The sequence below is a fragment of the Coregonus lavaretus genome (assembly GCF_964263955.1).
Source record: "Coregonus lavaretus genome assembly, chromosome: 37".
NCBI classification, from domain to species: Eukaryota; Metazoa; Chordata; class Actinopteri; order Salmoniformes; family Salmonidae; genus Coregonus; species Coregonus lavaretus.
In genome coordinates, this window is record NC_140024.1 from 14,858,988 (window position 1) to 14,912,589 (window position 53,602).

The 53,602-nt window shown below is 40.4% G+C and overlaps 2 protein-coding genes and 1 pseudogene across 3 annotated transcripts in view; 1 reads left to right on the plus strand and 2 right to left on the minus strand.

Annotated features, from left to right (window-relative positions):
• LOC311111541 (transcription factor 12-like) overlaps positions 1–3,614 on the minus strand; it is an 84,458-nt pseudogene extending 80,844 nt beyond the window's left edge. Inside the window, exons 1-3 of the transcript XR_014615919.1 lie at positions 3,540–3,614; positions 2,685–2,773; positions 2,398–2,470 (exon numbers count right to left, since the gene is read on the minus strand). The product of XR_014615919.1 is annotated as a transcription factor 12-like (transcript). The remainder of the gene's footprint in view (positions 1–2,397; positions 2,471–2,684; positions 2,774–3,539) is intronic.
• An 11,937-nt stretch (positions 3,615–15,551) lies between these two features.
• LOC311111542 (zinc finger protein 280C-like) lies at positions 15,552–43,255 on the plus strand (the record flags this gene model as incomplete). Its single annotated transcript, XM_084154294.1, has 29 exons — positions 15,552–15,582; positions 18,537–18,709; positions 18,917–19,137; positions 19,325–19,424; positions 19,637–19,885; positions 20,039–20,104; positions 20,216–20,325; positions 21,992–22,191; positions 23,571–23,728; positions 24,281–24,381; positions 24,579–24,725; positions 25,392–25,526; positions 25,716–25,942; positions 27,119–27,259; positions 27,930–27,992; positions 28,194–28,312; positions 28,416–28,449; positions 29,269–29,311; positions 33,520–33,566; positions 33,686–33,758; positions 40,424–40,648; positions 40,777–40,904; positions 41,321–41,423; positions 41,531–41,760; positions 41,862–42,078; positions 42,221–42,328; positions 42,415–42,672; positions 42,845–42,970; positions 43,145–43,255. The coding sequence occupies exons 2-29, from the start codon at positions 18,544–18,546 to the stop codon at positions 43,253–43,255; spliced, it is 3,906 nt and encodes a 1,301-aa protein (XP_084010420.1). The 5' UTR covers positions 15,552–15,582; positions 18,537–18,543.
• A 205-nt stretch (positions 43,256–43,460) lies between these two features.
• LOC311111172 (testis-expressed protein 9-like) lies at positions 43,461–51,836 on the minus strand. The gene is made up of 12 exons (XM_084153861.1): positions 51,802–51,836; positions 50,829–50,953; positions 50,655–50,718; positions 50,439–50,524; positions 50,307–50,352; positions 49,949–50,022; positions 49,598–49,764; positions 49,275–49,357; positions 49,016–49,189; positions 44,198–44,332; positions 43,891–44,025; positions 43,461–43,796 (listed from the first exon to the last, which is right to left on the minus strand). The coding sequence occupies exons 1-12, from the start codon at positions 51,823–51,825 to the stop codon at positions 43,719–43,721; spliced, it is 1,191 nt and encodes a 396-aa protein (XP_084009987.1). The 5' UTR covers positions 51,826–51,836; the 3' UTR covers positions 43,461–43,718.
• Between the last annotated feature and the right edge of the window lie 1,766 nt (positions 51,837–53,602).

Genomic DNA, 53,602 nt, shown 5'->3' on the forward strand with positions numbered 1-53,602 from the left:
GGCAAAATTGCAGGAGAAATGTATCATAAATTCTGGTCAGGTAGCCAACCAGCAATAAGAGCAGAAATATTTGCCTCAGTCTGTCCCTCTAGGAGCAATAACAACCCAAACATAATTATGGCTTACCAGATTCTTGGCTGACTTCTACAGCAAGTCTTATGTAGGTGGGACAGAGAGAGCAAACCATGATCTGAAACTATTCCTAATATAGCTCTCCAAATATAAAAGTGCCACAGTGAGCTCTGAAGCAAGCTAACTGAGCAGCTTGGACATAGATGTTAATGTGAGTATTGCATCATGCAGAACATTACATTTGATGTATAAGTGGTTTCTAGTTTACTACTTACTGTAGCTCAAGGAGTATAGCAAGCTTGGAAAGCTTGGAACAGACAGGTGTGTGACTCCGACACACATAAAAAGCCTCAAGGAGAGAGTCAGCCCAAAACAGATCCCATATTCTGTCTATTGGTGAAAATAGAACCAAAATACCATCCACATAAGCCTCTACGAAACATGACTCTATTCTTGTGACTTTTCTTAATGATTAAATAAATACCACCAGGCATTTCAGCCATGACGATGGGCTTTGGTGGGAAAAAACAGTCTATTAACAGTCTCCATTTCTTTTCTATTCTAAACAAAAAGCACCATGCTGATGCTGGTCTATTTTGGAAGCCACAGAGTGCATGCCCAACACATCAGGCTTAAATGTGGCTGGTCACATGATGTCCATGAATGTCATGCTATATTAAATTCTAAAGCACACCGCAGAGGTTACTGAGTTCAATTCTTCCACTTCTCACATTAGGAATTCAGAAAATGAGTTCCTTTGTAACACTTTTGAATTGAAGCAACATTCTATTTTATATTCCATTATGGGTTGGACCAAATGGAATGTATGATCACTGTAACAGAATTTAACTCAAAAATGAAGTAGGCCTATTCAGCAACGCTTTAAATAGCATTAGCTACATAGAGCGCTATTAAAGGATTGTTGGGAATATATTTGACATAACGTAAACAGACTCAAATTGATGTATATTGATAATGCTCTGTATAGTTGTTAATACTTATGAATGCACAGTGAATGCTTTACCCAAACTGATTTATGAAAGTGCAATGATATACTTAAAGCATCAATTCAGCACTGACTTGACCTGGATCCCATACTGTTTACCTCTGTGGAGACAGCATCCAGAAAGGGAAATGAGGATGTAAAGTACTCTGAAAAACATCCTAACACTTCCCAGCCTTTTCACAACAGCTCCCCTTTGGCCCCATTGTGTTGCTGTTCAGTCCATTGTCTTGCTGTTGTTTCCACAAAAAGTGTGTCCTTTAGAACTATCGACAAGGCAACGCTTTGTTGCTTTACGTAAAACAAGTATTGAGGAGACATAATGCTTGATTGTGCTATGGATTAATGTCCTGGAGCCTTTACAGCGAATAAATTATCCACATAAAAACAGGGAATTCAAGCAACACTTATCAAAACATCTACGCCAATGAAACATGATGCATCCTTCTAAACAGCCCACTTCTGCATGAGAAATGCTCCCGGCTAAAGGTACACTACATCAGATCCTCTAGTCATTGAGCCTGTGAGATAGATGTTTGAAGGCCACATGAATGGCCAGGCCTTTAGGGTCCTGGGGCTGAGGAACTCACTGCCTTTTTCAAACAGCTCAGCACTAGAAGACGGACACATGCATATGAAACACCACTTGATGAACAGGAAGTAACCCCATACCGTACTTACTACACAACTGATAGACATTGGATATCTTTGGTACAGCTTTTATATGGTGCACAAATCTAGGGAACATTGAATCACAAACGCAATCAATGCCCCACTGTCAATATGAGCAAAATTGATATTGTGTCATCATCAATAGAAAATGGATATGCGAACAAGCCACAGAGATCTTTTTGCACACAAAACACAAGGAAGGGTTATAAAGTAGTGCTAATTACAATTATATTACACTGTCAGAGCTGTTAGGTCGATAAGCATTATTTCACATATGTCAAATAAGCCTAAACCATTCCTTATTTCCACAACTTTACAGCAGTCAGTCTACGATAATTCCAGGTGGAGATGGCATGTTTCAGACACCAGATGTGCAGAGTGCACACACACACACAGACACACACACACACCGCTGAGGTGGGAAATGAATAGTAATACTATGTTGAATATGAAACCCTCCTCCTTTGGCTTTTCACAAAATGAATAACCCAAATATCCTAAATACAGTGGAAAACATCAGGAACACTCGTATGAACTGATTTCAAACAGCAGTGGTTAGACAGAACACAACAGGGGGAGAGACAGGACCAGGGCTATAACAGAACAGAACAGAGGACATATTAAAATAGGTTTCTGGGATTAAATCCTACCTGGTGCACTGAACTGGCTGCTTCCAAGGGTGGTTGGCCTGTTTTTCCCACTATTTACAGGTGGAGAAAACATCTACCAGAAGAAAAGAAATGGTCTGAAAAATGTGAAGCTGAGACAAATTCATATTTTGCCTTTGATAATCATGCATCTGTTACAAGCTGTTAAGACTTCCTGTGTTTCATAATCAATTTCTTCACTGGAGAGACATTGACTGATAGAGAATAATCTGGGCTAAACAACAAACAAATAAAATATTATAAAAAGATAGATAAGATAACTGTCCTACCGCGCTAAAATCCAGCAAGTCACTCAATTCCTTGTCTGTTCCGATAGCGCCAATCCGCTGTTGAGGATTCATCCTGCCAATCTTTAGACCTAGAGAAGAAACAGATTGTTTGCTTAGGTCCAACTTTGATTTTTTTTTTAAATAGTCCTAATTCCTTGATTAAAATGTTTGTTTTTTCTCCATTCAATAACGAACTTCAGTAAAGCGCAACCTCATTCTATAATCCTACTGGAGTTGACAAGGAATATTCCCAGAACACCTCGGTTCCGAAAATAAATCTGTACAGTGACCCTTGACATTGCTGTGCGAGTTATTTGATCAAAGGTAGGCTACTGCAACAACCGATGAAAGTAATTGTAAATGACCCCTTGTCATTCAAGGTTCCACGCTCCCTTTTAGAAAATGTTATTGTACATTATGACATCTGAACAGAATGAAAAGGAAAAGGTAGCCAATACGTGGTAAGGAAATTCCATCTAACGTTATTTGGAATGGTACAGGCACACTGAAAATTCTTGGCGCTGCGTGTGACACTAGTGACACACTGAGACCTGCAGCATCGTTTTTCAACTGTATATCTGACTCCCCAAACGCTACATTTGTATCAATCTTCCGCGACAGACTTAGTTACAAAATAACTAGCCTACTGTAGATTTTCAACTCACGGACTAATGATAGGCTATGCAATATGTTGCTTTGCAATAGTCAACGATGAGCCACGAATTCGATGTGTCACTATTTAGAAAGTGTATAAGCATGGAAAACAAAAAGGAAGATCCACCAATATGCTATAGGCTACAGATTTAGGCTGAGTAAAACGCCCTTTCAAGTAAAAGTAGTAAAGCAAATGCCAACCCTTTACTCCATACCAGCTCCAGTCTCTTGTATCCCAACTTCTTTCACCCAGTCCGAAACCTACTTCTTTCACCCAGTCCGAAACCTTTTTTGATTAAACTCACTACAATATTTTACCTTTTCCCCTTTAAAATTCCAACTAGGGCGATCGGGTGTGGCAGTATGGAGCCTCGTTTTCCTGTAACGCGTCTAAAATACTGTAAAATAGTGCTTTAGATTGTAATAGTTAGCAAAATATCCCCTATATGTCACTTGCGAGTTAACCTTAGGCAGACAGACATTTTTGCTTCCCAAAAACCCCAGCACCACAATGGCATTCGGTGTTGTATCCTTCCGCTGAAAACAGTGAAACGATATCCCCGGCCTAGCCTACTACAGACACCACGCGGAGTGGTAGGAGATGACAGTCGTTGATAGGACCCATCATATTACATTTAGCCTATCTTAATCAATCATTAGGCAAAATTATGTGAGACTAGTACAAAGAGATCGAAACCAGATTTTGTATGTTGTGTCAATCAGAGCATTGGTGTAATGAAAGGTATTGGTGGAGGAGTCTGGGGATATTTAATAATAATAATAATAATATGCCATTTAGCAGACGCTTTTATCCAAAGCGACTTACAGTCATTTGAGACCTCTGAATTCGCTACACTGGTGTCAGAAGTGGGATAATGAATAAATTAGTAGCCTTTGAATGCATATGGACCGAGACATGCATATATGCATATATATATATATATATATATATTAGAGAGAGAGAGAGAGAGAGAGAGAGAGAGAGAGAGAGAGGGGGTTCACTTTAAGGTGGTTGCAACTAATTGGAATTCTGGCCCAGAGTAGGCCTAGTTTCTTTAAAAATACTTTTGAGTGTCACAGTTATAACCTGTTTGTCCCTATGTAGGCTAGCCTTATGAATTAAGTCTGTCTAAAAGACAGCGAGCATTGTGTGCTGCAGTGTCATGTCTATCATGGTTTGAGCACACTCAAAAAGAAAGCAAACTGTTCAATCTATTTTTCTCGTGGCGAACCTATTTTTATGAACAGCACAATATGTCGGGACTACTTTTTCCTCCGCTCCGCTAAGGCAACAGGAAAAAAGGAAAGAAAGTGGTGTGAAAAAATTTATCGACATTATATATAATTATTCAAAAACAGCTTGATCGGATTTGGTAAAATGTTAATAGTGGTAATATCCTACCACTTCGGCTGCATGCTTCTTCAGCCATCGGTGTCGAATGGGCTCAGAAAACAATAGAGTTGGGCCAGGGCCAAAACTCTAATGCAGGGGTTCTCAAAGTGCGGTCCGAGATACTGCAGGGGGTCTGCGGCCAGATAAAACATTTATAAAAAATATATACATAATAGTTTTTTTTTTTTTTTTTTACATACGTTTTTTAACATGCCTATTACTAACAAAAACAGATTTAACTAATTTTGGCCAAGGGATCCATGGAATAGGTTTAGTGTGAAGTACAATAAAATGTAAAATTATTCAGCTACAATTTACGTACTTAACCCTGGGCAACATGGGCCTGGGAGGCTCACAGGGATATTGGTATCCACCAATTATAAATGTTTCAACTCAATACTTCTTGTATTTTTTATATAAATGGACTGTAATTTAAGCTTATAAAATGCAACGTTTTCTCTCTGCCTTATGGAACAATGTGTTAGAATTGCAGGATATTAGAAGATGCAACAACAAAAAATATCTCTGCCCCATGACAAAATGTGTAGAATTATAGGAAATTAGCTTGAAAACTGCAAAATATTCTCTCTGATGCCAAGAGGCAGGCCTTTAAAATACTACTTCCCAGGGCCCGAGACTTGGTTCATCCATCCATGCATGCACTGCAGAAGTCATAGTAAAACTCATTGTATGCTATTATTTTCTCATTCGAGTTATGTTCTAATTATGAATGGGTCCCTGATGAATTTGCTATCACAAAAGGGGTCCCCGGCCCCAAAAAGTTTGAGAACCCCACTTCTAATGAACAAAGGTTTGGTGTGGGATCGAAATGATTTCCAACAGTAAGAAAAGTCAAGAGAAGAGACATGACACTTATGGATAATAGAAAATATTGATGAATATTGAAAATATCAAATCTCTGTAGCCAGTGATCATCAGTAGCATATGCATACTGGATGTACAGTTGAAGTCGGAAGTTTACATACACCTTAGCCAAATACATTTAAACTCAGTTTTTCACAATTCCTTACATTTAATCCTAGTAAACATTCCCTGTCTTAGGTCAGTTAGGATCACCACTTTATTTTAAGAATGTGAAATGTCAGAATAATAGTAGTGAGAATGAATTATTTCAGCTTTTATTTCTTTCATCACATTCCCAGTGGGTCAGAAGTTTACATACACTCAATTAGTATTTGGTAGCATTGCCTTTAAATTGTTTAACTTGGGTCAAATGTTTCAGGTAGCCTTCCACAAGCTTCCCACAATAAGTTGGGTGAATTTTGGCCCATTCCTCCTGACAGAGCTGGTGTAACTGAGTCAAGTTTGTAGGCCTCCTTGCTCGCACACACTTTTTCAGTTCTGCCCACAAATTTTCTATAGGATTGAAGTCAGGGCTTTGTGATGGCCACTCCAATACCTTGACTTTGTTGTCCTTAAGCCATTTTGCCACAACTTTGGAAGTATGCTTGGGGTCATTGTCCATTTGGAAGACCCATTTGCGACCAAGCTTTAACTTCCTGACTGATATCTTGAGATCTTGCTTCAATATATCCACATAATCTTCCTTCCTCATGATGCCATCTATTTTCTGAAGTGCACCAGTCCCTCCTGCAGCAAAGCACCCCCACAGCATGATGCTGCCACCCCCGTGCTTCACGGTTGGGATGGTGTTCTTCGGCTTGCAAGGAACCCCCTTTTTCCTCCAAACATAACGATGGTCATTATGGCCAAACAGTTCTATTTTTGTTTCATCAGACCAGAGGACATTTCTCCAAAAAGTACGATCTTTGTCCCCATGTGCAGTTGCAAACCGTAGTCTGGCTTTTTTATGGCAGTTTTGGAGCAGTGGCTTCTTCCTTGCTGAGCGGCCCTTCAGGTTATGTCGATGTAGGACTCGTTTTACTGTGGATATAGATACTTTTGTACCTGTTTCATCCAGCATCTTCACAAGGTCCTTTGCTGTTGTTCTGGGATTGATTTGAACTTTTCGCACCAAAGTATGTTCATCACTAGGAGACAAAACGCGTCTCCTTCCTGAGCGGTATGACGGCTGTGTGGTCCCATGGTGTTTATACTTGCGTACTATTGTTTGTACAGATAAACGTGGTACGTTCAGGCGTTTGGAAATTGCTCCCAAGGATGAACCAGACTTGGCTGATTTCTTTTGATTTTCCCATGATGTCAAGCAAAGAGGCACTGAGTTTGAAGGAAGGCCTTGAAATACATCCACATGTACATCTCCAATTGACTCAAATGATGTCAATTAGCCTATCAGAAGCTTCTAAAGCCATGACATCATTTTCAGGAATTTTCCAAGCTGTTTAAAGGCACAGTCAACTTAGTGTATGTAAACTTCTGACCCACTGGAATTGTGATACAGTGAATTATAAGTGAAATAATCTGTCTGTAAACAATTGTTGGCAAAATAACTTGTGTCATGCACAAAGTAGATGTCCTAACCGACTTGCCAAAACTATAGTTTGTTAACAAGAAATTTGTGGAGTGGTTGAAAAACGAATTTTTTTTAATGTCTCCAACCTAAGTGTATGTAAACTTCTGACTTCAACTGTAGATACTTAGAGGAATTCAAATACTTTGGTATTATACAGTTGAACATATTTATGCAATTTAGTACATTTTGTGAATCATTCTACGCTTACATTTTTTCCTGGTAGAATAGTAGTATTTGCCTGGCTGCAGTCTGATAGGCCTACATCACCAGGTATATCTATATAGTTATATATCTTATCTATATAATCACAGTGAAATCATGTTGGGAAAATGCATTAAAAATTTTGCAGTTTGGTAAGACACTGCATCTAGGTTTAAAAATACCCCCAAACAAGGCAAACACTACTTGTTTGGATATGGCCCAACTTGAATAGGCTACTGTCCATTGTCCACTCAATGGGCCTCTACTGTAATCCACTTATGACTTTTCTGAAATCCAGACTGCCACCTGTTGGACAAACTAACCATAGTCGACTATGCTACTCATCTCCATTGTGTAAAATGTATAATTGAATGTAGCTCTCATTAATGACGTTTGTAGACCTATTTAATGGGCCTACGTGGCAACTGGCAATATGTGTGAATATTTTATAAAAAGAACAGGAAACCCAAAGTTTATAACAGGCTAAAATGGATAATGTCAGAGTGTTGTTGTTGCTAATCCATACCTTGTCATAGATCATATTCAGACCTTGAGATTTTTCACCTACCAGTGCGTCAATGCAAACTTGCATGGAGTGCATCAATTCTTGTTTTATGTCAATTAGATTATAAATATGGGACCCCATCATGCTTGCCTCAGAACCAGAGAAACCTGGGTTGGAGCCCAGGCTGGGTTAACCCCGGATGTGCTACACTAGTGGGCGGCAGGCCTAATGAAAACAATCATGCATCACATTACCAGATATTCTTTGGTATTATGCAGAAAGCATCCATAACCCATTAAATGAGTGCTCTGACATTCGATTGGACATTCGTTTTTACATATTTTGCAACTATTCATACAATATACCACTTTGAGACCCCGAACTGTTATGATATTTGAACATGCAGATTTAATGTAGCCTAACCCATTCAAACCACAGGTTATAGGCCCATTTATATGGAAACAGTCAGTCACAAAATGTGAAATAAGTCAAGGGGAATGAATACTTTCTGAAGTCACAGTGCCTTCAGAAAGTATTTATACCCCTTGACTTATTCCACATTTTGTTGTGTTACAGCCTGAATTCAAAATATTTTTTCTCTCACCCATCTACACACAATACCCCATAATGACAAAGTGAAAACATGTTTTTAGAAATTGTAGTAAATTAATTGAAAATGAAATACAGAAATATTTCATTTACATAAGTATTCACACACCTTTGCTATGCCACTCCAAATTGAGCTCAGCTGCATCCAATTTCCTTTGATCATCCTTGAGATGTCGCTACAACTTGATTGGAGTCCACCTGTGGCCAATTCAATTGTTTGGACATGATTTAGAAAGAAACACACCTGTCTATATAAGGTCCCACAGTTCATGTCAGAAGGAGATAGTTTGGATCATCAGATGATCCAGCAGAGGAGCAAGTGTGAGAACACAGGGGGAAGTGTTGAGATGGCAGAAGCAGAAGTGTTGTTTGAAGATGAAAGTGCGTTGAGTATGGTTAGTGAGAAAGATAAGTGGACAACAGTTTAGTCCAAGGATGGAACAAAAAGGGCTAAAATTGTTGTGGAAAATGAGTCTGATGAATCGTTGATTGTTGGAATAGGTTTTTTGGATTACGATGTTCATTTGGGAAACTCTTTTGAAGTCACGAGGATGGTGAAGAAGGTGTTGGGAAAAGTGGATGCAGTCAAAGTAACCAGGAGTGGTATGGTGTTGATATCAAAGTAACCAGGAGTGGTATGGTGTTGATATCAAAGTAACCAGGAGTGGTATGGTGTTGATATCGTGTGTATCTAAAGAGCAAAAGGAGTGTGCATTGTGGCTCATGAAATTATCGACGCATGAAGTGGACAGCTTTGATTTTTAGAGCAGGGCACCGGTAAAAGGTGTTATCTCTGGCGTTCCTTTGGACATTGATAGTCAATATCTTCGGCAAAAAAAATCCAGGAGTATTTCATGGATGTCGCTTGACCCATATGGAGGATGGGGAAAAAGGAGCAAAGTTTATCTGTATTATTGATGTTTGATGAAGAGTATCTACCACCCTATGTAATGCTGTGATATATAAGAGCGTTCGTGCAAAACCCGATGCAATGCAAGAAATGTAAAAAGTTTGGCCACGTGTCAAGTGTTTGCAGACGGAAGGAATACGTTTTTGAAGAGTCTGTGAATGTAAAATGTTGCAACTGTGGTGGGGATCATATTCCCGAATTCCCAGAGTGCCCTGTTACGGTGAAAGAGTTTGAGGTGTCAAGGATCAGGGCTGTACAGCAAATCTCGAATGTGGAGAAGGTGAAGAGAGTTGAAGGGGCAAGAGGCCACAGTTCTGAAGAAGATATGGCGGTGGATCCACCGCAACCAGTTGTAAATGTTATACGTCAATCAAGTGATCTGGATGCACTTATTGTGAAGAAGGTGGATTTTGTAGCATTTATAGCCACAGTAATTAATTGTACTGCACAAGTGTCCAAGAAGTCCAAGAAGCTGGACATCATATCTGCAGCTGAGAAGTTTTTGGGCCTCCAAGACTTCATGGGAGAAGCACTGCAAGGTCTACTGTCACCAGAAAATGTCCGACCCTCACAGGATCCTTCTGAGCCTGTGTAGGGACCTGATTAGAACAGAAAAGAAGACTGATTTAGTTTAATAACATTTTTGTTATTGATAGTTTGTATAGATTTTTATTTATTTATATGTATTTTATTTTTACCCCACGTTATTTCCTTTTTGGGATCTTTACTATCCACCTGTAAAATAGGTTGCGGAATGCACATATAACTGCTGCAAACACAATTATACAGAAGAAGAAGTGCAGGTCAGAAAGCATGTGAATGGTTTGTGTCTGGAGTGTATGGTCGATAAAACGGTGGAGCATGTGTTGTTATATTGTTGTAAGTATATTGAAGAGAGGGAAAGAAGATTGAAGCGTAGGGTTATTGAGGTTGGATGGGTTTGGAAGGGATTTGGGGGAGGGTCTATTAGAAGTTAGTAGGGATCTTTTTTAATTTTCTCAGAAGTACTGAGTTAGGTAGGAGGATTTAGAAATGTTGTAAACTGTGATTGACCACACACTCCAGCACAGTAGGTGGCGGCATGCACCTTTAACGTTTGTTTGCGGACCGCCGTTATATCATAGAAGACGAAGAAGAAGAAGTGCATGTCAGAGCAGAAACTATACCATGAAGTCTAAGGAACTGTCCGTAGATCTTCGAGATAGAATTGTGATGAGACATATATCTAGGGAAGGGTATAAAATAATTTCTAGAGTGTTGAATGTTTCCAAGAGCACAGTGGTCTCCATCATTGGGAAATTGAAAAAATATGGAACTACCCAGACTCTGCCTGGAGCTGGTTGTCCGACATAACTGAGCAAGAAGGACCTTGGTCAGGGAGGTGACCAAGAACCAAATGACCACAGACAGAACTACAGAGTTCCTTGGCTGAGATTGGAGAACCTTCCAGAAGGACAACAGTCTCTACAGCACTTCACCAATCTGGGCTTCATGTGAGAGTTGTCAGACGGAAGCCACTCCTGAGAAAAAGGCACATGACAGCATGCAAAAAGGCACATGAAAGACTGTATTGAACTATTTGGCCTGAATGCAAAGCACTATGTTTGGAGAAAACCAGGCACAGCTCATCACCCGTCTAACACCATCCCTACCGTGAAGCATGGTGGTGGTAGCATCATGCTATGTGGATGCTTTTCAGCGGCAGGGACTGGGAGACTGGTAAGGATAGAGGGAACAATGAAGCCAAATACAGGCAAATCCTTGATGAGAACCTGCTTCAGAGTGCAAACGACCTTAGACTTGGGGCAAATATTTACGTTCCAACAGAACAATGACCCCAAGCATACAGTCAAAGCAACGCTGGAATAGCTTCAGCACAATAATGTGAAAGTCCTTGAGTGGCCCAGCCAAAGCCCAGACTTGAATCCCATTGAAAATCTGTGGAAGACTTGAAGATTGCTGTTCACCACCACTCCCTATCTAACTTAACAGAGCTTGAGAAAATCTGCAAGGAAAAATGGGAGAAAATCCTAAAATCCAGATGTGCAAAGCTGATACAGACATACCCAACATAACTCAAAGCTGAAATCGCTGCCAAAGGTGCATCTACAAAGTATTGACTCAGGGGTATGAATACTTATGTAAATGAGATTTCTGTATTTCATTTTCAATTCATTTGCAAACATTTCTAAACTTGTTTTCACTTTGTCATATGGGGTATTTTGTATAGATTGGTGAGAAAAAAATATTTGGAATATAGGCTGTAACACAACAAAATGTGTTACAAGTCCAGGAGTATGAATACTTTCCGAAGGCACTGTGTATATAGAAATATAAACGCAACATGCAACAATTTCAAAGATTTTACTGAGTTACAGTTCATAGAACGAAATCAGTCAATTTAAATAAGTTCACTAGACCCTAATTTATGGATTTCACATGACTGGGCAGGGGCGCAGCCATGGGTGGGCCTGGGAGGGCATAAGCCCACCCACTGGGGAGCCAGGCCCAGCCAATCAAAATGAGTTTTTTCCCCACTAAAGGGCTTTATTACAGACAGAAATGCCTGTAATGCCAGGAGAACGCTACCTGCCCCAATGCATAGTGCCACCTGTAAAGTTTGTTGGAGGAGGAATAATGATCTGGGGCTGTTTTTCATGGTTCAGTCTAGGCCCCTTAATTCCAGTGAAGGGAAATCTTAACGCTACAGCATACAATGTGTTTCCAACTTTGTGGCAACAGTTTGGGGAAGGCCCTTTCCTGTTTCAGCATGACAATGCCCCCATGCACAAAGCGAGGTCCATACAGAAATGGTTTGTCGAGATCGGTGAGGAAGAACTTGATTGGCCTGCACAGAGCCCTGACCTCAACCCCATCGAACACCTTTGGGATTAATTGGAACGTCGATTGCGAGCCAGGCGTAATCGCCCAACATCAGTGCCCGACCTCACTAAGGCTCTTGTGGCTGAATGGAAGAGTGAAGGCTGTTATAGCAGCAAAGGGGGGACCAACTCCATATTAATGCCCATGATTTTGGAATGAGATGTTCGACGAGCATGTAGTGTGTGTCTGTATGTATATATATATTAGTGCCTTTGGAAAGTATTCAGACCCCTTGACTTTTTCCACATTTTGTTACGTTACAGCCTTTTTCTAAAATTGATTAAATAGTTTTTTTCCCCTCATCAATCTACACACAATACCCCATAATGACAAAGCAAAACGTGGTTTTTAGAAATGTTTGCAAATGTATTAATTTAAAACTGATATCACATTTACATAAGTATTCAGACCCTTTACTCAGTACTTTGTTGAAGCACCTTAGGCAGCGATTACAGCATTGAGTCTTCTTGGGTATAACGCTACAAGCTTGGCACACCTGTATTTGGGGAGTTTCTTCCATTCTTCTCTGTAGATCCTCTCAAGCTCTGTCAGGTTGGATGGGGAGCGTTGCTGCAAAGCTATTTTCAGGTCTCTCCAGAGATGTTAGATCGGGTTCAAGTCTGGGCTCTGGCTGGGCCACTCTAGGACATTCAGAGACTTGTTCCGAAGCCACTCCTACGTTGTCTTGGCTGTGTGCTTAGGGTTGTTGTCCTGTTGGAAGGTGAACCTTCGGCCCCGTCTGAGGTCCTGAGCACTTTGGAGCAGGTTTTCATCAAGGATCTCTCTGTTCTTTGATCCGTTTTTCTTTCCCTCGATCCTGGCTAGTCTGCCGCTGAAAAACATCCCCACAGCATGATGCTGCCATCACCATGCTTCACCATAGGGATGGTGCCAGGTTTCCTCCAGATGTTCCAATTGGCATTCAGGCCAAAGAGTTCAATCTTGGTTTCATCAGACCAGAGAATCTTGTTTCTCCTGGTCTGAGAGCAGTGGCGGCTCCTGAAAAAATTCTCAGGGGGGGCAATTTTTCTGATGATTTAGGTGACCTACACACATTTTAAAAAAGATATGTCCAACAACAACATGAAGACAGGGGCAGCATATAAGTCAATACCAGAAGCATTTATTGACTGATCTCAAAAGTGTTGGCTTACAAAAGCAAAATAAGTTATCACAGTAAAAATAATCAAGGGTGTTCTTTCACATTCCTCAACACTGCATAAACAATATGCATTTCCATAAAACACCTCATCTAATTGTGCCACAAAGTTGACAAGTCCAAGAAAAATACCAGGGTTGGTGGAGCCCTCAGTTTCATCTTTGCCTCGCAAAGCTAACTCAAACACTCCGCAAAACTTCACACACTGGATTAGCCGGCTGAGGATGTGGCGGTTCTTGCTAACCTCATCGTTGTGGCGGCGGACAGCTAGCCTGTATCCCTCATCCAGTTGAGTGGCAATGTTCACTCTCCCCAAAGCAGACAATCTCAAACAGCTATCCATGTGGGTCTTTGACAGCTCATGTTTCTTAATCTTTTCTGAAAGATGGTGCATGTCCGTTACACCAGTCGCTGTCCAAGCGGTGCTGTCTGCCGCCCCGCCTTCAGGGTGAAAGAGTAAGCAGGGGTAGCAGAAGACTGCATTAGCTACATCGCAGCCTGCTAGCCAGGTTTTTCGTTCGTACCAATTTTTGGAAAATCCTCGGGTGTAGGACTTTCCCCCTTTAGTAGAAACCTGTTGAATTATTAAATTTGGTCTGGGAGGTCCTAATTGTTTCGTTGCCAATTTATCTTGATTTGTTCGCCGACAAAAAGGAACTTCTTTCAAAGAGACAATCGAGTTGCACTGAACGCTAGCCATCTTGACAGTAGTACGTGAATTGATTGACGCTGCTACCCGCTCTTTTCTTAGTTACGTTCATGGTTATGTTACGTATGACGAAAGCGCGTAAGTGCAAGCCCTCCCGGAACCCATAGAGATTGTATTGAAAGCTCTGATATTTGAAAAAAAAAAGATTTTACATGAGAGTCTATGAGAGACTTCTGGGGCGATTTTCAACCTGACTGAAATCGCCCCAAAAGGGGCGGGGCCATTTGAAGCACGACTTTAGCCTGATTGGACATTTAGTGGCAGATCAGACGTCTAGATTAGAACACTGATAACTACTGTTGCCGTGATATAATTGATTAGAAAAAAAATCCCTTCCTTTTCCCGTTTGGCAGTGCGTCGCCCATATCGCCCTAATGAACACACCGCCCCTGTCTGAGAGTCTTTAGGTTCCTTTAGGTACCATAAAGGCCTGATTGGTGGAGTGCTGCAGAGATGGTCGTCCTTCTGGAAGTTTGTCCCATCTCCACAGAGGAACTCTAGAGCTCTGTCAGAGTGACCATCGGGTTCTTGGTCACCTCCCTGACCAAGGCCCTTCTCCCCCGATTGCTCTAGAGCGGCCAGCTCTGGGAAGAGCCTTGGTGGTTCCAATCTTCTTCCATTTAAGAATGATGAAGGCCACTGTGTTGTTGACATCAGTTTAATAATACTTTCCTGTGGATATTTTGTCTCAAATTTCTACCCACAAAAGGACAAAATCAGTGGACAACAGGTAGAGTAAGTGAAATAACATTTTAATTCAATATTCGCGACAGACAGAGGACGTATAGGTTTTCGTCAATACAAATATATGTGACTTAGTTGACAAAGGGACAGCATAGGAACGTCGGGACTAAGTGCTACAGTGCTTTCCCAGGCTTTGTTAGGTAGTTGTCGACTGAGTTCACAACTGACCAAAAATAAGTGTAAAAGTGGTAAAGTTTTAATGGGTGTAGGGTTAGTTGGTAGGCGGAAACACAGGGCTAGATAAGATAAATAGATGGCCTCACACTCCAGTACAGTAGGTGGCGGTGTATGCACCTTTCACTTGGTTGTGATCCGCCAATACACATTTCAAGAAGAATAATTAAGCCGATCTGCTTAAAACGTGGACAGATTTTGGGCGGTGTTTGTTTGCGGACCGCCATTATACCAGAGAAGAAGAAGACGATTTTGGGCGGAGTAAACCCTTTAGCTTCGCCTCTTCCTCAGTTCGTCACTAGTTACCACTTCCACAAAGTCATAAACCCTGCCTATTTCTACTATTGACCTTATTAAAATGTGATAAACATAACCACACTGCTAACTAATTGTTGTTTTCACGATGTAGCTAATTTTGATTTTGTGGTTGTCGTAACCTTCCTCTCAGCAAACCCCACATTTCCCATCAGCCACCACGATATTCACAGGCGCTCCATAGAAGGTATCTTTAATTTTGTACTAAGGACTAATCACCAAGTTAAACGTTAGATTAAAAGGTAAGTGGACTCTGAACTTGACCACTGGTATACTTAGAATGTTGGTATTGTTGAATAGCATTCAAACATCCCTTAGTACTACTGCATCAGAGAAAATGAAGTTGGAACAAAGAGATCGATGTTGTGTTGTCGCGCCAGACGCCATGATTGGTTGCCCACACTATAATGGCTGGCTAGCAGAGTTAGCTAGCTACTGTAGTGACCTAAAATAAATGGCAACTGGACGTTTTGTAGATAACGTTAGTATAGCTAGCTAACTATGTGGTGTTCTGCATTGCATTTCCAGCCTTTTGATATAGCTAGCTATGGTTTTTCGACGGGATATAAGCAAGAGGTCCATTAACTATGGGTCATTCTACAGATTCGGTGACATTTCAGTATTGTCAGTGTCCCAAGATGTACTAGTGTTATAACTTGTCAGAACATTTATCAAACTACACTTAAATTACAACATTTCAAAGTTTTACATGTTTTTAATATGGAGTAGAGAATATGATTTTAAACAGAGATGAATTTCAATACTTATATGTTTGCTTTTCTTAGGAGTATTAAGAATTTCGCCTGTCCCTATTGACCATCATGCAAATGGCGTGACTCATTTTGAGTACACAGTGTTAAATAATAATGCTTTTTTTTTGTTAAATTAATTGTATATGCCCCCTTATTATGCATAATCAATTTTCTCAGCATAAGACATTTTATTTTCGGAGAAATTCAGGCTTTTACCCCTGTCCTTGTATTTCTTTCAACCCCGTAACGCAGTTAAGATTTTACCAATAATTGTTTTTATAGCTATGAAGTATAACAATGTCTTTTGTTGAATAAGGCCATGTGGCACACTGCTAGCTGCTAGCATCCCGAATTAGCAACAGATTAGCACAAAATCTTCAACCCTGTCACATTCAACCCCATCACATTTTTCAATGTTACGGGGTTGAATGGCTGTTACAGGGTTGAATAGCTGTTAAATCTTAGCAATATTTAATGTATATTGCTTAATACCAATCATATTTTCTTGTTGAATGTTTGTTGTTTACGGTTTTACAGTATCAACTAAAAGTACGAGGAATTTTTTAAAATAATAACTTTAAAAAAGTGACAATTAATTTGTTCTCTCTCCTATATACATTGACATATTTAGGAGTATTATCTGCAAGTTCACGTTCATTTTACTACATAGTGATTAAAAGGATACAGTAATTAGTTTTGGAGAGTAAACTGGTCATTGACTTGACCTTGACCTACAATTTCAGATTCAACAATGGCAAAAACAGCAGCAGAAAGGCAAAGAGAGTACAGGGCAAGAAGAAATGCTGATCCAGAACGAAGGGAAAAGTACCTCAGGAGTGAACGCATGAGATGGACAAAAGATGTTTTAGCAGGAAAGAAGAAAGGAATAGGAGATCTACATAAGAGAGGTCAAAAGATGAGGAGAAAGGGATGGAGAAAAGCGAAGGAGCGGCAAAAGCAAAGGGAAATGGCTGTTAATACTATTGCCACCCCTCCACAAAGTCCTGATAGAGACGTGGTGATGTCACATGAGCCCACAAGGTTAGGAAAAAGATTGTGTGAGAGAGAGAGAGAGAGAGAGAGAGAGAGAGAGAGAATACGAAACAAATATGATTTCTGGTAACTTTGTACACTATTTCTTCAAAACTGCTTAGACATATTCACATTGTAATATTGGATATTTCTATGAAATCAATGAAATGTTGTAACTGTTGTTAGTTTATTAATGTGTTTTAATCTGTCTAGATTTCATCTTGATTGTTTAAACTTTAAAAGCTATGTTGACAGTAGTTTAAAATGTTAAAAAATGGCAACATGTGACCTATATAGGTTATCAATGTTAAGATGTTTGCTCAATGTTCAAACAGACTCCTGCCATTATCAGATGGATATTTTTATGAAATCAATAAAATGTTGTTACTGTTATTAGTTCATTAATGTGTTTTACTCTGTCTAGCTTTCATCTAGATTCTTTAGATTTTAAAAGCTATGTTGACAGTAGGTTTAAAAATGTTTAAAATGTTTAAAAAATGGCAACATGTTAGTGATCTCAAAAGATAAAACATATGACACGTGATGCTTTTCACTCAACCCTGTTACATGATTTTCAACCCTGTTGCGGTGCATTCATCCCTGTTACGAGATTATTTTTGTATTAAATACACAAAATATAACATCAATAGTGTTTTTATTGTGTGTATTAAATCAGGGTAAATAAGGCTATTTCAATTTTGTCAGGAATTACGCAGCATTCTTGCACATTTCTTGCGAAAATGTGGAGTTAGATTAGAAATTTCTTCATCGTAAACTGGAAAGGATGGTGCTGGTCAGTTTTTCTTGATTTTCTCTTTAATTACAATATGCCATTATTTACAAGGGACATCTAAACTGTGAGATTATGCCAGAAGCTGATCTCAAGCTTATTGGAAAAATGAATAGTTGAATAACAAAATGACTGTGACGGGGTTGAATTAAATTGGGACTTGTTTGAGAAAATAATACAGAATAATAACTTAATACTCTACATTGAGATGGGAAAAGGTATTTTATATCAAGTACACACATTACTTTGTCACATCAAATAAAAAAAAGCTTAAGATTTTAATGTTCATTGTTTCATCCTCCTCAATCACAAAAGGCACCGAATCTGTAGAATGACCCAAATAGTCGCGCGGGCGCACGGTGATGAGGAAGCAACGTTTCCAATTTCCGAGCTTTTCCTACTAACGTTAGCTAGTTAGCCAGGTATGCAAAACATGGTAGTTAACGTTAGCTACGTTTTCTTCAGTTAGCTGCGGGATAACTTCTTTTGTCTAGTTAACGTTAGCTAACTAGTCAACACACAGTTTGTTTCTAGCGAACATTAACGTACCTCTCATCCATTTTTCAGCTTCACAATGTCCGAGCTTTTTATGGAATGTGAGGAAGAGGAGCTGGAGCCATGGCAGAGACAGACACCAGAAGTTAATTTGTTGGACGACGGTAATCATGATGACGACGACGATGAACCTATATTTGTTGGGGAGCTTAGTACTTCAAAGGGCACCATTAACACCAGATCAAGTATGTTTTCTTCTCTTGGTTAATATTACGTCTCCCACACTGTTGGCTGTTTTCTCTCGTTTGGATAGTTTGCATACACAAGAGATTCTTCCATTGGAGGCTTTCCCCTTAGTTGCTCTACAAAGTTGGTAAATATGGTTATCAATATATAATTTATTGCTTTGATAATTAACCACTCTTGTTTATGTACATGTCCTGTCTTTGAAGCGAACAACCAAAGAAATGTCAAGACCACCCCAGTTCAGAGTGGTGGAGTTGGAAGACCAGCAGCCCCTAGGATGACAATGACACAACACTCCCCCCAAGCTCATCTCACTAACGTTAGGGGTCCAGTTCCCCAGAACATCATAATTCCTGGGAAAGGGTTGAACAATGCACCTCGAACCTTAACAGCAGTACCTCCACAGCCCATCATTATCAACAACCAGGTATATTGTTTTGCTTTAGCTATATCCCTTATTTCTCTTTGCTATACATTGCAAAGAACACACATTACATTTTAGTCATTTAGCAGACACTCTTATCCAGAGCACCTGTTTAGTTATAGTGATGTTACTTTTGGCTGTAATGGTGTTGGAGCGATGTTTTAAAAAAACTGTTTGCCTTTTTTCTTAGGGTTACATTATGACCTCACCACAGTTATCGGCCAACTCAGCTTTCCTCGCTTCCCTTGGGAAACAGTATCCCCCTGGGACATCTTTCACTGTGGTTCCAGGTAAAAATAGAAATATTACGTCGTAACTTGATACCAGGCAAGCAACAAACCGAAACATAAGACACATTTTTATATTTCAGAGCAGACATATAATTGGAAATTCATTTAGTGAATCTATGCTCTCAAGTAAACGAATGGATTCCCTATACAGCTACAGCGCACACATACTGCTGTTTTCCATGTTTCATATTTGTGATGTGTGTTTTTTTCAGCAGGCCAGCAGCACATTCTGCAGCAGATGACTCCAGCAGCAGGCCAGCAGCACATTCTACAGCAGGTGACTCCAGGGAAGCCTTTACCTGGGGTTATCCACAGGCCTCAAGTGCACATGATACACAACAACGTAGTGACCTTGTCCAATGTGCAGGGCCCCGCTGCATTGTCTTCCCAGCCCAACCGCTCAAATTCTACCAACCTTCAGATTGTGTCCCCAGTTATTCAAGCCAAAGGCAACAGCTGGGGTAAGCCAAAATATCTTACTTGTTTGGCCCAGAGATATTCCTGGCCAGGTCACGTGGTCAGGAAAACTCCTGGCCGTCTGTGTGGCCTCATGATCTGAAGATTGCATGTGACTTGTGATAATAAGTATGAATCTATTTTCTCCCCTCTAACAGACTATGGCAAACGAGGTTTACCTCAAGACCAAAACAGCACAGCTAAAAAAGCAAAGAATGATATAGGTAGGGGTTTCCTTACATTAGTTGCATGTTGTGTTATTAGCTAGATTCATTAGCACTGTTACTTTGTTATTTTTAAAGCTGAAATTTAGTTTTTTTCTTCCGTTTTTGCAGGATCTCCTCACGCCCAGGAGATATTAGAAAATGGGGCACGTTTTTGTAAAAAATGTCCAAAGTGTAAATTTGATTTCTACCAACAAGTTGTCATGAAAGATCACATGGGGGTGAGTTTACTTCAGTCATTCAAAAATTCATGCCTTTAGATGTGCCAATTGTTTTACATAAATATTCTATAACGTTACTATTCAGGGCTTGACATTACTTTTTTTTTGCCATTTGTCCTTCGGACAAGTAGGACAGATTTGTTTTTATTTTTTTACTTGTCCAAAAGCTCAAGTCACTTGTCCAAAAAAAAGGCTAACACCATTTTTACACCATTGTATGATGCAAGGAACCACTTTGCAAAATATATATATATATATTTTTTAAAACAATTTTAAGAAATCTGATTAAAATGTAGCTAGGCTACACTCTGCCTATTGTCTTCTTTGCATATTCAAGCCAGTCTCAAAATACAACACTGCCCCTTTAAGGCTCTCCTGGAGGATAGTTGGCCACCCTTGGTAGCCTATAAAATATTGCAACATTACAAATACAACCAAATACTTTTTGTCTTTATATATTAAAGGGCGTAAAACATGTATACTGTTCAAAACAGACCCTGGGACAGTTCTGGGATGACATCCACAATTCATACAACCGCTGCACATACATAAAAAAAAAAAAAGCTATGAGGCTGATGCAACAGATCAGACCGTTTTAGCTTAAAATATTGATAGTTTTATTTCTTCATATTATAAGCTCAACAATGCGCAAATGTCTGTAGGCTACGTGCAAATGTTCCAACGTGCAATTAGCGGGAAAACACCTTTCTCAAAAGTGCACCATATGACAGAGATGAAAATATCCATTCGAAATTAAGAGGGGAGATCTAAAGATGTATAAACTGGCATGGTTTACTAATATGACTAGTATTATGCCTTTGGCTGTTGGACAGTTAAATTATTGTTGAGTTTTGAAAACCAATAGAACATGAGAAAATTGCTTGTTTCAATGGCAATTTAAGTGTTCATAAAATAATTCCCTTTTCTATGGTCATATTTTGCTTAGGCTAGACTACTTTGAAACATGGTAAGACATGCTTAACTGTTTAAAACCTGGACATGAAACTTCCAGGTTTTAAACAATTAAGTTTATTATTAAATAGTTTCAAAATGTTGACCGCCTTTGCTCAGATTCAAGGTGGGTGATGTGCGGTGTGCAACAGGCACTGTCCTTCACTCTCCGGTCTTGTGACCGTTTGATCTGAACGAAGCGTGCCTTGAGTATGTCGACAGAATCAAGCCTTTAGACGTTAATGTTAATTATCCTTCATTATATTTGTCAAACATGACTGGCGTTTAGCCTATATGTAATTAAAATTCTCATTGAAGTTTGGCTACATTTTCTGCCGCCTCACTCATGTCAGCATCGGTTTGGACATGAGGCTGTAGCCAATATGCATATCACTTTATTTATGAACATGAATAATAGATTTAAATATTATTTCAGTGTTGGCTTCTCAGATCCAATTCTGATGGGAGTAAATGTTTGATATTTTTAGTTATTTTGTAACTTTTTTTTTTTACTTGTCCATTAGGACAACTTACATCTATATTCTTCTTGTCCAAATATTTGTGTTAATTGTCCCGGACAAGCGTTAATGTTGAGCCTTGCTATTAGTGCATGTATGAACCAGAGCCTAATATAGAGGCACTTTATGCACTACAATATCAACTCTGCAGGTTGTAATTTGTCAGCCTATTTTAATTTAAATTACTTTAATTCCAGAAATGTTGTCCTCACCTGTTGGAGTGTGTCTTCCCCTCAACCCCGAAGTCTACTTACCTTTTTGCAAGCAAGCGCATCATGCTTGTCACAGACTTCTACTATGGTAGATTTGAGGGAGACAAACCGAAATCGCAGCAGCAGAAGACCCCATTTACCTATAAGTGCCAGAGCTGTTTGAAAGTACTCAAGAACAACGTCAGGTAACTACAGCAGGCTTTGCTTGCTATGCAGCTCTGCTTTTGTTGTTTTCTATAAGCCACTGTATTCCTGAATAATACTATTATTTGTGGTGAAAGAAGGGTGTCAAGTGTGTACTGCACAAAATGTGTTAGTTTAAACAGAAGGTCATTTTCTAATCTAAAGAACTCATCTATATCCTATTTGTCCAGTGGCATAACGAAAACAATACATTTTGCATTTCACGTGTTTACATAATGCACACACAACACAATTACTGCCACCAATAAGCAGATTGGTGGACATATCTTCTATATTTATATGAACGGCTCAATGTTATTGGTAATGGATGGATACATCAACCAGCCTTTCGTCAATACGTCACCCCAAGTGGAAATGGTGTTCATGAACAAGTGTTAAATGAGCCCTCTGCCCATGGAGAGTGATTAACTTTGATGTGAAGAGGCAATCCAACATGTTTCAGCCCTCATCACAGTTTTCTCTCCCAGATGGATGACATTATCAACCCATATTCCCACTTGGGGCCAGAGATGAATAATGGCTGCTAGTTTGGATGGTGTAAGAACTGCTCCTTTGATTAAATAACTTTGCTTCAGAACGTTGCAAGAAAAGCCTTTGTAAGCTTCTTTTAATGGGCAGACGCGTTTGTACTGAACCCTGTCTGGCAGCAGAGGTCATAGTTTGTCTGCATAAAAATCCCTAGCTGAGGTAACAGACTGCTGGCTGAAAAATGGGCCTTGCCTGCCTTGTCAGGGCAGCGGTTGCATGTAGAGGTAGTGCGGCTGCTGCAGCCGTGGAGCACCACATCATTAAGCAAAACAAAAAGTTGTGTGGAATTGGCGGTATTATAATGGCCATTATGCATGCTTAGGAAGCGAGGTGCAAGAAGTGGTTGCTAATGTATCTTTTTTTAAACCATTGGGATCCGAAGCGCAGGTTTGGTGTTGCACATAGGCCACGATCTGTTGAAGTGTTATTGAATACGGCTTCACTGTAATTTGGCTCAATACATTAAGTTCGTTTTTCCAAATGGGGGTTAAAGCAGAAGTAGGGTAGTTAGTTAGTTATTTATGCATGTATGCATATATTTCTTTAATTATTTACAGAAACGTTTGACTAAAAAGCTAATTAGTTTTTTTACATTAACATAACATTTTTAATGAAATGTGCTTTGGTGGACTGGATTGTAGTTACACATTTTTCTCTTGTTTTTAATAGGTTGTTTAAAAATAACATCACAGTTTACCAACAAAAAAAGGCAAAAGAAATTGAAAAGATAAACGGCAAAGCTCACACCTATTTTCGTTGCTTTGGCATTTGTGGTTTCTGATGCTACATTGCTATTGATGTCTTATCTTGCACTTTGCGGTGACTCTTGTAGGTTCATGAACCACATGAAGCACCACCTGGAGCTGGAGAAGCAGAACAGTGAGAGCTGGGAAAGCCACACTACCTGCCAACACTGCTACCGGCAGTACTCAACCCCGTTCCAGCTACAGTGCCACGTCGAGAGCGCCCACAGCATGGTCGAATCTTCAAGTAGGCATACCAGTCAATAGCAACCAACATGAAACTTCAATGTTCCACCTTAACGTATTGAACACTGTCTCAAGCGATCAAACATTATTGTACATAACTTTACGTGTATATATAACTACACTACCAGTTAAAGTTTTAGAACACCTACTCATTCAAGTTTTTTTTTTTTTTTTTACTATTTTCTACATTGTAGAATAATAGTGAAGACATCAAAAGTATGAAATACCACACATGGAATCATGTAGGAACCAAAAACGTGGTAAGCCAAGAGTGTGCAAAGCTGTCATCAAGGCAAAGGGTGGCTATTTGAAGAATCTCAAATATAACGTGTATTTTGATTTGTTTAACACTTTTTTGTTTACTACATGATTCCATATGTGTCATTTCATAGTTTTGATGTCTTCACTATTATTCTACAATATAGAAAATAGTAAAAATAAAGAAAACCCTTGAATGAGTAGGTGTTTTAAAACTTTTGACCGGTAGTGTATAATCAACCTGTCTTTAACAAGTTGGGCCCATTTTAGTAAATTGTTCTTGTTTGTTTTGTAGCCAATTGCAAGATATGTGAATTAGCCTTTGAGTCTGAGCAAGTGCTCCTGGAACACATGAAGGATAATCACAAGCCTGGGGAGATGCCCTATGTCTGCCAGGTACATTTTGTTTATCGATCATGTTTTTATATTAGTCTGTTTTCACAAAGAAAAGTTATTCAAAGTTGATAGTAGAGATGCCCTGGCACTACAATCAGGAATTGCAACATTTAATTCAAGTTATTGAAGAGATTTGAGTTGTACTCCTGACCCTTACTTTTATTATTCACACTAATACTTGAATTGTCTCCTTGCAGGTCTGCAACTACAGGTCTTCATTCTTTACCGATGTGGACACACACTTCCGTACGGTGCATGAAAACACAAAGGATCTCCTTTGTCCTTTCTGCCTTAAAGTTCTTAAAAGTGGTCATGTCTACATGCAGCACTATATGAAGCATCAGGTAAGAGGCGGAATTATATTGGAAACGTTTCTATTGTTAAATATGTGCAACAATCCATGATCCATAATTATGTTGATTGGGTCATTTTTGATTGATTGGGCTCATGTTTTGACTGACCTGGCACACATTGTATTTTCATGTCAGTTTCCTGATGGTTCAACCTCTTAATAAAGCAGTGAATGCTGCAAATCGTTTTCTCTGAGTTTGAGTTTTAAAGCTAGCTGGCTGATTTCAATTCAGCAAAAAATTGAACACGCTTGTGAGTTGCCCTACTGGCTTTCATTCTGAGGTTGGATTGATTTGGTTGTCTGCTGAACACCTTGCTGTAATACATAACTGTCTTACAGTAATGTCTGCTTCCTTTCACCTGCCTACCGGGCGCTCTCTGGCAAAAACTAACCAGATCAACTGCACAAATCACTGTATGTAGCCATAGAACAAAGCCAACAGAAATGTTAGTCCAATACCAAGCCAGCCAATGGTGTAAGAATCAAAAGGGACTCAATGACCCCGTTAGCTGTGCCAACCAACAAAACACAGAAATGACCCATTGTCCTGAAATCATACGCTTTACTAAGGATAGCTGAACCTATTATTTACCTATATGCAGTCTCTTGTTGTCTTGACTCGTGCTTTTCTATTGTACTCGTTTTGTCAATTCGCCAGAAAAAAGGAATCAATCGTTGTGGGAAATGCAGGCTGAATTTCCTCACCTACAAGGAGAGAGTGGATCACAAGACTCAGCACCATAAGACTTTCCAAAAACCCAAAGCTCTGGAGGGCCTTCCTCCTGGAACCAAGGTTTGCTCTTCTTATTTAGTCTAGGCCTACATCTCAATACCTCTGTGCCAATTATCTACAATATAGAAAATCAAAAGCAACTGCAATAAACCCTCCATTTAAAAGCAAGTTCTAATACAAATGTTTAAATAACGGCATGAATTCAGAGAATCGTACGTTTATGATCTGTTTTTTAAATACATATTTCAGGTGACTATCCGGGCCTCTCTGACCGGGCCATCACCCAGTTCCGCCCGTGCTGCTGACAAATCCAGTGTCAGTGTCATACCAGAGGTCTCAGGCAAAAAGGCAGCCAATGTAAAAGCTCAGAGCAGTACATCTGCCACACAGGGCAGCAGTGGGGGGAAAGGCAAGGCCACAGTGAGCAAGAAGCTCCTCAAGCAGCAGAAGAACAACCATGTGTTGCAGAGTCTCCGGTCAGTCCATCACTCAGTCAATTTGTTTGTTTCCACATGATGCAAACTACATATTTCTACATATTACAGGAACTAAACTATGGTCAGGGCTGATTTGTTAATTTATTGTTTTTTATATATAAATGTTTTCCCCATGGTTGGTTATGAACAGGGCTCTAAATTCAAATGTTTCATTGGTAGCACTGGTGATCTCAACTTAAAGTTAGGAGATAATGAGGTTACATGACTGAACAACATGTAAACAAATGCCTGCGAGTGGTTTTGGAACAGCCTGTGAAATGGTTCATAAATGTATAACCAATTCGCAATAGGATATTGCGCAGGTAATATGGGTCATATATTTTTACCAGTTTGTGCTAGAAACAATACGTTTTCGCTGTAATGATGGTGTAACCATGACAGTAATGAATCTGTGCTCGCTTTTATGTTTAGGGCACTCGAAAACAATGGTACAGCGAAGCCTAATCATTACAACAATTATTATCTGGGAGATTTGTTTTCATAGTCGCACAGTGCTCCCAAAATAAAATGTCAGGTCGCACAGCAAAATATTTAGGAGCATATGTGACCAAAATAGTCGCACTTCAGAGCCCTGGGCCCAGATTCACAAAACCTTCTTAAGAAGAAATGTCTGCTTAACTGACATTTTTTCCTTAACTATAGACTTAAGAAAGTTAAGCAAAGTTGCTATTCCTCATGAAGGTTCTTGGCAATGTTCTTGCGCTATTATGTTTCTCCTCAAGAAAAACGTTTTTAAAAAATGTGATTCTTGAAAATAAAGTTCTTGGAAATGTTCATAATTCCAAGATAGCTAAACCCTTGTCTTAAACTCAGGGCAGTGAGAGAACTAATTAATGCAATTGAACATGTTTAATTCACTCACAAACTTCATCTGATAGCTAGCTAAAACGGTTGCCTAGCAACAAATCTTCAGAAGATTTCTAAGAAGATATTTGAGATTCGTAAGAAAATCATTAAATCTTAAGAAGAAAAATAAATTATCTTAAGAAGCTTCTGAAGTTTTTCCGTAAAGTGGTTTGTGAATCTGGGCCCTGGTTATCAATAGATTACACCAATCAAGTAACTTGTATGTTTAATAATGCACCTCGGAAGTAATAGTACTTTAAATATAAAGGATGTAATGATGCTCTAATTTAGTTTTCTCTACCTTTTTAGTATTGGCGAAAGACGACACACCTGCATTGAGTGCTACTCAGAGATTGATGACTTCTATAGTCACTATCCCATGGTTGCAATTTGTGGTGCATGCAAGTATCGGACAAGTTGCAAAACATCATTTGGAAACCATATGATAAGGTAAAAGCTCCTTGAGTATCAGATTCATAACATATATATATACTGTGTACAAAACATTAGGAACACCCCTACAAGGTGTCAAAACGATCCACAGGGACTCCAATGCTTCCCACAGTTGTGTGAAGTTGGCTGGATGTCCTTTGGGTGGTGGACCATTCTTGATACACACGGGAAACTGAGCGTGAAAAACCCAGCAGCATGCAGTTCTTGACACACTCAAACTGGTGCGCCTGGCACCTACTACCATACCCCGTTCAAAGGCACTTAAATCTTTTGTCTTGCCCGTTCACCCTCTGAATGGCACACATACACAATCCATGTCTCAATTGTCTCAAAGCTTAAAAGTCATTCTTTAACCCATCTCCTCCCCTTCATCTACACTGATTGAAGTGGATTTAACAAGTGACATCAATAAGGGATCATAGCTTTCACCTGGATTTACATGGTCAGTCTGTCATGGAAAGAGCAGGTGTTCCTATTGTTTTGTACACAGTGTATATGCAAATTTTTACAATTTAGTCATTTAGCAGACGGTCTTATCCAGAGCGACTTAAAGGAGCAATTAGGGGTACGTGCCTTGCTCGAGCACATCGGCAGATGTTCCACCTAGTCGGCTCAGGGAAGATGTTTTATTGTTCATATTAAATGTATTAAAAAATATATTTGTCAGGTTCCATAGTGCCATCTCAAAAGAGCGATTCCGGAAAATGAGGAAAATCCCAGTTGTCCTAAGGTAGGTGTCCCTAACTAAACAAATATGGTCTCAAATCAAGTATTTAATGTTGCCATTGTTCTGCACTGTAGTTTTTGGTAATGACTTATGTATTATGTAGTGTTGCATTTTCACCAAACATGGATCATAATTAAGGACCATGCAAGTTTATTCTATTCCATTAGGTTAATTCTGAATCAAATTTTACCTACGGTCTTGCAGGAATCTAACCCTTGTCTGTCTGAACTGTGACTTCCTGGCGGATGCGCATGGAACTGACCTCATGAGCAAGCATTTGATTGACAGACCCCACCACGTCTGTAAGGTCATACTAGAGAAAGGTATGAGGTTTATCGCATTCTTCACAACCAGATGCTTGGGCGCCGCATTTTGTTTATATAATAATAAAACCTGTCTGCATGTCACGTTTTTCTTCTCTTGCAGGAGAAGGTGGTGCTGTAGATGATGGCATTAGAGGGTGAGTAGCTACCCTCCCAATGCAGCAGACAACGAGAACATCCTAAAAGTAACACGTCTCATAGTGCTGTAATGAGAATCTCAGAATTTGATAAAGTACTTGTGAGACTTCCAACTCCCTGACCTATGAGGTGTTTGGAACCATCCATTATTTAGAGAAATCTTTACCATATACTTTTTACATTAAGCTAATTGGGATGCATATTAAGTGGATTTTTTTTAAAGACCTTCGCAAATGCAAATGGAAGCTTTGGCCTTAATAACAGAGAACATTGCTTAATTAATGTGTGCCAAAAGTAAAGGTCGTTTTGAGTCATTGGGAAGTTGCTGAAATGAAGGGTCATTGTAGAATCTCTTTTGCAAGAATACCCTCATGTCTTAATTTTGTATTCCTTTGAGAAGCCAAACACACTAATAATACACATGAGATCCCAAGTTCATATGTAATCATTTCATAAATGTTGTTCCTCCTGAGATTTTAATATGCACAATTCAATGCTAATTGATATTTGTGCTAAATGTCTGTTCTGTTTGAAGAATGATTGTCTGGACAAGGACATTGGTCCTTTTGCTTCATGATTTAATATAACTTTGTTTAAACAAAAATATACTATTTGGATACTAATGCTGTGCTGATAAGCCAGCCTTAATTATGCTCTGAAAATGAATGTTAAATTAAGTTTCTTTACCATATTCTAATGCTATTGGAGAATTTGTCTACATGCCACGTCAACAAGTAGTTGTATTAATGGTTTTATTAAAAGGGCTCTACGTTTGATGGATTTGTTGTGATTTTCGGTCTTTTGTTCTGTTCTTTCAGAAATAAGCAAGGGATGTCTGCTGTGATGTTCACTGATATCCAGGTATACTACTCTAGCCTGATTGTACCTGAGGAAAACACGACATACAGTGCCTTCGGGAAAGTATTCAGACCCCTTGACTTTTTCCACATTTTGTTACGTTACAGCCTTATTCTAAAATGGATTGAATTCAAATGTCACACAATACACACAATACCCTATAATGACAAAACGAAAACAGGTTTTTAGAAATGTTAGCAAATGTATTAAAAATAAAAACGGATACCTTATTTACATAAGTATTCAGATCTTTTGCGATGAGACTTGAAATTGAGCTCAGGTGCATCCTGTTTCCATTGATCATCCTTGAGATGTTTCTACAACTTGATTGGAGTCCACCTGTGGTCAATTTCAGTTGATTGGACATGATTTGGAAAGGCACACACCTGTCTATATAAGGTCCCACAGTTGACAGTGCATGTCAGAGCAAAAACTAAGCCATGAGGTCGAAGGAATTGTCCGTAGAGCTCCAAGACAGGATTGTGTCAAGGCACAGATCTGGGGAAGGGTACCAAAACATTTCTGCAGCATTGAAGGTCCCTAAGAACACAGTGGCCTCCATTATTCTTAAATGGAAGATGTTTGGAACCAACCAGACTCTTCCTAGAGCTGGCCGCCCAGCCAAACTGAGCAATCGGGGGAGAAGGGCCTTGGTCAGGGAGGGGACCAAGAACCGAATGGTCACTGACAGAGCTCAAGAGTTCCTCTGTGGAGATGGGAGAACCTTCCAGAAGGACAACCATCTCTACAGCACTCCACTAATCAGGCCTTTATGGTAGAATGGCCAGACGGAAGCCACTCCTCAGTACCTCATTTCTACCTCATTTCTACCAGCATGTTAAATGTGCAACCAGAGGGGAAAAAACTCTAGACCACCTTTACTCCACACACAAAGACGCATACAAAGCTCTCCCTCGCCCTCCATTTGGCAAATCTGACCATAACTCTATCCTCCTGATTCCTGCTTATAAGCAAAAACTGAAGCAGGAAGCACCAGTGATTCGGCTAATAAAAAAGTGGTCAGATGACGCAGATGCTAAGCTACAGGACTGTTTTGCTAGCACAGACTGGAACATGTTCCGGGATTCTTCAGACAGCATTGAGGAGTACACCACATCAGTCACTGGCTTCATCAATAAGTGCATCGATGATGTCGTCCCCACAGTGACCGTACGTACATACCCCAACCAGAAGCCATGGATTACAGGAAACATCCGCACTGAGCTAAAGGGTAGAGCTGCCGCTTTCAAGGAACGGGACTCTAACCCGGACGCTTATAAGAAATCCCGCTATGACCTCCGACGAACCATCAAACAGGCAAAGAGTCAATACAGGTCTAAGATTGAATCATACTACACTGGCTCTGACGCTCGTCGGATGTGGCAGGGCTTGAAAACTATTACAGACTACAAAGGGAAGCACAGCCGCGAGCTGCCCAGTGACACAAGCCTACCAGACGAGCTAAACCACTTCTATGCTCGCTTCGAGGCAAGCAACACTGAAGCATGCACGAGAGCACCAGCTGTTCCGGACGACTATGTGATCACGCTCTCCGTAGCCGATGTGAGTAAGACTTTTAAGCAGGTCAACATTCACAAGGCCGCAGGGCCAGACGGATTACCAGGACGTGTACTCCGAGCATGTGCTGACCAACTGGCAAGTGTCTTCACTGACATTTTCAACATGTCCCTGACTGAGTCTGTAATACCAACATGTTTCAAGCAGACCACCATAGTCCCCGTGCCCAAGAACTCTAAGATAACCTGCCTAAATGACTACCGACCCGTAGCACTGACGTCTGTAGCCATGAAGTGCTTTGAAAGACTGGTCATGGCTCACATCAACAGCATAATCCCAGAAACCCTAGACCCACTCCAATTTGCATACCGCCCCAACAGATCCACAGATGATGCAATCTCTATCGCACTCCACACTGCCCTTTCCCACCTGGACAAGAGGAACACCTACATGAGAATGCTATTCATTGACTACAGCTCAGCATTCAACACCATAGTGCCCTCTAAGCTCATCACTAAGCTAAGGATCCTGGGACTAAACACCTCCCTCTGCAACTGGATCCTGGACTTCCTGACGGGCCGCCCCCAGGTGGTAAGGGTAGGTAACAACACATCTGCCACACTGATCCTCAACACGGGGGCCCCTCAGGGGTGCGTGCTCAGTCCCCTCCTGTACTCTCTGTTCACCCATGACTGCATGGCCAGGCACGACTCCAACACCATCATTAAGTTTGCCGACGACACAACAGTGGTAGGCCTGATCACCGACAACGATGAGACAGCCTATAGGGAGGAGGTCAGAGATCTGGCCGTGTGGTGCCAGGACAACAACCTCTCCCTCAACGTGACCAAGACAAAGGAGATGATTGTGGACTACAGGGAAAAAAAGAGGACTGAGCACGCCCCCATTCTCATCGACGGGGCTGTAGTGGAACAGGTTGAGAGCTTCAAGTTCCTTGGTGTCCACATCACCAACGAACTATCATGGTCCAAACACACCAAGACAGTCGTGAAGAGGGCACGACAAAGCCTATTCCCCCTCAGGAGACTAAAAAGATTTGGCATGGGTCCTCAGATCCTCAAAAAATTCTACAGCTGCACCATCGAGAGCATCCTGACTGGTTGCATCACCGCCTGGTATGGCAACTGCTTGGCCTCTGACCGCAAGGCACTACAGAGGGTAGTGCGTACGGCCCAGTACATCACTGGGGCAAAGCTCCCTGCCATCCAGGACCTCTATACCAGGCGGTGTCAGAGGAAGGCCCTCAAAATTGTCAAAGACTCCAGCCACCCTAGTCATAGACTGTTCTCTCTGCTACCGCACGGCAAGCGGTACCGGAGTGCCAAGTCTAGGTCCAAAAGACTTCTCAACAGCTTCTACCCCCAAGCCATAAGACTCCTGAACAGCTAATCATGGCTACCCGGACTATTTGCACTGCCCCCCCACCCCATCCTTTTTACGCTGCTGCTACTCTGTTAAGTATTTATGCATAGTCACTTTAACTCTACCCACATGTACATATTACCTCAACTACCTCAACTAGCCGGTGCCCCCGCACATTGACTATGCAACGGTACCCCCCTGTATATATAGCCTCCCTACTGTCACTTTATTTTACTGTATATATAGCCTCCCTACTGTCACTTTATTTTACTTCTGCTCTTTTTTTCTCAACACTTTTTTGTTGTTGTTTTATTCTTACTTTTTTGTTTAAAATAAATGCACTGTTGGTTAAGGGCTGTAAGTAAGCATTTCACTGTAATGTCTGCACCTGTTGTATTCGGCGCATGTGACCAATAAAATTTGATTTGATTTGAGTAAAGGCACATGACAGCCCGGTTGGAGTTTGCCAAAAGACTCTCAGACCATGAGAAACACACTTTCTCTGGTCTGATGAAACCAAGATTGAACTCCTTTGGCCTGAATGCCAAGCATCACATCTGGAGGAAACCTGGCACCATCCCTGCGGTGAAGCATGGTGGCATCATCATGCTGTGGGAATGTTTATCAGCGGCAGGGACTGGGAGACTAGTCAGGATCGAGGGAAAGATGAACGGAGCAATGTACAGAGAGATCCTTGATGAAAACCTGCTCCAGAGCACTAAGGACCTCAGACTGGGGCGAACATACACCCTCCAACAGGACAACCACCCTAAGCACACAGCCAAGACAACAGAGGAGTGGCTTCGGGACAAGTCTCTGAATGGCCCAGCCAGAGCCCGGACTTGAAACCGATCTAACATCTCTGGAAAGACCTGAAAATAGCTATGCAGCGACGCTCCCCATCCAACTTGACAGAGCTTGAGAAGAATGGGAGAAACTCTCCAAATACAGGTGTGACATGCTTGTAGCGTCATACGCAAGAAGACTCAAAGCTGTAATCGCTGCCAAAGGTGCTTCAACAAAGTACTGAGTAAAGGGTCTGGATACTTATGTAAATGTGATATTTCCTGTTTTTTTATAAATGTGTGTGTGTGCAACATTTTCTAAACCTGTTTTTGCTTTGTCATTATGGGGTATTGTGTGTACATTGAGGGGGGGGGACTATTTAATCAATTTTAGAATAAGGCTATAACGTAACAAAATGTGGAAAAGGTCAAGGGGTCTGAATACTTTCCGAAGGCACTGTATGTTTGATTTTGAACTGTTTGCTCAACTCAGCACCTTTTTTTTATTACTCTTTTTTTACATAGAATGTTGAAACTGCCACTGTGAGTGGAGCTTTTGACCAATTCCACAGGTAATTATGGGATGTTCCATACTAAATAGAACCTAAAAATATGTTTTCCCTCTTGGATGGAGTCGATTTAGATTTGATTTGGTATGTTTTTTCTTCTTCTTCTCCCTTTTAATTCACAGCGTTCCTAGATTGGAGGAGACCTCCGATGTCTTGTGTATCACCCCAGTTGCTGAAAGGGAGGATGGGCCAGAGGTAATGCATGTTCAGACCCAAGAGTCAGGAAGAGGTGACGTTATTCGACTAGACAACGATGATGCAACCGTTAACCAGCTAGGAGAGGCAGAAGTGCAAGAGCTTCCACAGATATCTACAGTGGATCAGAGCCAGGGAGTCACACAGGCTACAGAGCTAGAAACACCCATGGAACGTTCAGTCGAGGAAGACCAGTCTTTGCAGTCAGGGCCCATGGATAGAGAAACAACCATAGGAAGCTCAGTCGAAGGGGAGTGGAGAGAGGAGCGGTCTTTGCAGTCAGGCCCCATGGAAAGCTCAGTCGAGGGGGAGCTGAGGGAGGAGCGGTCTTTGCAGTCAGTGACCAGGTCCCCCTCTAGTTCTGTGGCCTGTGAGTTAGATGGGGAGGCAGCGCGTTTGCATGAGTCATTAAGCAAACCGGAATCTGTGAGCTGTGACGACAGTGAGCAGGTCCGCGTTTCCCTGGAGACCATCCCCTTAAAGGTTGTAGACCAAGAGGTGAAATATATCGTGGCAGCAAAGGACATCTCCTCGTCCTCTCAAAGTCCAGCTGAAGGTCCACATCAGAGGGCAGACGACAACGACATTCCCTCCAGTCCTGAAACACTGAAGGAATCGGCAGCCTCGGAGTAGAGGAGAAAAGTGTACCGGATTTATTTTTAAGAATACTGCATACTATTGAAATGTATTTCTCTTCCCCATTTTCTTAAAGTTTACTGTCCTTGACCAGATTGAGATAAGATGAGACGTGTTATGTGTTTATTAGATTTGGCAATTGGAAAAACATGTATCATTTTTTTCTAACATCAGTGCAAGATTTTACTTCTGTCAAACTTCCAATTTGGTTGTAAGCTTTCAATGAAAGTGAAAATAGTACACAATGTGAATAATTTGACTTTCTGTAGTTTGTAAGAAAAAATATCTACAAAATCTGAATGTTTATGCTTTCCTTGATCTATGAACCTGTACTCAAGTGTGAAAAATCCTTGAAATATCTTCTTGACTATCCTTCCACTAGTAGATATAGGCCTTTATGTTTATTTTGGATACCTCCTCTACATCCATTGACATTTCATAGGTGCTTTTGTGTATTTTTAATATACTATAATCCATCACTTTCTCTTTGATAATCTGTATGTGTCTGTAGTTTGATAGCAAGCCAATGGATTTGAGTCATTGAGGGAGTTTGATTCAAATGAACCGCGGTGCACCGGGCTATGGCCCGTCACGTGAACGGGCAAAAGCAGTGATGGCGGAGCGCCCTTCTCAAATCGAACAGTAGTCTGCGCCACTCGGTCATGTTGTCAACAGGGCAGCATGGTGCATCCTCCAGAAACACGTTGCCATAAAATGTTTGAATTTTCAAACTAGTTTTCATTGGGAAGGCAGATAAAGCGTTTTGATCAAAAGCAATCACCTTTTCATTTGAAACCAGAATCCTACTCATTACTCCACTTGCTTAACCTACGTCACTTTTGTTTCGAGCCGACTTTGCCGTCAGCCAGAGTGGGGCACCTGGCTCAAAAATGAATGCAATCATTTTCACCCGGCGCAAACTCCTCCCACCAGGGGCAACTGGGCCAGGTAATCGAATCCCCTCAGTGTTTCCATTGCAGTTGTGCTAACATGTAAATAAACTTTGGTAATACAGTATGAAATCTGCTATTGAGACTTGATTAAGAACTGACTATCCATGTTCATTATGGTTGAGAGAAGTGATCAGCTGTGTGTAGGCTCATCACTGCCCATTTTTCATTGATTACCCACTTACCTCACAAATAGTTGTCATAGATTACAAGCATCTTGATAGGAGTGTTGCTTGGCACTGCAATGTCTTTACCTTTGCAATGAATGTGATCATTGTGCCATCTTGTGTTAGTTTAGTGCATTTTCATCTGATGGGGAGCTTGAGAATCCAAAAAGCTTGAGGGAGAATGGTGACATCAGTTGATGCATAAACAAGCTAGAGATGGATTGCATTTTTTTGACAGGTGACAGCAAATGTGTCGCTCTTGGCCAGCATGTGCAGATAATACATACAGAATTAGCCCAAGCAGTAAAGCTAAACTGTTTTCTTGCATCCTTAAAATAGACAAGAACAGGGAAGTAATCATGTCTATCTAATGATTCTGTTTATTATATCCTGTGTGTAACATCAATTCACCAGAATTGCTTGATAGTTTGTCTTGTGATCAATAGATTGTACTGTACCAGTAATAGAGGACATGACAGTGCAAAAAGGGTACACTACTACAGTAATAGTAAACTAAAACCTAGATTTATCCATTGTTTCCTTTGTGGGATCCTCCAGACTGCATGTCACTGTTCAAAATCTTTATTCACATTCATGAAAGGAAAATTAAAACAAAAGAAACAAAACAATGAGAGCAGAGACCAAATTCTGTCATATATATTTTTTTCAGCATCTCCTTTACTAGCGGGGCACAGTAGGCCTAAATACAATACTCAGTTGTCACCTCAGGCTAAGTCGTTTGAAGATTTACAGATGAGGTCACAGAGGGAGACACACTTCTGTCAAGAAATTTCAGGGCACCTTGAGGAGCATTGCCACCTTGTGAAGTGAGAACACCTCACGTATGCACAGCCCCCACCCCCAGTCATTTCTATCTGTATTTGTTTGCAAGTGTTCCAAATGTCAGCTAATGATGCTCAATGGGAACAAGCTTCATAGAATGGCTGTCAACTATGGCTGACAGTGTGTGACAGTTTCAACCAAGGAGCATGAGACTTTGGAAAGTTAAACTCAAAGATTGTGTCTCCCATTTGACTTCTATGCATATGCAAATCCTGTAAAACCTTCAAAGTCAAATCTGGAGGTCGAAGCCAGTTCCACTGCATTTTTTTCATTGTTCCCCTCTAATCAGGGACTGATTTAGACCTGGGACACCAGGTGGGTGCAATTAATTATCAGGTAGAACAGAAAACCAGCAGGCTCTGTTCCTCATAGAGTAAGAATTGAATACCCCTGCTGTAAAGGCAAGATTAAAAGAAAATGACAGACTTCTGAGAGTTTGTGTTTGTTTATTATGGTCCCTGCATCATTGTGAAAAGGATAAAAAAAATTTTTTTTTGCCTTTGGATCACCTGAAATCAAGTGATATCATGGCCCCATCATTTTTCAGGCTTCAAGGAGATGGACCAATATACCTTCAGAAAGTATATCCCTTGACTTATTCCACATTTGGTTGTTTTACAGCCTAAATTCAAAATTGATTAAATGCATTTTTTTCTCACACATCTACACACAATACTTAATAATGACAAAGTGAAAACATGTTTTTAGATTTTTTTGCATATTTATTAAATGAAATAGAGAAATATCTCATTTACATGAGTAATCACACCCCTGAGTCAATACTTTGTAGAAGCACATTTGGCAGTGAGTACAGCTGTGAGCCTTTCTGGGTAAGTCTCTAAGAGCTTTCCACACCTGGATTGTGCAACATTTGCCCATTTATTATTTTCTAAATTCTTCAAGCTCTGTCAAATTGGTTGTTGATCATTGCTAGACAACCAATTTCAGGTCTTGCCATTAGATTTTCAAGTAGATTTAAGTCAAAACTGTAACTCGGCCACTCAGGAACATTCACTGTCTTCTTGGTAAGCAACTCCAGTGTAAATCTGACTTTGTGTTTTAGATTATTGTCCTGCTGAAAGGTTAATTAATCTCCCAGTGTCTGGTGGAGGAAAGCAGATTGAAGCAGGGTTTCTCTAAGATTTTGCCTGTGCTTAGCTCCATTCCGTTTTTTTATCCTGAAAAACTCCCCAGTCCTTACCGATTACAAGCATACCCATAACATGGTGCAGCCACCACTATTCTTGAGAATATGGAGAGTGGTCCTCAGTAAAGTGTTGTATTTGATTTGCCCCAAACATAACACTTTGTATTCAGGATGAAAGTTAATTGCTCTGCCACATTTTTTGTAGTATTACTTTAGTGCCTTGTTGCAAACAGGATGCATGTTTTGGAATATTTGTATTCTGTACAGGCTTCCTTCTTTTCACTCTGTCAATTAGGTTAGTATTGTGGAGTAACTACAATGTTGTTGATCCATCATCAGTTCTCATATCACAGCCATTTGACTCTGTAACTGTTTTAAAGTCACCACTGGCCTCATGGTGAAATCCCTGATCGGTTTCCTTCCTCTCCGTCAACTGAGTTAGGAAGGACGCCTGTATCTTTGTAGTGACTGGGTCTATTGATACACCATCCAAATTGTAATTAATAACTTCACCATGCTCAAAGGTATATTCAGTGTCTGTTTTTTTTCTTCTCCCATCTACCAAAAGGTGCCCTTCTTTGCGAGGAATTGGAAAACCTCCCTGGTATTTGTGGTTGAATCTGTGTTTGAAATTCACTGCTAGACTGAGGGACCTTACAGATAATTGTATGTGTGTGAAGTACAGAGATAAGGTAGTGATTAAAAAATCACATTCAAACAAAAATCATGTTTAAACATTTTTATTGCAGAAGTACAGAGATAAGGTAGTGATTAAAAAATCACATTCAAACAGAAATCATGTTTAAACATTTTTATTGCACACAGAGTGAGGCCATGCAACTTATTATGTGACTTGTTAAGCATATTTTTACTCCTGAACTGGTTTAGTCTTGCCATAACAAAGGGATGGAATACTTATTGACTCAAGACCTTTCACCTTTTCATTTTTTTATTAATTTGTAAAAATATCGAAAAACACAATTCCACTTTCATATTATGGGAAATTGTGTGTAGGCCAGTGACAAAAAATGTAAATGTAATCTATTTTAAATTCAGGCTGTAACACAACAACATTTGGAAAAAGTCTAGGGTGTGAATACTTTCTGAAGGCACTGTAATATAATACTTTCAGACAGCTTTACTGACAATATATCTGTCCCCAGCATCGATCAAAAGGGTAAAGTATCTATTATATACCGAAGAGTAAATTATAACTTTTATATACCAGTAATCTGAAATCAAGTAATATCAGTCCCACCCTTAAGGACCTGCCAATTGAATACTTTTCTAAGATAGTTTTTCCAGTTTTTAACTGGACCGGGGTAGTCCTATTATTCATGTCCATCGTTTAAAAAAAATTAAACTACAAAATACATAGATGTCCATTGTACAACTATATTGTATTTAGATATTTTGGAGGGGGTGTCATAGCATGGGAGGGAATTGGGACTTGTAAACTATGTATGTGTGTGGATGGGTGGGTGATATGTTTTTGAATAACTATTGTGTCAATAACTGTTACTTATTCTGCGCAGCATCTGTACCTTAGGGAAGACGGGAGACCAAGCAGACTTTTTAACCAATTACATTCGAGTTTATTGTTAGGCACAAAAGGCGCGATGTTACCAAGACGACTGGAAGCAAAACAAATTGATCAAAGTGGCAGATGAAGAAGAAGCTTTCATTAAATTTCTTCCTGGTGAAACATCAACGAGAGGCTTGCAACAGCTCCACGCAATGATGGTAAATTACTCGGCTGTCGATTATGTTTAATTGTGTTTTCCATGAAAATGATCTAGCTATTCGGTGGTTAACGTCGTTAGCTCGTTTTCTCAGCTAGCTACTGACGTTAGTTAACTTTTAGTTAATTTACCTAGCTAGCGCAGATGTTCCCAAACTTCAAACTTGTTTGCGTCGGGGACCACATTTGTGATAGCCCCCTCAGAATATCAGAACACAACTCCTACTTTAAAGTGCGATAAAAAAATCAAATAAAAAAATAGGATACAAGCAGTTTTACTATGACTTCAGTGCACGGACGGACTACCCAAGTCTCGGGCACTGGGAAATAACATTTTAAAGGCTCTCTTGGCATCAGATAAAATGTTGCCGTTTTAAAAAAAAAAATCCTGAAATTCTACACATTTTGCCTTGGGGCAGAGAGAATATTTCACAGTTTTAAAGCTTAAATTACATTTTACATTTACATTTTAGTCATTTAGCAGACGTTCTTATCCAGAGCGACTTACAGTTAGTGAGTGCATACATTATTTTTATTTTATTTTTCATACTGGCCCCCCGTGGGAATCGAACCCACAACCCTGGCGTTGCAAACGCCATGCTCTACCAACTGAGCTACATCCCTGCCGGCCATTCCCTCCCCTACCCTGGACGACGCTGGGCCAATTGTGCGCCGCCCCATGGGTCTCCCGGTCGCGGCCAGCTACGACAGAGCCTGGAAATTACAGTGCATTATGTTCAAAACAACATTTTTGAGGAATACAAGAAGAATTCAGTTCAACAAATTGATCATTGATGGAGCACTCTGTGGATACCATATCCCTGTGCCTCCCATGCACGTGCATCTGGTTTAAGAACATCAATAGCGATTAATTATATTACATTGTATTGTATTGCACCCTCTAAACTTCCACAGATCCCTTGTCTAAATTGGTTGATTCTGTTGGTGCTAGCAATATTCATAATAAAAAAATACTAAATTGTAATAATAATAATAATAATATTTTGATCGGGTCCGCAGACCCCACTTTGAAACCCCCTGACCTAGCTGTTAGTGCTAAGTAAGCCAAGCTTGAGTGGTACTCCAGAGATGATTTATCGTTGATTATTCCGACTGGTAGTAGCCGGTATGTATTTGCTTGATACATTGACCAAAATTAACTAATGCCGTCTTTCCTCAAGGCTTCAATGAGCCAGCGGCGCAACATGACGCACAGTCAGCAGCAGAGGGTGACCTCGGAATTTCGACAGCAGGAGGAGCAACGAGAAAATCTGACAAAACGCATCACTAAGGACAGACAGATGCAAGCCAATCTAATGAGTGAGGAGAGACTTGAAAAGAAGCGATACCTACGCAAGGTGCAAGACGAGCTGCACGAAAGCCAAATTGAGGATGCTCTCATCAAGGTATGCATGCAAGGTATCGCTTTCACACAACATTCATGAAAAGCACCTGCTTAAAGGACAACTAGGCTTCATCTGTGTCTGGGAAACGGGCCCTAAAAGTAATTGCTTGCTTCACCTGACTCTTACAGGCAGAGGAGGAGAGAATATACAAGGAAAAGCAACTAGAACAAGAGGAGAGAATGGCACAAGAACTGGCCCGCATCAGCTATGAAAAGCTTAGAGATGAAAAAATGAGGCAATATATAAAAGAGAACAGGTAAGTCTCAAAATGAGGGGGTTGGCAGGGATTGACATTAAGGGCTGCCCTCCTATTGCTTGGGTCAAGTGAACTGAACAGTCGCACCTGCTCTGAGGTTGCCCCTGCTCTGAGGTTGCCCCATTGGGCAGGTAATTTAAAAACAAGAAGTGAAAATAACCGAACTGCAAAGAATTCCAGGAGCCTAAAACTGATTATTCTGGTTCTTTCCCATTGTTTAAGTGAAAGACAGTCAATTTATGGCAGTCGGCAAGTGATCATAATCTTTGGTCAACCCAAAAATACTCCTGACTTGCCCGACAGGAAAATGCCTTTCAGACTTTAATATAAATCCCTGGGTTAGTGTATCAACAAGAACCTGTCCATAGTTGTTGCAGGATAGATGTTTTATGTTGCTGTTTCCTTTGTCATTTTAGTGTTGAACTCCGTGAGTTAGAGGGGAAGCTCAAGTCTGCATACCTAAACCGGGAGAGGGCCGCACAGATTGCTGAAAAGGAGTCTATGAGATATGAGACAGTGGTAAGTTCATAAATGTGCTTTCCCGGGGTAGAAGGGACATCTGAGACTTGAACCAAAACACTTGTTGGTTGTGCTTTTTGTTCATCCATATTTTTCTCTGACATTAGCGGCAGGAGGCTGATATTGCTCGTAAGATGAAGAGCGAGCATGAGCGGGCCTCTGTGGAGCAGGAGAAGCAAGACCATAAGCGCTACGAGGAGGTGGTGCAGTACCAGCAGGAGCTGGAGCAGCAGCTGGAGGATAAAGAGCACAAGAGACAGGAGGCTTATGAGGAGTTCCTCAAGGAGAAACTCATGGTCGACGAAATCGTCAGGAAGATCTATGAGGAGGATCAAATGTGAGTGGACAGTGGCAGTGTGTTTTCACAATTTGTCTAAGTTTCCTGCTTGATCAAGTGATCAGCATATAATGAAATCTAATGACATTTCTTATTTGCAGGGAGAGGCAGTTAAGACTGGAGAAGATAACAGCCACTCAAAGGTACATAGAGGAGTTCAAGAGCCAGCAGACGGAGTGGAGACTGATGGAGCGGGAGAAGATGGAGGCTGAGAACAGACGCATCCTGGAATTTGCCAGTTACCAGCAGCGTAAGGAGAAGAACAGAATGGAGAAAGTCAGAGAACGAGAGCAGGCAAAAGAACATCTTCACCAGATGGTAAGAGGGAGAAAACTCACTTTGCAAAACTCTTGGCTATATTCATAGTTAAGAATATGTTTGTCTTTTTTTGTGTACAAAGTGAGAAATTATTTGAACAATATTGATGGCTGTTGAGGAAGTATGTGTGTCTTTCTTCTAGCTCACTGAGAAGATTGAAATGGAGAGGCAGCAGCGTGACGAGATGGAGCGTGTTCGTGAAGAGCTTTGTCTGGAGGAGCAAGCCGAGGCTGCAAGGCAGAAACAAATCGTAATCAAGCATACCCTCATTTTATAATTTCTAAAACACCTTTAGAGGATTCAACCCTTTTTAAAATGTTTTAAATGGCTTAACAGGAGGAGATGGAGAAGAGAATCAGACAGAGGCTGGAGTTGCAGCAGACCTGCCAAGAGCAAATAGCCTTCAAGGAAATGCGGAGGCAGGCTGAGAAGGAGGAGGAGGAGGCCTTCAGGCAGATGATGATGGCCAAGTTTGCTGAGGACGACCGCATAGAGCAGATGAATGCCCAGAAACGCCGCATGAAGCAGCTTGAGCACAAGAGGGCTGTGGAGAAACTGCTGGAGGACAGGAGACAGCAGTACCTGGCTGACAAGGTACAGTATATTGCTCTCATCATGAACACACTTGTGCACTCTTTATCAACATCAAAGTGGTGTTATTGTAACTGAAGCTTTTCTGTTTAACACGGTTTTGTCTGCCTCAGAGGTATTCTGTAGGTACCTTAAGGAACATTTGTTGAATGTAAGTTTGATCTCTCTTCCCAAGGAACGTGAGGCTGAAGAAAGAGCAATTGAACAGGAGAGTGAGGCATTGCGTCGACAGATCATTGAGGAGGAAAGGCGAAGACTTCTCAAACTCCATGCCACAAAACTGCTGGGCTATCTACCTAAGGTAAGGGAGAGGAGGTTGCCTTAGTTTTTAGTTCTACTGCAAGTGCTTTCTTTGTGTTTTTCTTTAAACTCTTGTCATTGGCTGTCCAAATTCTTTAAAAAAAAACTTTTGATGCAATGTTGCTCCAGCAAGATCCCACTTTTGAAACTGACTATATTATTCTCAAATGTTAAGGGCATATTCCGGGAAGATGACCTTGAACACTTTGATGAGGACTTCAGAAGCAATTTCCAAAAGCGACAGGCCGACATCTTTGATGAAGAGAGCTGGGGAGATGATGAATAACCACTTTCTATACTACACCACTAGATGGCAGTATTGGGTAGATGCCGTGTAGTGTTTGTTTTGGTGTATCAAATGATAGATTTCTTATGGCAATGGTGTACTCAAAAATGTATTAAGTTGCAATGACACATTTGTATTCCACTAGCTGCATATCACATAAATCATATCATGGAGGTGCATAAATGTTCAGGTGAAGTCATTTGGTAATTTAAAAAACTACACAATTTCCTTTATTAGGTGATGATGCAACTACAGTTTAAATTGCTTTAACCCATTATTCTAATAAAATGCTAACCTTTTCAAATCCAACTGCATTACAAATATATTCTGTATAAATGAACAATGCATATAGACTATATAATGTCCACACAATGTTAAAGGCCACATAATCAATGTTGTAGCTAACCATAAGAATAAATTCAAGGCAAGCATGATTGTATTACATACATTTTTCAGCATTGCTTTATGATTTCCCCCAGTCAAGAGCTTTCATGAATTCCTCTTCTGTAAAGGACAACATCTTGGCAGCTTCAAAATGCATCTGCTCAAGCAAGGGGGAAAATGTCAGTTTAAGGAGAAATATCAGTAATGATACGGTCTTTTAATAATTACTTGCATTTAATATGAAGACTTACTTTTTGCCTTTTCAGTATATCAATCAGTTTTAGCTGTTTTTTAAAACCCACTATCAGTTCTGCTTTTTGCTTTTCCAGCTTCTTATTTTCGGCTTTTAAGGTTTCTATTTTTTTATGCGCCTGGTCCGCTGTGTCCTTATGGAAAGGATAGACATAAAACAAGTCTATTTAACCTGGGTTATACAACAAGTGACAGAAGCCTAACTTGAATACCAAAATCTGAACTATACTAATAGCATGGCACTATTTATAGTGTAAATGATGATTGATGTGATCACTAAATGCACTGATAGGTGGTTTAATTTACCTTGCTCATCTGCTTGATCTTGCTCAGTTGTGTCTTGGACCTCTCAACTTCCTCCAAGGCTCTGTTCAGTCTTACCTCTACGGCACTGTGATTGGTTGCTGCCTGTTTTTGTGCTCTCTTCAAACCCTCGATTTCCTTTGTTAAACACACGGGGGGCAAGCTAATTCAGTAAAAGCATTTTGTGTAATGTTTTTATACCGCACCTACACATTTTCAAAGGCACTGTAATGATAATGGTCATATTTGATTAGATAGCTACAACAACTGACTGTCATCACAGTTACTTATTAACTTCATATTTCAGAAATTAAATGCTAATAGTTATTCATTTAAACAAATAATTGTGACTACTAAGCATTAGGAAGCCATCAACCATTAATTTGTATTTTCTTTGGGTGTGGACATACACTGAGTGTACAAAACATTAGGAACACCTGCTCTTTCCATGACAGACTAACCAGGTGAATCCAGGTGAAAGCTATGATCCCTTATTAATGTAAATTGTTAAATCCACTTCAATCAGTGTAGATGAAGAGGAGGAGACCGGTTAAAGAAGGATTTTTAAGCCTTGCGACAATAGAGACATTGAAAGCGTGAATGGGAAAGACAAAAGATTTAAGTGCTTTTGGACAGGGTATGGTAGTAGGTGCCAGGCGCACCGGTTTGACTGAGTCAAGAACTGCAACGCTGCTGGGTTTTTCACGCTCAACAGTTTCCCGTGTGTATCAAGAATGGTCCACCAGCCAAAGGATATCCAGCCAACTTGACACAACTGTGGGAAGCATTGACGTCAACATGGGCCAGCATCCCTGTGGAACGTATTTCGACACCTTGTAGAGTCCATGCCCTGACGAGTTGAGGCTGTTCTGAGGGCAAAAGGGGGAGCAACTCAATATTAGCAAGGTGCTCCTAATATTTTGTACACTCAGTGTATGTCTCTGTTGTGATCCCTCCCAGTGGGAAATATTATACAACCATGTTTCACCCCACCCCTGGTCAAGGCGAGGGCAATGTCGTTGGGGGATTTCTCTGAATTCCAAAGATATCTGTCACGAGCGCCGCACAACCACCAGCTGCAGGAGAGGTTCACCTTACAGGCTAATCATGTTAATGAGGCCATGCCAGGCATTCCCCTGTTGAGGGGTTGATTTCATCCTTTATTAACCTCTTAAGGATCGGACCCTTTTTTTCAATTTTGGCCTAAAATGACATACCCAAATCTAACTGCCTGTAGCTCAGGACCTGAAGCAAGGATATGCATATTCTTGATACCATTTGAAAGGAAAAACTGAAGTTTGTGGAAATGTGAAATGAATATCACATTAGATAAAAGATAATACAAACAAAAAAACATGCGTTTTCAATTTTTTGTTTTGTTCCATCTTTGAAATGCAAGAAATGCCACTATAATATTGCAGTTTAGGTGCAATTTAGATTGTGGCCACTAGATGGCAGCAGTGTGTGTGCAAAGTTTCAGATTGATCCAGTGAAGCATTGCAATACTGGACTATTTTGTATCAAGTCTGCCCAAATGTGTCAAATTGCTCAATCGATACATTTTCAAGTACATAACTATAGAGAACATACAAAAATGATATGGTAATACAAAATGTAAGTTTACACTCCCAGGAATGTCATACATGATGGATTATTAGCTTATACACTAACTTTCACACATCTAGATGGCCGGGCGGGGTGGGTGTGGAGCCAGAGACAGCAAGGCTTCAAACTGTAAAACCCAGTTCCAACATTTGAATATAAAAATGGATTTTATCAAACAAAACTGCTACATTTTATCTCTGGGACCCTCAGGATGACAAATCAGAGCAAGATTACTGAATGTAAGTACATTATTTACCTTCAGAGGTGAATGTATCAAACCAGTTGCTGTAATAAGTTTGTTGTTGTTGTGCACTCTCCTCAAACCATTGCATGGTATTTTTTCACTGTAATAGCTACTGTAAATTGGACGGTGCAGTTAGATTAACAAGAATTTAAGCTTTCTGCCCATATAAGACATGTTTATGTCCTGGAAAGTTTGCTGTTACTTACAACAGTCATGCTAATCACATTAGAGCACGTTAGCTCAACCATCCCATATACCGATCCCGTAGAGGTTAACAACCTTGTCTAAGCTGTACAATGCCCCCCTGCAGTGGCGGCTCCTGAAAAAATTCTCAGGGGGGGCAATTTTTCTGATGATTTAGGTGACCTACACACATTTAAAAAAAGATATGTCCAGCAACAACATGAAGACAGGGGCAGCATATAAGTCAATACCAGAAGCATTTATTGACTGATCTCAAAAGTGTTGGCTTACCAGGGTTGGTGGAGCCCTCAGTTTCATCTTTGCCTCGCAAAGCTAACTCAAACACTCCGCAAAACTTCACACACTGGATTAGCCGGCTGAGGATGTGGCGGTTCTTGCTAATGTCGTAGTAAATATATTTGTTATAGTGAATATGGAATATGATATGTTGAGTAAAATGTTGTGCTAAGATCTATTTAGGTCAGGAGCTGGTTATAAGTTCTGTTCCTATCCAATAACAATGGACAAAAGGGTCCTATCTTGTCAGCCTTGTCAGCAGGTGGCCAAGGACAACACCCACGCCATAGGCCTCTCAGTTCTTCCAACTCACGAGTTCTTGCTCTGAGGACACACACACACACACACACAAACACACACACACACACATCATCACTGTTAAACACACACACACACACACACACACACACACATCATCACTGTTAAACACACACACACACACACACACAAATCCCCTCTCTTAGGCTGAACATTTGAAGACAGAGAACCCGACTCAGAGCCAATGCAACAGTGACAGTAGCCTGGAGGGGACCTCGCCCAACTCATCAGGACCAATCAGAAGATCAGAACTACTAGATTCAACCTACTTCATTTATTGCATAAAATGTCTGCACAGTGCACACAATGTTTCGGGGCTCTCTTCAGATAATAATAATAATAATAATAATATGCCATTTAGCAGACGCTTTTATCCAAAGCGACTTACAGTCATGCGTGCATACATTTTTGTGTATGGGTGGTCCCGGGGATCGAACCCACTACCTTGGCGTTACAAGCGCCGTGCTCTACCAGCTGAGCTACAGAAAGTGGATACTCATGGATGCGCATCGCAATTGTAAAATGTCAACACAATTGGAGACACCACGTCATTTTTGGAGACATGTTATTGACAGTAAACTATTGTAGATGCGACTGCTAACTAAATAAAACATTTTAGCTGGCTAGCTAATCATCTTAGCTAAATGTGGGGCAAACAATTCAGTTATTTACCGTTAATTTGAGGGATTGGGGTGAAAGAAATCGAGTTACATAGTGATACTTTACGATATACTGTATTGACAATATCGCAATATTTTAGCGCTAGTTGGCTGTACCTGCACCAAAACACCATTATTGTTCCTTCATAGCTTGTTCTCAATCTTTTCACATTGGGAGCCAATTTGTTTTCAGCACTTTTATTTCCATGACTGATCAAAACTCGTTCTCATGGCTTTCTGATCCCTCTGCAACAGACATATGGTGCGCAATAAAATCACAGTATCGAATCGCAATACGTATAGAATCATGAGACTCGCAATGCATATATCTTATCGTGAGGTTCCTGGCAATTCCCAGCCCAAGTTCATTTGCCACAACAAATCTCTTCGCTAGCAAACGCGATGTCTTCTCCAAAACGGCAATGTGTCTCCAGCAATGTTTACTTTTTTGACGTTCTATGGCATCTCCACTTTCCAAGCATATATGACCACATGTAATATTTTGGTAAGTGATGCAAATAGTGAACTATGTAGGGCCAGGATGTAAAATATATGTAGCTGCAGCAATTTCTCTTATCTGATATGGTAAGTAATGGGGCTTAATGTATAGCTCCCTAAGAGTTTGACGAACGGGTCCGTGCACGCGATTCCAGATATCTTTACCTCTGAATAAACTGCCTTTATTATACCATATCCACCCTGTCCAAAGTCTCTACTTGGTCTCAGTTCTCCAGTAAACTTGTGATTATCAACACTAACCTCATCGTTGTGGCGGCGGACAGCTAGCCTGTATCCCTCATCCAGTTGAGTGGCAATGTTATTTTTTCGTTCGTACCAATTTTTGGAAAATCCTCGGGTGTAGGACTTTCCGCCTTTAGTAGAAACCTGTTGAATTATTAAATTTGGTCTGGGAGGTCCTAATTGTTTCGTTGCCAATTTATCTTCATTTGTTCGCCGACAAAAAGGAACTTCTTTCAAAGACACAATCCGCTCTTTTCTTAGTTACGTTCATGGTTACGTTACGTATGACGAAAGCGCGTAAGTGCAAGCCCTCAGACACCCATAGAGATTGTATTGAAAGCTCTGAAATTTGAAAAAAATAGATTTTACATGGGAGTCTATGACAGACTTCTGGGCGATTTTCAACCTGACTGAAATCGCCCCAAAAGGGGGGGTGGCCATTTGAAGCAATTGGACATTTAGTGGCAGTGTGGCACTGTGGCAGATCAGACGTCTAGATTACAACACTGATAACTACTGTTGCCGTGATATAATTGATTAGAAAAAAAATCCCTTCCTTTTCCCGTTTGGCAGTGCGTCGCCCATATCGCCCTATTGAACAGGCCGCCCCTGCCCCCCTGCCCATTCAGCAATAAGACCGGTCTATAAACGTCTTGGTTTCTCTCAGTCACTGTTCATGGACTTCATGGTTACAATATGTGCTGTTTATAATATTACCAAAAGACTAACTATAAAGAGAATCAATGTAATAACTGTTTTATCCTTGACACCCACCTTCTGTAGAGCAGTTACTTCTTGCTGGAGCCCATCACATTTTCTGTTTGACTCCTCCGCTAAAGTTCTGTGTTTCTCTATCTGGGTTTGCTGAATGTTTGTGGTCTTCTGTAGTCTGGTTCGATCCTCCTCTACCTCCTTTATGTTGGTGCTTAAACTACTGTTTGCATCATCCTATAACAAATAAATGTTTTATACTTGTTTCAATGTTACATGTTACTCCAAAAATATACCTAATCGCTCATATTTCTATCATTACCTTCTTGTTGCACTCATATGCAAGCCGGTTTAATTCTTCTTGCATTACACAAAGTTTTGCTTTGAGAAAACGGATCTGAGCATCTAAAACACAGCACACAAAAAAAAGATACTATAGTTACATAAAGAATTATATCATTTTAAGGATATGCGAGAAGCTCGATGAACAGAAGGCTGAAACAATTGATATTGTGGAACTCTGATAAATAACTTTTTTTTTTGTAATGTAATGTTTTTGCAAAGACCCATTCTTGTGCTCCAGATGTGATATTGTGAATGTGTGAGAATGCCACAGAAAGTGTAATACATGAAATCAGAATTCACCTGATCCCATCTCATCCCCAACACTGGGCATGATGTCTTCCATAAGATTGTCATGAGTATCTCCATCATCCAGCTTCCCCTCAATGTTACGTATTGTTTTAGTCAAGGAAAAATCCACAAAATCTTCAAGAACTGCAACATCCTCAACTGCAGATGCCTTTGTTGTTCTGAAATAAAATAACAAATAAACAAAATACAACTCAAACAAAAAGTTGAAAAAGTCATAACAAACATGAGGAACTGAAGATCCACAATGATGGACACTCATTAAGCCATAACCTTTCACATTAATCTTCCAGTGTTTCCAATAGATATTTGTGTGAACATTTGTGACAAGGATAACATTCTTACTGTGCTTTTCTCAGGTTTCCAGGAGGTCTGTTTTGTGAATTGGATTTTGAAGTGACCCTTTTCTTTGTCACTACCTGAGCAAGGGAAATATGACTTAGGGAGAATTTCAATTGCATTTCCTTGATTCCTCACGTCCTCTCACCTCGCCTTCTTCTCAAAACCATTGGATGAGAAGGTCAGAGGTACCTCCCCTCTGACCTTCTCATCCAATGGGTTTTGAAAAGGAGGTGAGGGGAGAGGACGCAAGGACTCAAGGAAATGCAATTGAGATTCTCACCTAGTTTTACTAAGTGATTACATTACCTTTGCCTCTCTGAGATGTTACATTTTACATATCAAACTTAATTGAATACTGCACCTTAGCAGTGGGCTTCCTAACTGAAGATTCCAGCATGTTCACATTCCTAAAGACAAATACAAATACATATATTCTTATCCAGTCTACTACACTGAAATGGTATACGTTTTGAGCAATGCAATATTTTATTACCTGAAATCCTCCTCCTCATCCTCATCCTCATTGTCAACATCAAGGTGGAAAGAGATTGGCTTTGACAAGACTTCATTTTGGTCACTCTGAAAAAAAGAAAGAAAAACAATAATCAGGACATAAAGTTTAAATAAAACAAATATGATGTCTAAAAATGAATGTTTTATGTTGTTCTGAAGAGTGTCAATTGGTCAGGTAGCTAGCTAAACCACTTACCATAACCTGTTCCGCTTGCCTTACTAGTTCAGCTGTTTTTGCCTCCAGCTCTGCATTTATACGTCTGGAATGGGAGAAATATGCTCATTTTTTTATGCTATCATCATCTGGTTACAGCATCTCATATGATACAGTCTACTTTGACTCAACAGATGTTTGGGCAAGGAACCTTACTTGTATTCCTCCTCTTTAGCAAGTAGGTCTATCGTGGATGGTTTCTTTGAGGGGACAGAGGCTGGACGTCTCACAGATCTTCCTCCTTGAGACCTTTCTGCCTTGGATAACATGGGTATTTTGGGCTAAATAAACAAATGTAGTAAGTTAGGTAGCTCATAAAAATATAGTAGTTGTTGGTTCTTTTAGCCAACAGGCATATAACATTTCAAAGGAACAACACGTTCATTGAAAGTCAGTCTGCGTATAATGTACAGTTATTCACATAACCTACGATCTATCTCTGAGTTAGGCTAGTTTTAGCCATATCAAAGATATTGATAGGGTTTCCCCATAGACTTAAATAGACATCGCATCATTGTATCTGTCCTATTATGGCGTCTGTGAGAGCATGGGCAGGGCCATTTTGAAGTAGTCAAATGTCTTCTTCTACTAACGTTACTTCTATGAGTAACAAACAAACTGAAAGGGTGCACACTGCCACCTAGAGTGTGTTGTTTGAACAGGTAAAAAGTTGGCGATTTACTGCCACCTGCAGTTATGGAATGTTTCCTCAAGAGTATAATTAATCGGCTGATCCCTCGTGACAACGGAATTATGTGATCCTCTGAAGTCCCGCGTTCTTTTATAGCTCAACGCTCCCACCCAGTTGACTACTTCAAATTGGTGGAAGTCGTCAATGGCGCTACCCATGCGAAAACGGGTCCTCTATCTATCTCTATGGGTTTTCCCTATTTATCTGTGGCCATACATAACGTATACTAGCAGCTAACGTACTGTTTTAGCTAGCTAGCATGCTAACTATCTAGCTAGCAGTTAGCTAACTTAGATCTTAAACAGCGATATAGCTAGGACACATACAGGTGACTATAGCTAGTTAGCTAGTTCTTCTTGTATTTGTGAATGGGTATGTTAAAGTTTTTTTAGCAGTATAATACTGTAGCTAGTTGTTTGAAACAATACATTGACTCACCTCATGCAGTCTTCTTTCAGACATTTTGTTGTGATGAATCTGGCGGGTGGCGTTGCGGTTGCATAGCAACAAGTCGTGGCTAAATGTTTTTCTCGACGGTGCAACCAAAGGCGGAGGAACACGCACTTTTGCTGTGTGAGTCTCTGTTTTTCACAATCTTGACTTTGATACATTTAGCAAAAAGATGATGTTAGGTGCCGTTGTGGACTAATGAACACATTCATTTGAGTTGTTAGCTAAACATAAAATGTGTTGTAAGCTGAAATGTGCAAATGTGTAGGAGGACATTACATTTTTGTCATTTAGCAGACACTCTTATCCAGAGCGACTTACAGTTAGTGAGTGCATACATTATTATTTTTTATATACTGGCCCCCCGTGGGAAGCGAATCTACAACCCTCTACCAACTGAGCTACATCCCTGCCGGCCATTCCCTCCCCTACCCTGGACGACGCTGGGTCAATTGTGCGCCGTCCCGGTCGCGGCCGGCTACGACAGAGCCTGGATTCGAACCAGGATCTCTAGTGGCACAGCTAGCACTGCGATGCAGTGCCTTAGACCACTGCGCCACTCGGGAGGACAGCATGTGCTAAGGCTAACAGATTCGCTGCATGTCTACACATGGAGCATAATGCCATTATAGACATTCATGTGTTTACCATTGATTGCAAATAATTGCATTTAAATGAAATAGCAATTTCAAAATGTTATTTTACAAACTCATTGGATTATTGAAGACCACGTCCATAGTACTGCTCATTCATACATTTTTATAAAGCATTTTTACTGTGGACATTTAAGCCAAATCATGTTGCCATTAGGCACACAGTACTTGGCTGCTCACCACGGCGGTGTAAAAACCAAAAATAAAAAGATGGTTAGTCTTCCCTCGTGTACTGCGCCTGCGCCGCAGAAGCCTGACAGCAGCAGCAGGAGTAGCAGCAGCATATTACCGTTCTCCTAGCAGCAGGATATTATGCTGGCAGCACGATCGCGGATTTTCTATTTCAAAATAAGAGTTCCCCTGCAAAGACATGCTAAACTGGGAATGTAGATTTCGTTTGACGTATTTTGTATTTATACCATCATTTCTTTTGAACGTTTACACAAATACTGGAATGTTGAAAGCTATTCTGTAGGCTATATTTAAAGAAATACACTTTTACGAAAATACAAATATATGTTACTGGAATAATTCCAAATATAATTTTCAAAACTTAAATGGGTCTCTTGTGCTGGGCAACAGGTTTAATACAGAGTACTGGTGACTCCTTACTCCACCCACTCCTTTCACTGCAACTCAATACACGGTGGGATACTTATTGGCTTGTAGAGAGATAACTTTTATACCTGTCTCAGCTAAAGTGGGGTGGGAAATACTCAGTAGGATGTAGTTTTGGAGGGGGACTGTGTCGCCCCTCCATAGCCCCCAATGCAATACACTGTAATTGACTGTACATGGGATACATATTGGCTTGTAGAGAGAGAGAACGAGGACAGGAAAAAAACTTTTTGGTGAAAAAGTAACAAATTCTAAAAAAATATGTAAAAAAAAATTCCCACTCTACAGCTATATTGGTCTGCTAATACAGGACTAGTAAAGGCCCAGTGTACAACTTTTGTGAATTTTTTGCACCCCTACTTCCCACTCCCAAAACTAACCATATTTGGTTAGTAGAGACCCTACTGAGTCTTCCCCACCCCAGTTTAGCTGAGACAGGTGGTAAAGTTCTCTCTACAACCCAATATGTATCCCATAAACAGTATATTACAGTGTATTGCATTGGGGACTATGGAGGC

Bases quoted from the DNA above. Each gene is read 5' to 3' on its own strand.
- LOC311111172 (XM_084153861.1), bottom strand. From the start codon at position 51,825: ATGTCTGAAAGAAGACTGCATGAG. The intron at 49,765-49,948 runs GTAAGAATGTTA...ATTTTATTTCAG, and splicing joins GGAAACCTGAGAAAAGCACA to AACAACAAAGGCATCTGCAG. The intron at 49,190-49,274 runs GTAATGATAGAA...TATTTGTTATAG, and splicing joins CATATGAGTGCAACAAGAAG to GATGATGCAAACAGTAGTTT.